Genomic DNA, 67,510 nt, shown 5'->3' on the forward strand with positions numbered 1-67,510 from the left:
GTTCCAAGCGACCGTGTGGCCCCTCAAAGCCCCCTTTTCAAGGAGCTTCAAGGTGGGCTGGAACAAGGCTTGGGCCAATGGGGTTACAGGCACTTGATGTTTTAGGGGAGGGACAGAGGTGTGGGGTGAACCATACATCTTTTGGGGGGTGAGTTGAAACAGTCCACTTGACCACAGGACCCATCCAAAGGCAGGGACATTGTCCAGTTAGCTGGGAGAACTGTTCTCATCCTGGCTGTGTTATTTATGGATAATCATATTTATCTATCTTCTGCAACAATTCACCCATTCTGTTAAAATATTTGAAAGCTAAACATTGACTTAACTAGTATTTTTTACACACTGAGGTATATAGGATATTGCTGCTGAAACTACACTTACTACTTTTAAAACAATCAAGCTTACTTTACAGAGTTCCTTCAGCCAAGGTGCAAAGCTCAAACCATCAGATAAACTGTTCAGTTAAATTCTTGATTATAGTAGAGGTGGCATTTATTTATTGAGCTAACATCTTGATTTGTTTAACTGTTTTAATGTAATGGAAGAATTTAACTGAGGTAGCATTATCAAAACCTTCTGGAGAAGGTTCTCTAATTGAACAGGTTGAAAAAGATCTGTGTCAGCTAGAGAGGTGGTACCAGAGCCTGCAAACTTGGCTAAAGCAACCCAGGCATTTGTCTTTGGTTAACTTGCAGGTAAAACTTCAATATAAAAACTAAAACAAAAGAACAAAAGCAACAACAGGGGAACAAAAGCAACATGCACGCGCAAACAATAAATCTCCATTCTTTTCTCGGGCTGTCTTTGGAAGGTCATTTCTTCTTGGCTCTGCACAGTTCAGGTCTGAGTACCCGCTTTTTGGCTTCTACTTGTAGAAGCACTGCCTGGTAATGGAGTGCTAGCGGATTTCGGTGCATGGTAGGACTGCACATTCTTCGCTGGGACCCACTTGAGTACCTCACCTGTAGAGACACAAGCAAACCCTCTACCCCATTGTCCTGGTTTGTAAGATAAGCTTGTATTCTATTTGCCATCTGTTGGAGGTTGGGCAGGTTTGTTATCTCTTCCAAGAACAATGGTTTGCTCCGAAGAGGTAATCGTTTGTTAATGGGCCATTGACTGACTCACTGCAGGCCTGGTAACGTAACACCATCCCATTGTGAGATTCTCCACCCAGAGGGGGAAGCCAAGCACTCTTTTATTGTATAAAGGGGTACCTTTTGGGTGACAGAGCAGCTCTCTCTCTTTGCGGGATTCCCAGAGAAGCAGCTCCTTCGATGGGATTCCCAGAGAAATGGCCGGAGCGCAGTGAGGCGACAGCGGCGGAGCTTGGAGGAGCCCCGGCGCAGAGGAAGACCGGCCCAACTGCCACCAGATCTTCAGAGAAAACTATACCCTTCTAAAGATCACCACTTCAGCTGCAATTCATCAGCCACTGCAAGAGAAGCAGCTGTCATTTCAACTGGACTGCTACCAACACCCCGACTCCTCAGGGTATCAGGTTGTGGACTTTATCACTAGTTTTTGTACCAATTGCATTTGCATTTTTAAATTGTTATCTAGTTTCTCCTAGTAAAGAATTGTTACTCCCATTCCCATATCTTTGCCTGAGAGCCTTTTAATTTAAAAATCCTGGTAATTCGGAGGGAGGGGGTTTACCTTCTCCATTGCACAAGAGGCTTTTGCCCTCCTTCACAGACTCCTGTCTTGTCAAACCAAGACTGATTTTGGCGCCCAACGTGGGGCTCGAGGGCATTGAGAGGTGTCCAAGATTTTTTAAAAAAAAACCCTTTTTCCAATTACCATCTGAGTAGGAGTTGCCTTAGGGCCGTTTTCCTTATCTGCTGTTAATAGCCCCATCAATGCCTGGCCACATAACTCAGAGATAACACTGTCCAGGATGAAAAAGTGATTAAGGACACACCTTGTGACTCATAATAACCCATTGTGAGATGCTCTGCCCAAGGGGAGGAGCTAGACATTCCCACCTGGATAAAAGTAGAGATTTCTAGACAGAGAGGAGCTTTTTCACAGGTTCTCCAAAAAAACACAGCAACTACATCTGCCATCCCAAGAGGACTGCAGCTACTCCAATTCAGACTGCTACCAGCACGCTGGCCAGGTTGTATTCTGACTTTGTCAGTAGCCTTTCCTTTTGTATTATTGCATGTATTTTTGTCCTTTTCCCCTTTTCCCAATAAATTGTATTTCTGACTTAGAGTCTCTCACTGGTTTTGCTTTCAAACCAGAACATATTTTTGGCGCCCAATGTAGGGCAAGAAAGTACTGAGAGAAGTCAGAATTACAATCTTGTATTGTAGAGGGTATCTATTCACTATGATGCTTAACATGCTTTTTTGGGTCTTATACCTAGCTCTATATTTTCCTGAATGTGGGGAATTATTTGGCAATTGTAATGCTCATGTGTAGACCAGGGTATGGTATGAGAATTGCTTTGTTGGTCTACTATGTCTATTGCATTATGACCTCTGAGGCAATGAACATGATTTGGAATATGTACTCAATTCTGTTTGCTTGTCCTAATCTAGGCTGCTACGTCTGGGGCCTCGGCAACCTCACCCAGCCCCTGGGGGGAGGGGTAAAGATTGATTCTTTCAAACCTTTCAGGCTTGACACAGCAGTTTTTGAAAATGTTAAGTTCCCTCTGGATGCCAAGGATAGCATAATGTTGTTGTTAGTTCTTCTTTGTCTTCTCTGCACAATCTGCAACATGCTTAGAAACAAAACACTACATAGTGTGATGCAGCGTCTTCTTGAGGAAGAGGAAACGAGAAGCAAAGCAGCAGTGTCCGTGCCTGTACAGAATACCACAACAGCATCCATGTCAATGCAGGCTGCCATAGAGAAAGAAGGAACCGAAAAGAAAACAACAGTGTCCGTGTCTACGCAGACTGTCATGGAGGAAAAAACAAAAAGCAAAGCAAAAGTGTCTATGTCTACACAAACCGGCACAGAGGAGGAAGGAACCGAAAGCGCCATCAGCATCTCCACACAAACCATCACCAAACCAGAGCAGCCTGAACCCATAGTAGTTGCCCCCGTTCAGAAGAAGAAATCGAGGAGCAAATCAGTCCGCATAGTGACTGATGAGGACACTGCAGGACCCTCGCACCCAGCGGAAGAGACAGAACCAGAGATCATCACTCGCTCTCTATCCCTGGCTGAACTACGTGACCTGCGGAGAGAATTCACCCGCCAGACAAATGAGTCCATCCTGACCTGGCTTCTCCGCATCTGGGATGCTGCAGCCAATGGCACCATTCTGGATGGAAGTGAGGCCAGGCAACTGGGATCACTATCCCAGGATGTGGTCATTGACCAGGGGATTGGAAGAACCCAAGAAACTCTCAGCCTCTGGTGGCGACTGCTCGCAAGTGTGAGGGACAGATACCTTTGTAAAGAAGACCTCCAGATGCTCCAAGGAAAATGGAATACCATGGAACAAGGTATCTGATGCCTGAGGGAATTGGCTGTGTTGGAGATAATTTTCACAGAAGATGAAAGATTTCCTAAGAGTCCAGACTGTGTCCAGTGCACATCACAAATGTGGTTGAGATTTGCACGGCTTGGACCAGAGATGTACTCTTGTTACCTGGCAACACTGCAGTGGAGAGAAGGCAAGGACAGGGTGGGCGTCTTAGCCAATAAATTAAGAATTTACGAGGATACGGTCACCGCCCCATTTCGTACCCATGTCTCGTCCGTAGAAACAAGGTTGGCTGAGCAAGTCCGGGACTTGATTGAAGAGAGTCATAAGAAACTAAAAAAGGAACTTAAAAAAGAAAGCTACCATATTTCACCAGAACCAAGAAGAATCTCTGCCATTAGGAGCCAGTGCTCCCAAGCCAAGGAGAGAGGATACACTCCACGAGGAAACCTCTGGTTTTTTCTTCAGGAGCATAGAGAAGACATGAGGAAGTGGGATGGAAAACCCACCTCTTCCTTAGCAGCCCGAGTACATGAACTAAAAAGAACATCTAACACAAAAAGAGTCAATGCTGCTCCAGTCTCTCAAACACAGAGTTCCAGACAATATAAGAATAATGATATAACTGATCCTCTTGAAGGAACCTCAAGAACCTATTTACCAGAAGAGAGCAACGTGTACCATGACCAGGAATAGAGGGGCCCTGCCTCTAGCCAGGTAGAGGACAGGGACAATCGGATCTATTGGACCGTGTGGATTCAATGGCCTGGCACATCTGAACCACAAAAATATACAGCTTTGGTTGACACCGGTGCCCAATGTACCCTGATGTCATCAAGATATATAGGAGAAGAATCCATTTCTATTTCTGGGGTAACAGGAGGGTCCCAGCAGCTTACTGTATTAGAGGCTGAAGTGAGTTTAACTGGGAACGGGTGGCAAAAATACCCCATCGTGACTGGCCCAGAGGCCCCATGCATCCTTGGCATAGGCTATCTCAGAAATAGATATTTCAAAGACCCAAAAGGACATTGCTGGGGTTTTAGGATGGCTGCTGTAGAGACAGAAAGCATCCGGAAACTGAATACCTTGCCTGGTCTCTCAGATGACCCTTCTGCTGTAGGACTGCTGAGAGTTGAAGAACAGCAGGTACCAATTGCCATAACAGTGCACCGTCAGCAATATCGTACCAGCAGAGATTCTGTGATCCCCATCCATGAGATGATTCGTAAATTGGAGAGCCAAAGGGTAGTCAGCAAGGCCCATTCACCTTTCAACAGCCCTATATGGCCAGTGCGCAAGTCCAGTGGGGAATGGAGACTGACGGTGGACTACCGCGGCCTGAATGAGGTTACACCACCACTGAGCGCTGCCGTGCCAGACATGTTAGAACTTCAGTACAAGCTGGAGTCCAAGGCAGCAAAGTGGTATGCAACCATTGATATTGCAAATGCCTTCTTCTCCATTCCTTTGGCAACGGAATGCAGACCTCAGTTTGCCTTCACCTGGAAGGGAGTGCAGTACACCTAGAACCGACTGCCCCAGGGGTGGAAACACAGTCCAACCATCTGCCATGGACTGATCCAGGCTGCACTAGAAAAGAACGAGGCTCCCGAACATCTACAGTATATCGATGACATCATTGTGTGGGGGAGCACAGCAGGGGAAGTCTTCAAAAAAGGAGAAAAAATTATCCAGATTTTACTGTAAGCTGGTTTTGCCAATAAACGATGCAATGGACTGCTTAAGACCACCCTAAAGGCACTCGGTGGGGGAACTTTCAGGAATTGGGAACTGAACTTAGCAAAAGCTACCTGGATAGTCAACACTCGAGGGTCCATCAATTGAGCTGGTCCTGCCCAGTCTGAAGCCTTGCAGACAGTAGATGAAGTCCCTGTGGTACATATGAAAGGTATTTTAGGAAAGACTGTTTAGATTAATCCCACCCCAGGCAAAAACAAACCCATCCGTGGGATTGGTTTTACTCAAGGACCCGGTTATACTTCGTGGGTAATGCAGAAGGATGGGAAAACCCGTTGTGTACCACAGGGAAACTTAGTCTTAAGTGAAAACTATGTGTAAGGTTTCGTCATGACGAAGATGGAAATAGGAAAAAGGGGTAGATAATGTCCAAGATTTAAAAAAAAAACAAACGTTTTCCAATTACCATCTGAGTAGGAGTTGCCTTAGGGCCGTTTTCCTTATCTGCTGTTAATAGCCCCATCAATGCCTGGCCACATAACTCAGAGATAACACTGTCCAGGAGGAAAAAGTGATTAAGGACACACCTTGTGACTCATAATAACCCATTGTGAGATGCTCTGCCCAAGGGGAGGAGCTAGACATTCCCACCTGGATAAAAGTAGAGATTTCTAGACAGAGGGGAGCCTTTTCACAGGTTCTCCAAAAAAACACAGCAACTACATCTGCTATCCCAAGAGGACTGCAGCTACTCCAATTCAGACTGCTACCAGCACGCTGGCCAGGTTGTATTCTGACTTTGTCAGTAGCCTTTCCTTTTGTATTATTGCATGTATTTTTGTCCTTTTCCCCTTTTCCCAATAAATTGTATTTCTGACTTAGAGTCTCTCACTGGTTTTGCTTTCAAACCAGAACAAGAGGGAAAAAGGATTAACAGTTCTTAAGTAATTTGGTTTTTTGTTGTGTGTAGAAACATCTTAAGCATCACCATGTGGTCTAGTTTACCTTGGTTTGGGTGGCATGTGATCGTAGCTATACTTTTCCCATTTGCAGACCCTTATCTAAAAATGGGTCCTATAACTAAGGCTACTGTGTCTGTTATCAAGTTTGGCTTCTGGGTTAATTGGGTGAGGAATTCATGGATCTTTAATTTCCTCTGGAAGGCAGGTACATGGATTCATAGCTATCACACACTAACTGTATGTTTTTGGGGTTACTTTAATAACAGTACCTACTGCGAGGAAATAGCACCTGGGGAAACTTTCTCCCAACCTTTTAGCCATCTTTTTGGGTCTGCTCACCCAGTTCTCAAAGGGTTAAGATCCTCTCTAAGTGCTAATGATATCATACAATGGGTGGTGTTGCTGATAGGCCTGTTGTATTTAGCACTCAGAGATAAGGGAAGATTAACCTGGATAACTACCCTCACACCTACACCAGAGGCTAGGTATGCTCCTGCAGAACCTGACACTGCCCCAGAGACTCGAGATGCTGCTGCTCCAGAGCCTGACCCTGCCCCACAGCCCACCTCAGAAATGAACCGCCCAGATTGGGTGAGGGTTCTGGTTAAGGAGATACGAGAGATGCTGAAGGAGTGCATTTCCCCAGCTGGTGAGAAACCGGCCCTTTGCCTTGAGGAGGGACAGTCTAATAGTACAGCTGTGGAAGCCACAAATGTTACAATTGTCCAGGTTCCAGCTGAACCACAAAGGCAGTCAGAGCCAGCAGCAGTTGCCCCGGTAGAAACAAGGAAGTCTAAGATGAAAGCAGAGCACCCTGCAGATAGGGACAGGAATGGAGGAACCTCACAACCCACAGGGGAGCCAGAGATTGCTATCATCACCGAGTCCCTGACGTACGAAAGTCTTCGTAATCTGCATAAAGACATTGTGCGACGAGGGCGTGAGGCTTATGCTACCTGGTTACTCCGGGTTTGGGATCTTATGGGTACAGGCGTGCAGCTGAATGGTGGTGAGGCAAGGAACTTGGGACCCTTGACCCAGGACTCGGGTATAAATCAGATTTTTGTAAGGGAACCAGGTCCCTTTCTCTCTGGGAGTGGCTCTTAATGAGTGTCAGGGAGAGGTTTGTCCACAGGGAGAGAATGCAAGAGCACCATCATAGAATGCGCTGGAAGACCCTCGAGGAAGGGATCCAACAGCTGAGGGAAGTGGCAGTATTGGAGGTACTCTTTGGGAGGGATGGACGACACAATAATGACCCCGACAAGGTCAGGTGTACAGGACAAATGCTGTGGAGTCTAGCAAATCTTGGGCCATCTCAATACACCACTTTCATTGCAACAATCAATGCTGACGCTCACCGGGAGACAGTGGGCTCTGTTGCCAACAAACTTAGGAATTATGAGAGTATGATTAATGGCCCAATGCAGGCTCATATCTCAGCTGTGATTAAGGAGTTTAAAGATGAGATAAGGAAGGTTAATGCAGCACCCGTGAGAGTCACAGGCCCCAGAATCAGCTCCCAGCAATCCCCAGCTAGAGAGAGAGGGTACACCCCAAGGGCTAATCTGTGGTTCTTCCTGCGTGACCATGGGGAAGATATGGGGAGGTGGGATGGGAAACCCACTTCTGTCCTGGCAGCACGGGTCCATCAACTCAAGGAGGGAAACTCTAACCGGGGGAGTTCCACCAAAGTGAAGGTAGCCTCAACCTCCCGTAACCAAACTTGTGGGTACGATCTGTCAGACCCCCTTGAAGGGACCTCTAGTATGTATGCCCAGGAAAGGAATAATAACCAGTGTTAGAGGGGCCCTGTCTCTAGCCAGGGAGAGGCACGGGAAAACCGGATCTTCTGGACAGTGTGGATCCGATGGCCTGGCACATCAGAGCCACAAAAATATGATGCTTTAGTCGATACTGGTGCACAGTGTACTCTGATACCATTGGGACATGTGGGGGTAGAGCCTGTTTCCATTGCTGGTGTGACAGGGGGATCACAACAATTGACTCTGGTGGAAGCCGAGGTGAGCCTGACTGGGAAGGAGTGGAAGAAACATCCTATAGTGACTGGCCCAGATGCTCCGTGTATCCTAGGCATAGACTTCCTCCGGAACGGCTATTACAAAGACCCAAAGGGACTCAGGTGGGCTTTTGGAATAGCCGCTGTAGAGGCAGAAGACATTAAGCAATTCAACACCTTGCCTGGACTGTCAGAAAACCCCTCTGCAGTAGGACTCCTAAGGGTGGAAGAGCAACGAGTGCCAATTGCGACCTCGACAATGCACCACTGGCAGTATCGGACGGATCGAGATGCCGTGATCCCCATCCACAAAATGATTCGGGGGCTGGAAAGCCAAGGGGTGGTCAGCAAAACCCACTCACACTTCAACAGCCCCATCTGGCCTGTGCGCAAATCTGACAAAGAATAGAGATTGACTGTGGACTATCGTGGCTTAAATGAAGTGACTCTACTGCTGAGCGCTGCTGTACCGGATATGCTGGAACTCCAGTACGAGCTGGAGTCCAAGGCAGCAAAGTGGTATGCCACCATTAATATTGCTAATGAGTTTTTCTCCATTCCTCTGGCAGCAGAATGCAGGCCTCAGTTTGCTTTCACCTGGAGGGGCGTGCAGTACACCTGGAACCAACTGCCCCAGGGGTGGAAACACAGCCCCACCATCTGCCATGGACTGATCCAGACTGCACGAGAAAAGGGCGAGGCTCCAGAACACCTGCAATACATTGATGACATCATTGTGTGGGGGAGCACAGCAGCAGAAGTGTTTGAGAAAGGTGAGAGGATCATCCAGATACTACTAGAAGCTGGCTTCGCCATCAAGAAGAGCAAAGTCAAGGGACCTGCCCGAGAAATCCAGTTCCTGGGAGTGAAATGGCAGGACGGACGGTGACAGATTCCCACTGAGGTCATCAACAAGATCACAGCTATGTCCCCACCAACCAGCAAAAAGGAAACACAAGCTTTCCTAGGTGCCATAGGTTTCTGGAGAATGCACATTCCCGAGTATAGCCAGATTGTGAGCCCTCTTTATCTGGTTACCCGAAAGAAGAATGATTTCCACTGGGGCCCTGAGCAGCAACAAGCCTTCACCCAGATCAAGCAGGAGATCGCTCATGCTGTAGCCCTTGGCCCGGTCAGGACGGAACCAGAAGTCAAAAATGTGCTCTACTCTGCAGCTGGGAACCATGGTTTGTCCTAGAGCCTTTGGCAGAAAGTGCCTGGGGAGACTCAAAGCCAACCACTGGGATTCTGGAGCCAAAGTTACAGAGGGTCTGAAGCCAACTACACTCCCACAGAGAAGGAAATCTTAGCTGCCTTTGAAAGAGTTCAAGCCGCCTCAGAGGTAATTGGCACAGAAACACAACTCCTTCTGGCACCCCGACTACTGGTGCTGGGGTGGATGTTTAAAGGAAAGGTTCCTACTACCCACCATGCCACTGACGCCACATGGAGCAAATGGATTGCCCTCATCACTCAGCGCGCCCGTATTAGAAACCTGAATCGCCCTGAGATTTTACAGATAATTACGAACTGGCCAGAAGGTGAAAATTTTGGTCTCACTGATGATGAGGAGCAGGTACAAGTGACAAAGGCTGAAGAAGCTCCACCATACAACCAACTACCAGCAGAGGAGACCTGCTACGCTCTTTTCACTGACGGCTCCTGTCTCATTGTAGGGATGAACCGGAAGTGGAAAGCAGCCGTATGGAGCCCCACACGCCAAGTTGCACAAACTACGGAAGGAGAAGGTGGATCAAGCCAACTCGCTGAGCTCAAGGCCGTTCAGCTGGCTCTGGACATTGCTGAAAGGGAGAAGTGGCCAAAGCTCTACCTTTATACTGATTCATGGATGGTAGCCAATGCTCTGTGGGGCTGGCTGGGAAGGTGGAGGAAGGCCAACTGGCAACATAGAGGAAAGCCAATCTGGGCTGCTGATATATGGAAAGACATTGACTCTCGGGTGGAAAACCTAACGGTGAAAGTCCGTCATGTAGATGCCCATGTCCCCAAAAGTCGGGCTAATGAGCAGCACCGAAACAACGAGCAGGTAAATCAGGCAGCAAAAATAGAGGTGTCAAAGATAGACTTAGATTGGCACCATAAGGGGGAGTTGTTTCTGGCTCGATGGGCTCATGATGCCTCAGGTCATCAGGGCAGAGATGCCACCTACAAGTGGGCACGAGACCGAGGGGTGGATCTAACCATGGACAGTGTTTCCCAGGTTATCCATGACTGTGAGACGTGTGCTGCCATCAAACAGGCCAAGCGGGTGAAGCCCCTCTGGTATAGTGGGCGGTGGTCCAAGTACAAGTATGGGGAGGCCTGTCAGATTGACTACATCACACTGCCCCAGACACGCCAAGGCAAGCGCTACGTGCTCACCATGGTAGAAGCCACCACTGGATGGCTGGAGACTTTCCCTGTATCTCATGCCACTGCCCGGAACACCATCTTAGGCTTGGAAAAGCAAGTCCTGTGGAGACACGGCACACCTGAGAGAATTGAGTCTGACAACGGCACCCATTTCAAGAACAGCCTTATCAGCACCTGGGCCAGAGAACATGGTATCGAATGGATATATCATATTCCCTATCATGCTCCAGCTGCCGGCAAAGCTGAACGGTGCAACGGACTCCTTAAGACTACCCTAAAGGCACTTGGTGGGGGAAAATTTCGAAACTGGGAAATTAACCTGGCAAAAGCAACCTAGATGGTCAACACCCGAGGGTCTGTCAATCGAACTGGCCCTGCCCAGTCAGAACACTTACACACAGTAGATGGAGATAAGGTCCCTGTAGTACATATGAAAGGTATCTTAGAGAAAACTGTTTAGATTAATCCCACCTCAGGCAAAGACCAACCCATTCGTGGGATTGTCTTTGCTCAAGGACCTGGTTACACTTACTGGGTAATGCAGAAAGATGGGGAGACCCACTGTGTACCACAGGGAAACTTGGTCTTAAGTGAGAACTGGGTGTAAGATTTCATTGTGTGCAGATGGAAATAGAATAAGGGGTGGATAATGTCCTGGTTTGTAAGATAAGCTTGTATTATATTTGCCATCTGTTGGAGGTTGGGAAGGTTTATTATCTCTTCCAAGAACAATGGTTTGCTCCGAAGAAGTAATCGTTTGTTAATGGGCCATTGACTGACTCATTGCAGGCCTGGTAACATAACACCATCCTATTGTGAGATTCTCCACCCAGAGGGGGAAGCCAAGCACTCTTTTATTGTATAAAGGGGTACCTTTTGGGAGACAGAGCAGCTCTCTCTCTTTGTGGGATTCCCAGAGAAGCAGCTCCTTCGATGGGATTCCCAGAGAAATGGCCGGAGCGCGGTGAGGCAGCGGCGGAAGCGGAGCTTGGAGGCGGCCCTGGCGCAGAGGAAGACCGGCCCAACTGCCACCAGATCTTCAGAGAAAACTATACCCTTCTAAAGATCACCACTTCAGCTGCAATTCATCAGCCACTGCATGAGGAGCAGCTGTCATTTCAACTGGACTGCTACCAACACCCCGACTCCTCAGGGTGTCAGGTTGTGGACTTTATCACTAGTTTTTCTTTGTACCAATTGCATTTGCATTTTTAAATTGTTATCTAGTTTCTCCTAGTAAAGAATTGTTACTCCCATTCCCATATCTTTGCCTGAGAGCCTTTTAATTTAAAAATCCTGGTAATTCGGAGGGAAGGGGTTTACCTTCTCCATTATTCAGGAGGCTTTTGCCCTCCTTCACAGACTCCTGTCTTTTCAAACCAAGACACCCATGTTACAAATTTGCATGCACCTTCTATTTGTCCTGTGTCTAAGGTTTTGATTAAGACTGAGGGGTGCCCTTCTATTTTTGCTTTTTTGTTGTTCAGAAAATATCTATAAATCAGGGGGTGAGGCTCTCCTTCAGAGCTATTTAGAAAATTGTGAGCATATAGAGCCTTACTCAACCTCTTTTGAGGTGCAGCCTGATAAATTCCCCTTTTATGTTTTAATAAGCTGCGTTTTAGGGTTTCATATGTTTTTTCTATGGTACTTTTCAACAGTTGTTGAAAAGTACCATAGGAAGGGGAGATACCACCATCATTTGGTCCTTTTAGGAATTTTCTCTCATCCTGAGATGGGACAGCTGTCCATTTTCTAGGACCACCCACTTTCTGGCTGAATGCCACAGGCATGGACTGCGGATTCAGACTGTCCTCTTTGTGAATATCATGTCTGAGTCCATGCCAGGCTATCAGTTGGCAATTGTCAACACCTTTTTGGGGATTCTGTGAAACTGAGGCAGTGGGGGTAGTAATAGCAGGGGTACCACAGATTTCTGTGTGTCCTGTATTTGTCAAAGCAGCTGCTAGGGTCCATTCTTCTCTTGCTGCATGCCAAGTTGTGATGAGGTGCTGCGTAGAGCAGGTGCAGGAGCAGCTGGTAGCTCAGTCAGAGGAGCAGGGGGAGTGGAGACTGTCAGCAAAGGCACATGGGAAAAACCTGGAGGTGCGGAGGGATCTCTCCAAACTGGGGCTGTGGAATCATGTTGTGATGCTGTAGGCATACTGGCTGGAGGGTTGGGGGGGTGGTTGTATGCTGTGGTTGCAGAGAAGCTGCTGGTGGCTGTAGGGCTGAGGTTCCAGAAGCTGCGAGGGTGGCGGTGTGGGAGGAACTACTTGTGATGCGGCTGTAAAAAGTTCTGGGCGTGTCTGCTGCGCCAAGGGACCTGGCAGCAAACCTGGAAGTGGTGCTGGCGGCTCTGGCAGCAGCATCGGGGCCCCCCTGGCCAGCTCCGGGGGCCTCAGCGCTGGTGTGGGAGGGCGTGGGAATGTCAGCTGGGCGTAGACCACGGCATGGGGCGCGTGGGAAGCGGGGGGCTGCATCAGAGGCGCCGTGGGGGCAGTGGGGGGCGGCCGGCCAGGGGGCATTGCGAACTGCTCATGCGCGGGGCGTGCCACGTGGTCTGCGCGGTGAGGCATTATGGCGGCCCTGTCTACCTCGCGGCTGGAGGGGTTGGGGGTCGGGGCCGCGGCACAGGTGCGGGAGGTGGCAGGGACGTGGTATGGGGCCCCAGAGCGTCCCCCTATGGTTGGGGGGGCTCTGGCTGGGGGAGCGGCGGCGTGGGGCTTCCCACCGATCACCGCTGTGGTGCCAGGATGGGGGGCGTGGTCACGTGTTTCTGTGGCACAGGTGGCATCTCTCCCCAGACCTCGGGGATTCCCGTGGGAGGTGGCGGCAAGCCGGCTGTGGCTAGCGCCGATTCAATTGTTTGTAAAACTGTGGCCACATTGTTTTGTAATAGGCCAGCAAAAAAAGCGACCGCTGCAGCCAGGGACGGGGTGGCCATGCTGGCTGAAACTGCAAGGGTCGGCGCTGATCGTCATGGGGCGGGGGATGGGGGCACGGCAGGGAAAGCGGCGGGGGTGCGACGCAGGGGCGGGGGGGCCATGGGGGCCGTGTCAAGAGCGGGGCCGGCAGGGCCAGGGGCAGCTGGGGCAAGGGTGGGGCCAGCAGGGGCGAGGGGGACCAAGTGGTGGGGGCGGGAAGGGCCGCAGCAGGGGCGGGGTCATCAGAAACCGCCCGGACGGGCAACGTGGTCAGGGCCAGTTTCTGCGAGGCAAACAAGTCGGCCACAGCTCTAAAAGCTGGGAGCAAATCACAACGTTAGGATCCCATCGTGAAATATCAATAAAAAGTCTATTTCCAACTGAGTCCCAAAATTCTCTGGTAAAGGCAGCTGACCTCTCAGCATTAGGGAAGTTAAGCAGGACCCACTCCAGGAGGTTTTTTAACTCTTTCCTAGACAAAGTACTCTTGTAGCTACGTAAGAGATGGTTAAGTTGCTAATAGAGATCTCTATCAAGGGCAGAGTGGGATTGTCCCATTTTTTAGACCTGTGTAGCTCACCTCGATGTCGCGAAAGCAGTGTCCTCTGTCGAGTTCCGACGTACCTCCTGTCGGTGCTCAGGACACTGTGGGGGTCTCCTGAGAGCTCCGGATTCAGACGTCTCTCCGGGACGGCTTTTCCATGCTCGGGACCTCCAGACTTCCCCCTCGGGGCTTCCAGCGCGAGCAGTGCTAGGCAGTGCTCTCTGCGCTCTCTGCATGTGGTGGTGCGCCACAAGGCTCCTCACAGAGCTCAGGGTTGCTGCAGCTCCACAGTGTTTCCTGTGCTCGAGGCAGAAATCTTCCAAGAGCTCTGAAAGCTCACTACTTAGTAACGAGCTGCGGTGCTCAAGGATAGATTGCCTCTGCAATTCTTTAAAGAGTTCCAGCCTCTACATTGCCTAGCAATGAAATGCCGTGCTCACGACAATGATGAGGAGGCTACCACAGCTAGTTTAGTTACCGTGCATGGAGAAATGTCCCACAGGTAGAAAGGCTGGAGACATGTTTTCACAGATGTGTGGATTCCTCTTCCTTGTTGGGTGCCAGTCTGGACAGTTTGGGTGAATGTAGACAGAGATCTCTCAAGGCTGCTCTTGGAGAATGAGGTTTATTGGGGATGCAGAAAGGTCCTGCCTCATGCTCCCAGGTGCAGCTTCAGAGGGTGGAGGAGGGGAGAGACAAAAGGATGCTCAAGGAGAGGGGAAGTTCTAAGAGAAGGGAGGGAGTTCCAAGAGAGGGGAGGAAGTTCCAAGAGAGGGGAGGAAGTTCCAAGCGACCGTGTGACCCCTTGAAGCCCCCTTTTCAAGGAGCTTCAAGGTAGGCTGGAACAAGGCTTGGGCCAATGGGGTTACAGGCACTTGATGTTTTAGGGGAGGGACAGAGGTGTGGGGTGAACCATACATCTTTTGGGGGGTGAGTGGGAACAGTCCACTTGACCCCAGGACGCATCCGTAGGCAAGGGCATTGTCCAGCTAGCTAGGAGAACTGTTCTCATCCTGGCTGTGTTATTTATGGATAATCATATTTATATATCTTCTACAACAATTAGATACTGACTTACTCATTATTTTCTGCACACACTGAAGTATGCAGGGTACTGTTACTAAAACTACAATTATCAGTATTAAAATAATCAAACCTACTTTACAGAGTTCCTTTAACCAAGGTGTAATGCTCCAACCATCAAATGAACTGTCCAGGTGAGATGGATCATCTGTTGTAATTTGGTTAGCTAAGTCTCTTAGATTTTGTAGTTGTTTATGAATGGAAACAGATTAATCAGATAGATTCATATAACATAATCCTTCAAAATCTTTACAACTATGTCCATGTGCTAGAAAGTCAATGGCAGCCTTATTTTGTAAAGTGGCATGTCTTACTGCTTCTTCATCTGTTAGTAAATTACTGATTATGGTAGAGGTGGTATTTACTTCTTTACTGAGCTAACATCCTAACTTGTTTAACTGCTTTAGTGCAATGGAAGAACTTAACTGAGGTAACATTTAAATGAGGGCCGTTTTCTCCTAGGAAATGAAAGAAGTAGCATGTGTCTAGTTAATGATCCTAGGATTTCTAGTTCTTGAAGGTCAGATTTATCAACTTTTGAATTGTCAATATATGTTTGGTGTTTCTGGCTGGGAGTTTGAGATATGTGATGGTCGTCATATGGCCAATATTTGTTAAGTGTAACATTATCAAAACCTTCTAGAAAAGGTACTCTAACTAAACAGGTTGAAAAAGGTTTGTCAGGGCTTGTGTCGGATAGATAGATGGTATCAGAGCCTGCAGACTTGGCTAAAGCAACCCAGACATTTGTCTTTGGTTGATTTACAGATAAAGCTTCACTACAAAGACTAAAACAAAAGCAACATGCACATGTGCAAACAATAAAACTCCATTCTTTTCTCGAGCTGTTCGTGGCAGATCACTTTCTCCTAATGATTCTGCGCAGTTCAGGTCTGGGTGCTTGCTTCTTGGCTTGTACTTGCAGAAGCACTGCCTGACGCGGGGGTGCCAGCGGGCTTCGGTGCATGGTAGGGCTTCACATTCTTCGCCGGGACCCATTTGAGTCCTCCACCTGTGGAAATACATGCAAACCCTTTCCCACATGTTATAAGATTGTATGGTCCTTCTATTTGTCCTGAATCAAAACTGGGGGATGTTCTTTTAGTTTTGCTTTTTTGTTGTTCAGAAAATGTTTGTAAATGGGGCGTCAGGCTCTTCTGCAGAGCTATTTAGAAAATTGTAAACATACAGAGCCTTACTCAACCTCCTTTGAGGTGCAGCCTGATCTCTCACTTTCTGTTGATTTAAAATGCATTTTAGAATTTGATATGTTATCTTTAGGGTCGTTTTCAGCAGTTGTTTAAAATATGGAGAGGAGATACCACTGTCCTTGATAGCTGTTAGGAATTCTTTCACACCCTGAGATGGGATAGTTGTCCATGTTCTAGGACCACCGGCTTGCTGGCTGAATATCACAGGCATGAGTTGAGGATTTAGACTTTCCTGTTTGTGAATATCACATCTGATTCCATGCCAGTCTGTCAGTTGGAGATTATCAACACCTTTCTGTGAATTTTCTAAATTTGGGATTGATGGCAATAGGTTTTCAGGATTAAGAGGGCTGGCATTTGCAAGGGCAAAACAGTTCTCTGTCTGTCCTCTATTTGTCAAAGTGGCTGCCACATTCCATCCTTCTACCTCTCGCTGCAGGGTTTGTGTGCCAAGCTGTGGGGCCATACTGCTTGGACTGGGTGCAGGATGCGGTGGCAGAGACAGGGACACAGGGGGAGGAGGAACGGAACCTGGCAGCGGAGGCACATGGGAAGGACCTGGAGGTGCAGAAGGATATCTCAGTCATGGAGCTCTGGCTGTAGCTGTGGTATGTAGGTCTGGGGGAGGAAGAGGCGTGGAAGGATACACATAGGGTGCCGTAGAATCATGTTGTAGTGCTGCGTGCAGACTCAGTGGTGGCTGGAGGGTGGCTGGAGGCTGCAGTGGCGCAGGAACTGCTGGTGGCTGTAGTGTTGGGGGTTCCAGAGGCTGTGGAGGAGGCGGTGTAGGGAGGGCTATTTGTGATGAAGCTGTAACAGAATATCCAGCTGGGCTGGCAGCGCCGATGGATACTCTTGTAGATTCAGCAAACCCAGAAGTGCTGGCAGCTCCGGCTGGGGTCCTGTGGCTGGAATTGTGGGCTGTGGTGCTGGTGCAGGAGGGCACAGGGATGTTGGCTGGGCAAAGACTGTGGCATGGAGCGTGTGGGAAGTGGGAGGCTGCATTAAAGGCGTGGCGGAGGCAGTGCAGGGTGGCAGCGGTGTCATGGTGTGAGATGGCTGTTCCGGGGGTAGCACCAACTGCGCGTGGGGGGTGTGTCACGAGGTTCACGTGGCAAGGCATCATGACGGCTGCCTCCATGGCGCGGGTGGGAGGCAGCAGAGGCACAGGGACTGCAGCAGGAACCACAGCTGTGGCCATGGGAGGAAACGCCAGGACATCCGTGGGTGCAGAAGACACCAGGGGCATGGCATGGAGCCCCAGAGCATCACTGTGGCAGGGAAGGGTCAGGCTGGGGCAGCGCCGCAGTGCTCCATGGTGGCAGTGGTGCCGCAAGCAGGGGTGCTCCGGGGGGTCCAGGAGCGGTGGGCTGGGTTGCTGGCGCAAGCCCAGTGGTGGCCATGGCCCCGGGCGCAGCTGCAGCGGCGGCAGGAGGCTTGGCTGGGGCTCGCTGCAGGGCAGGGATGGGGGGTATTTGGCCAGCTGGCATCTGTGCCACGGTGCGGAATACATGGGGTGGTTTGGTGGGCTGGATTGCAGCGCAAGCGATGCTGTGCCAGGAGTGTGGCATTCTGCCAGTGTGTTGGCAGGGACGAGACTGGGCACGGGCATCCGCCGTGCTGCAGGGTCGGGGCACGCCGCACATGGTTGAACACCAGGGCAAATGGGCAGCATCCCCATGGCAGCATGTACAGGGGGAGCCGGTGACGCCAGTGCGGGTACTGCTGTCATTGTTAGTGAAGATCTGGAGTCGGCGAAAGGCAGCGGTGGCAAGGCGGTGGTGAAGTGAGACAAGACCTCAGGCACCAGCAGTGCCATGCCGGTGGCAATGAGGGGGACCTGTGCTGTCTGCAAAAGTGTGGCCGCCTGGCTCTGCAGATGGTGGTGGCCACAGCCGTGAAAGACGTGGCTGGAGGAGTGGCGGTACCCATGGGTGGGAGGACGGATGCGGCCACAGTCGTGGGAGGGGTGGGTGTGGGGGCCACGGGAGTGGATGCTGCAGATGCCAATACTGAACAGAGGGGGTGGGGGGAGGGGGGCAAGCCCCGTTCCACAGTTTGAGCAGCGTGGAGAGGATTTTCAGGAACCGTGTGGCCCGGCGGTGTGGGACTCATATTCAGTCAAAGAAAGAAACTGAGAGTTTCTAGCCAGGCAAAAAGCCTGGAAAAGAGCTGTAGAAGAATGTAAATAATTATTTATCTCTCTTTTTCACATTGTTTATAGTTAAGTTCTATCACTGTGCGTCAAGCACTTTGCACCAATGCTTTGGGTTGTTTTCACTTCAGAACCAATGGAGTTGGTCCTCACGAAGCTCTGTATAAAAGAGCAGTGTATTTTGAATAAATCAGAGTTTCATTTTCATGCAGCCTTCTGGTCAGAGTCTTCTCATTCCCGTCCTGCCTCGACAGCGACATGGCGGAGCGGCCGCCATGGACTTCTGTGCAGCAAACAAATCAACCAAGGTTCTGTACGCCGGGACAAGCTCACAGGCAGTGAAATCCTGGCGTGGAATATTATTAAAGAGTCTGTCTCCAACTGAGTCCCAAAAGTCTCTGATAAAGATGTCTGAACAGTCAGTATTTGGGAAATTAACTAGTGTGGAGAGTTTTGTGGATGAATGGCTTCGGGAGAGAGGCCATGACTACGTGCAGTTAGTGAAGCAGTAGCTGAAAATTGCATAGTGTAGCAATAGCAGATGTAGCAACAATATCATACGTCCTTGAGTAAGCTGGTTCCCAACAGTAGAACCGTCAGCAAAAAGGTAAGTGTAAGGGAAAACAAAGCAAGCTTCGAAAGCCCCAGAGGCAGGGTTGACCTGTTCTAGAGACACCAATGAGGAGCCTAAGTTTTGCAATATGCATGAGCTTCATTATAACGGGTATAACTGTACATGCGTGCTTGGAATAAACTGAGACTTGTTGACATTATAGAATGGACTTGTCTCCCGTCATTTTTCCACAAAAATGGTGACCCAATCGACGTGATAGGCACCACGGTGGAGTGATGAAAAAAGGTTCGGGTCCTTATGCAGCCAGGACGGCAAAAGTGCTGAATTGAAATAGAGTGCACCGTGCCCCAGGTGACTGCAGAGGCAAGCCTGGCCGATACGTGCTGCCGACGACCTCGGAGGGCTGCAACAGCGCTGACAATATAGGTATGGAGAGGCAAGCAACAAATTATTTATTTACTGCATTCTTGCAGAGAAGGCAGATTAAAGGCATTGATTTGAAAAAAGATCTGCCAGGGTTATTAACATACAGATATGCTAAGGAGTTCTTTATAAATCCTCATACAGTACATGAGTTGTCTGAGTGGCGTAAGTTTAGAAATAAACTGTAAGAAGACATTTTAGATGATGATAAGACAGCCAAAAAGCTGAGAAACTTGTGAAAAGTAGTTCAAATTGAGTTATTACAACATCAGGTAGAAAAGAAATCTGCTGCACAAGCAACTTCTGCACTAGGGAAAAATAGAGGTTATAGTGGGGAGGATTGGTTACCTGGTGTTTCCATGCCACCTGCTGTATCTACAGTGGAATTACCTCCATTGCAACCCTTGCCTGAGAACACAGAAGTCGCGTTGTGAGCCCACAGCTCCTCCAGACCCCCAAAACAGAGATCGCCGGTTTGTCAGAGTTTGTCTGTCAGTAAGCTGATCCCTAAGGCAAAGTCTAACCTAACGGAAGCCCTAGCCAAGGAGCAGAAAGAAGTTTGAGTGACTCTAGCAAGAGAAGAGCTAGACAAAGAAAATAGGCAAGCTTTAGAGCTAACAGCGAAACTAACTTATCCTGTAATTTTTTAGCAGCAAGCAGGCAGAGAGCTAACAGCTCAGATTACACCGTTAGATTAAAAGTTTCTGTTACAGCTGCGAACTACAGTAAGTCAATTTAGAGTAACTAGTAAACCAACTAAGCAAATATTAGATTATGTTTAGAGTACTAATATATTACTACCAAGAGATTATAAAAGTCTTGCTAAGCTTATTTTCTCACCGCATCAGAGGCTTTTAGTTAGTGCACACTAACAAGCAGAAGTTAATAAAGCTGTAGCTATGCAAAGGCAGCCTAGAGATCCTCTTCATGGGGTAACTATAGATGAATTGATGGGCTTAAGATCATATTTCCACACTAAAGCACAAGCTATGCTAAGACCTAAGAAGTATCGAGAGGCAATGCAACTAACTCGATGAGCTATAAAAAAAGTGAATAACCCAAGAGGTTTGCCAGCGTATATGGGAATTAAACAAAGAAGGGATGAGACTTTTGGAGCATTTATTGATAAAGCAGCAGCAGCAATAGAAAGAACTAGAGTACCTGAGTTTATGCGTAAATCATTGTTAAAACAGTGTGCTTGGCAAAATTATAATGCTTCTACGAGAAGTGTGCTAAATACATTAAGAACTAATTAGACTATGGAAAATGCACTAAAGAAAATGACTACTTGTCCTGGGTTGTAAGATAAGCTTGTATTCCATTTGCCATCTGTTGAAGGAAAAACCGGTTGGACAGGTTTTTGTTATCTCTCTCAGAGACAATGGTTTTGCCCTGTAGAGGCAATGGTTTGTTTATACACCATTGACTGATTCAATGAAGGGCTGGTAAATGTAACACCGTGAGGGGTCCCACCCAGAGGGGGGAAGCCAAGCACTCTATTGTTGTTTAAAGGGGTAGCTTTTTGGGGAGAGGAGGCAGCTCTCTGGGCGGGACTCCGAGAGAAGCAGCTCTCTCTCTCTCTCTTCGCGGGATTCCGGGAGAAGCAGCTCTCTCTCTCTTCGCGGGATTCCGAGAGAAGCAGCTCTCTCTCGCTCTCTCTTCGGCGGCACTCGCAGCAAAGCAGCCGGCGCGCGCTGAGCCGACGGCGGCGGAGCTCAGAGGCAACCCCGGCACAGAGGAAGACCGGCCCCACTGCCACCAGATCTTCAGAGGAAAACTATACCCTTCTAAAGATCACCACTGCAGCTGCAACTCATCAACTATTGCAAGGGAAGCAATTGTCCCAGCAGAACTGATACTGGCATCCCTCAGGTTCTGGACTTTTTCTTTCACTGGTTTTGTTTGTACCGATTGCATTTGCCTTTTTTTTAAATTGTTGTCTAGTTTTCTCCTAGTAAAGAATTGTTACTCCCACTCCCATATCTTTGCCTGAGAGCCTTTTAATTTAAAGATCCTGGTAATTCAGAGGGAGGGGGGTTTGCCGTTCTCCATTGCACAGGAGGCTTTGCCCTCTTTTACAGACTCCTGTCTTGTCGAACCAAGACACTACTATACCAACAGAGGAACAAGCATTTTTAATTAAAGCTATTAAAGAGCTGGGGGAGGGGTTACGAGAGCAGGCAAAGGCGTCACAGACACAGATATTAGCTGCTCTTGCACCCCTCCAAGCGTCAGTAGCAACCCAGGGAGGTCCTCATGGTGGCCGCATGAGATATTTCCGATGTGGAGGGACAGGACACATTCAGCGAGAATGCTCTGCTGCTGGAGTATGGTGTCCTAAGTGCAAACTGGATACTCATAACATTGCTGCCTGTAAGAGGAGACCGGCGAACAAGAGCAGCCGTGCTCCGACACAAATAGCTGCTCCAGCTTGTCCAACAGGACACCTTGCGTCCAGCTACAAGAGAGAGCCTCGGGATGGACTTGGCAGCCGCAGTAGAAGTGACTTTAATGATGCCACAGCCACAGAAGATCCCCATTGGAGTTAATGGACCTATTATAATCGAGGGCAGGACAATGGGAGCTTTGTTATTGGGAAGATTGTCGGCCTCTATGCTTGGATTATTTGTGCTGCCTGGTGTCATTGATGCAGACTATACTGGTGAAATCATGATTATAGTTCATACTCCATTTCCTCCTATTAAGATTAATAAAGGACAAAAATTACTCATTTGGTTCCTCTGGAGCAAATTACTAAAGGTGTATCCTCACAGAAAGCTGTAAGCTGTGGGAGAGATTTAAACCTACAGGAAGCCTAACTCTATTAACTTTAGATCTAAATTACAAGCCAAGTAAGGAAGTTTCGTTAGCATATAAGAGACAAAAATACATGCTTCCAAGTCTGTTAGATACAGGGGCAATTCAAGTACTATTTCACCACAGTGTTGGCCTTCACATTGGCCCTTACAGCCAGCTGCTACGGCAGTAACAGGGGTTGGAGGCTTAACTCTTGCAAGTCACTCACCACCTCTTATTGCCTCAATAGATCATAAGGCAATCATAAAGGCAATATTTTCTATTGTTCAATTACCACCCACAGTGCAATGCCTAATTAGGTGAGACATTTTAGCACAGCTAAGGGTTGTCCTAACAAATGAGCACCCTTTAGGATAATAGCCATTGCTTAGACTTTCCCGATTCCCATAATTTAAAAAAGTAATGAGCCTATATAGATAAAGCAATAACCTTTGAAAAGGGAAAGTCTGCAACATGCTCATGCCCTGGTCACTAAACAATATCAACAAGAGCATCTAAAATTGTCTACAAGTCCTTAGAATACCCCTATCTTTGTGATAAGGAAAAAGTCAGGGAAATATCATTTGCTACATGACGTATGAAAGGTTAATAAACAAATAGAGCCAATAAGTGCATTACAACCAAAACTGCCTAACCCAGCAATGTTACCTGAAATATAGCCTCTGTTGATAATAGATCTCAAAAATTGCTTTTTTACAATAGCTTTGCATAAAAGAGATACAAAGCGCTTTGCATTTACCTTGCCAGCTTTGAACAGAAAAAGTCCAAATCAGCAAACTAGAGTCCATTCTAAAAGGTTTTTTAACTCTTTCTTAGATGAAGTACTGTTATTGCTACGTAAAAGACGGTTAAGTTGCTTATAGAGATCCCGATCAGGGGCAGAGTGGGATTGTCCCATTTTTACACATGTATAGCTCACCTTGATGTTGCAGAAGTGGGATCCTCAGTCGAATTCTGACGTGGGGGTTGGCCAGACACTGCAGTTGGCGCTCAGGACTCTGCGTGAGATCCCCCTCAGAGCTCCGGTTTCAGGCGTACACTCAGGAATGGCTTTCCATGCTTGGGGCCTCCAGACGCCACTCAGAGCTCCAGCGCAGGCAGTGCAAACCTGTGCTCGCTGCACGTGGCAGGATGCCACGGCAAGGTTCCTCACAGAGCTCCAGAATGCCGTTGCACAGCAGCGGCCACCTGTGCTCGAGGATTGACAGGCAAAAAATCCTCCAAGAGCTCCAAAAACTCACTACTTGGTAACGAGTGGTGGTGCTCGAGGATTGCCTTGCCAATTTTTAAAGAGCTCCAGCTTCGACACTGGCTAGCAACAAAATGCTGTGCTCACGACACTGATGAGGGAGTACAACAGGTTATTCTGTTACCATCCGTGGAGAAGTCTCCCACAGGTAGAAAAGCTGGAGATGCATCCAGACACGTGTGGGTGCAGGTCTGCAGGGATTCATCATCCTAGTTGGGCGCCAATCTGCAGGGAAGCTGGACTCAAGGACGGTTTGGATGGATGGAGACGAGAAATCTCTGAAGGCTGGTCTTAGAATATATGGTTTATTACAGAGGGTGAAAGGCCTTGCTTGGGGTTGCCAGACGCGACATGTGGCAGGCCCTAGGGCATGGGGGAAGGGAGAGGCAAGGGGTAGAGGGAGATAAGAGAGGATCCCAAGAGGATGTTCCAGGAGAGGTTGGAAGTTCCAAGAGAGTGGAAGTTCCAAGAAAGCATCTGGCTCCTCGGGGACCCCTTATCAGGGGGCTTCAAGGTGGGCTGGAACAAGACTTAGGCCAATGGGGTCACAGACACCTGATGTTTCAGGGGAGGGTTACAGGTGTGGGATGACCCATACATTTTGGGGGGTAAGATAGAACAGTCCATTTGACCTTTGGACCTATCTGTAGGTAAGGGCATTGTTCAACCAGAAGGGGGGATTGTCTTCATCCTGGCTGTACTATTGTCTTCTACTTGTTCAGTAACTAAGGTTTGGTACCTCAAAACTTGTTACCATCTCAATCTCTGTATTTTATAAATCTTTTGCCAGGCAGTCATATTTCTAAGGCTTTGTTTCATCTTCCCCAACATGGGACAAACTGGGCAAGAAAATAAATCCCTGTTCTACAGTCAGACAGAGCAGAGATTTGTTTATTCAGCACTGGGGAGTTGGGGAATCTTTCTGGCAAAAACTCACTTGATCTATACTAACTCTACAAACACATACATAATACATACATATATATATACAGTATACAGCTATATATAGACAATGGCAGTAACATTTAGTGATATTTACACTAACAATAACAGTGATATTTACAAATAGTTCTCAAGAATCAGATCTCCTTGAGGTACACGCTGTGTTGTTTTATATTTTTCTATTATCTACTATATGTAACTTGGTCTCTGAGCAAAGACAACCCCACAAATGGATTTGTCTGTACTCAAGGCAGAATTGATCTAAATTGTCTTCCCTAACAAACTTTTGACATGTACTACTGGGACTAGGTGGCCTTTGCTAGATGCTGCTCTCAATTTTTGAAAGATTACTCTACCCAGTCTTTTTAAGGTGGTTTTTAACTGTCTATTGTACTTCTCTACTTTGCTTGCAGTTAGTGCATGGTAGGGGATAGGCTACATCTATACAATGCTATGGTCCCTAGACTAGGCGTTGATAAAGCTGTTCTTGAAATTAGTCTCATTGTCTCAATCTTCTTAGGGGTACTATGCTTCTAAAGGACCTGCTTTTCAAGGCTTAGGATGGTGTTATGGGCCATAGTGTGAAGCATAGGGTGGGTCTCTAGCGATCTCATAGTGTCTTCTACTACTGTGAGCACATAGTGCTTACTTTGGCATGTTTAGGGCAGTGTGGTGTAGTCAATCTGCTAGGCCTCTCTATACTTATATTTGCACCACCACCCCCTATACTACAGGGGCTTCACCTGCTTGGCCTGCTTGATGGAAGCACATGTCTCACAGTCATGCCAGCACAGTCTCACCTGAGAAATACTGCCTATGGTTAGGTTTACTCTTCGGTCTTGTGCCCGCTTATAGGTGGCATCTCTGCCTTGATGACTTGAGGCATCATGAGCCCATCTTGATAGGAACAACTCTTTCTTATGTTGCTAATTTAAGTCTGTCTTTGACACTTCTATCTTTGCAGCTTGATCTACCTGCTGATTGTTTTGGTGCTCTTTATTGGCTCTAGTCTTGGGGACATGGGCATCTACATGGTGGACTTCCACAGGTAGTTTCTCTACTTTGGTAGTAATATCTTTCTACTCATCAGCAGCTTAAATTGGTTTTCCTCTATGTTGCCAATTAACCTTTTTTTTATTTTTCTAGCCAAACCCACAGGGCACTGGCTACTATCTATGAATTAGTGTAAAGGTAGAGCTTTGGGTTTCTCTTTCAGTAATGTCTAGGGACAGTTGAACAATTTTGAGTTCATCAAGTTGGCTTGATCTACCTTTTCCTTCAGTAGCCTCTGCAACTTGTTGTGTGGGGCTCCATATGACTCCTTTCTACTTTTGTTTCATCCCGACAATGCAACAAGAACTATCAGTAAAAAAAGAATAAAGTGTTTCTTTTGTTGGCAGTTGCTTGTACAGTGGAACTTCTTCAGCCTGTGTCACTTGCTCTTGTTCTTCTTCATCTACAAGACCAAAATTTTCACTTTTTGGCCAATTTGTAATTGTCTCTAAAATCTCAGGGCAGTTTAGGTTTCTAATATAGGCGTGCTGTATGATGAGGACAATCTACTTGCTCAGTGTGGCATTGGTGGCATGGTGGGTAGAGGGAACCTTTGCTTTGAACATCCACCACAGCACTGGTATTTGTGGTGCCAGGAGGAGTTATGCTTCAGTGCTTATTACCTCTGAGGCGGCTTGAACTCTTTCATAGGCTGCTAAGATTTCCTTCTCTGTTGGAGTGTAGTTGGCCTCAGACTCCCTATAGCTTTGACTCTAAAATCTCAGTGGCTGACCTTGAGTCTCATCAGACACCTTCTGCCAAATGCTCCTGGACAGACCATGGCTCCTGGCTTCAGAGCATAGCATGGTCTTCACATCTGGTCTTGTCTTGATTGGACTATAATAGTGAGATATTAGGAAGTTTTAAGCTTAATAATGGAGCTTTGTACATTGTATCTTAAGGCTTACAAGCAGGTATTGTATTCAAAACAAGCAAGCATTGTTTTAACCAAAGGTACATGTGCTTATAGTGGTTGGATAAAACTACTGTCATTATGCTTTTGCTTTGTGTGATTGGTCATAAACCTTTTAAAGTAAATTGTAACATTAAGTTCTTGGTCTGCTGCCTGGGATGTGAGCTGCTGGCATCTTCCCATTGTCATAACTATGTAATGAGATTGAAGCTAAAAAATAAACAGCTCGAGATGCGTTCCTCAGCAGTCCCGTCCCATTTGTGATTTGTACATAGCCCCTGGCCGGCAATAAATGGTGCTCCTCTGCGAGGACAATGGTTAGACTAGAGGAATAAAAAACAAGATTGTGGACAGCGCGATTGCCAGAGGCCCAGGTTGTTAACGGGGTTGGACAACACTGCTGGATTGAGGGATGCCCAAGAAAATCTGGGGCTGGCCAATAACATTTTGAGACTTTACAATACCCGTGGATGGATATTAACAAGTGACTTGAAAGTAAAAGGTAACTTCTTGTTGTCTTGTTGTGAGTGAGAATGAGTGAGATATTAAAGAAATAAAAGTGAGTGAGTGTGAATGAATGAAAGTATACGTGATACAGATTGTTGATTTAAAGTTTAACTTTATTTTCTGGAGGAAGGTGGATTATATTATACTAATGAAGATAAAGGATTTTCTATGCTGTGAAGAGTGGGAGGTGTTTAAGCTGTCAGGGGAATGGTTTGGAGCAGGGACGTGTGGGTGGGGCCCTGGGGAAATGAGACAGAAAACCAAAGAAAGGGCCTGGGACTCCTGGAAATGTTGCCTCTCTCTGTCTCCAGTTTCTCTATTCATGTCAGGAGCTCCCTACCTGCATCAGCTCCCTACCTGTACCTCAGTCTCCCTACCTGTATCAGCTTCTCTGCCTGTGTCAGGAACTCCAGCCCTCCCCATCCATTCCTGTCCCAACCATGATTCTAGAGCTGCCTGCTCCTGCTCCTACCTCTGCTTCTTTGTTGATTCTGGCTTTCCTGCTGACTTCCGCTCCTAACTTTGTCCTTTTATTGGTTCCAGCCTCAGTGCCATCCCCTGCTCTTGTCTCTGCTCTCTCAGTGATTTCAGCTCCCGCTGTATCTATGGGAGAGGTTCAGGAGGGGAGCAGAGCCCCACGGTGGTCAGGGTCTCAGGAAGGGACTAGGAATGCCTGTTGCTGCTACAGCAGGGGAGAACACCCTCACTTAGAGGGAGACTTGGAGGTGCTTCAGGGGGAGTGCCCTGTGAAGGAGCGGAAAGGTCATAGGCTCTGTTTACTGGGGGAAGAATGCCATCTGGAGCCTTTGGTAACTTGGGAAGCAGGCCCCCAAAAGGAAGTATTGGAATTTGTAGTTGATTCTGGGGCAGAGAGAACTTGTGTGGTGAAGATTTCAGGGAGATATGATATAGATAGTGACACAGTGGAAGAGGAAGAATGCAGAGAGAGAAAAGTTTAAAATCCCTGCCATTGAAGATGGAGTAATTAAGGAGGAGACTGGAATAGGAATAGATGTCTTGCTGGTTCCTGGAGCAGGCATCAGCTTGTTGGGGAGAAACTTGCAGATGCAACTGGAAATGGGGGTTGTACCATAAGAAGAGAGAGCTGTGCACTTACTTTTAAACTAGTTGTGTGTACACCTCATGCAGTCCAAAGTGTGTTAATTCAGAGGAAAAATAGAGTGGAGAAAAAAAAAACAAAGAGAAAAAAATGAAAAAAGAAAAAGAGAGGTTGAAAAAGAAAAAAAAAGTGGTTAATAGACTATAATGTTGGAATGTGGAATAATGATAACTTGGTACTGGAGGAGGACAGGAGTTTGAATACAATTTCTGTATGAAGAGCAGGGAGGTGTCTTAACACATGGTTGTTTGGAGGTTGTTCAGTGCTGAACTGGGATTCAGGAAGATCTAGCAGAAAAGCCCTCCTTGAAGGGAAGATAAAATATGCTGATAGTTTGCCCAGATGCTTACAAAAGGAAAAGAATATCAGGGACACCTGGGGATGCCAGGCTGGGGCTTATCAAGTTTAGGAGGTGTTTGGCCGCTCTTGAGCGAGCGACAAGGTCTCAGGGGGCTGTGGCAGGGGCTGTTTAATGTGGGTGACCTGGCGCAGCAACTTCCAGCGTTTGCCCACGCGGTGGAGGTGGCACAGGGCGCGGTTTGCGTGAGACGCTGCTGGGGGCTGGGGGCTGGCTCAGTTGTGCCAGGGTCCCGGAGGATGCGGGGTTGCCGGATGTGCTCGCCGGCCCGGCAGTGGTGCTGGGCGTGGATTGTGCGGGTTTGCCGCTGAGGAGAAGGCTGGCTCAGCGGCGGAGCTGCCGGGGGTGCCTCCCAGACTGCCGAGGTCCCTGTTATGAACAAAACAGCCTGGTTGGGACACTTTAGCTCAAGCTAAGTACTGACATTGAAATGTTAATTACCTAATTGCTCCTGGGAATCACCTACACTCCCACCCAAACTAGGACTGGGATGCAAAATAAGCCAGTGGAATCATGGAGGGGGTTTTGGGGATGAAAAACACGCCAAAATGAAAAAGAGGGGCACAGTGGAGGGGGCTGGATGGGTGTGCTGGTTGGGGAAAAGGGAACTCCATCCCTAGTCTGTGTTTGACCTGTCACCATAACCTGCAGAGGACCAGATTGGACTGGGCTGTGGGAAGCAGGCACAAGGAAATCAGACACTCTTCTTGGTGTTACCAAGAGGACAGGAGAGGGATAGCTGCGACTGGATCTCGGTAGCAGGCTCTGCACTTCCCTCCTCCCTTTGGCTACCAGTGTGCCAGGAGGAAGGGACAGAGGATGGTCTGCTGATGGGGACTTCAGATACAGACTGGACACCTCTTCACCTCCAGCTACCAGTGTGCCACGGAGACTCCAGGGACAGACTCTGCAGCCTTCTCACCCTTCGGCTATTGGAAAAAGCTACAACACCCCCCTGCCGAGCTGACTTTTTAATACAGAGCTGAACACTAATAAAGGCATAGACCCTGTTCATTTCAGTCCCGATGGCAGCGTCAGCCCCAGTAGGTGGGTCGAGGGGGAGAGAGAGAAGGCAAGAGGAAGGCGAGGCACACCCCCAGGGTCCCCGCGCAGGTGGCTGTCTGCGAATCCCGCCCGCTCCCGCTAGGGCCAGGTCCGTCCTTGCCGGGGCTGCTTGAAGAGATGCTGAGAAGAGGGGGAGAGGGACCAGCGCAAGAAAGCAATAGATGTGATTCACCTTGTGTCAAAATCGGCCTGGCCTTTCTTGTTTAACTAACTGTAGCTCACAGAAAGAAGAATTTGCCTCTGAAGCTGTTAGCACCGCTGGATACAAGAAGAAGAGGCAGCTGTGGAAAAAAGCTTCTTTCTAAACACAAAATATTTTGGGGAATGCTGGCACAGTATTGTATTCCTTTTGTCACTGTCCCTGTACTATTGAGAAGTCCTTTTCAGGTACTACTGAAGCAGCAATCTGAGGGAAAGAGGGTGGATTCATGCCAGCAGAATCAAAGGACCTGCAAAGAAACCTGAGAAAATGACTATTGAATCGTTAAAACTGAAAATCATGGACAAAGACCCTCTAACTAGTTAAAGTTAGAAAGTGGTGTGTTTATTACACTGGCAGACAGCACGGGGTGAATGTTCATTCCCAAAATGCATGACTGAACCGTACAAGGATTTTTGCCTTCTACTTATTTTCCAAAATAATATATATGCATAACTCTAGAACCTCCCATCCCCACTTTGTATTAAAATGAGGTTATTAGTCTTTCATGTGTGTGCAGTTCTCTTGAATTGGTTCAGTGGTCTCAAACTGGGTCAGTGGTCCCAGGGATGAATTCAGGAAGGTCTTCATCAGGTCTCTGTGACCCTCTGGCATGATCCAAGGCCCTCTGCTTCGTGATGGATTGACATAGAGTCCAGGTGGTTGGCATCATTCTACTGGTTTCAATATGTTCCTATAATGGTTCACTTGCTCCACTTCCTTCTATAAGTGAGCTCAGAATATAACAATTAGCTTTAGCTTAAACATCTAATAATCATTAACTTATCATTGGTGTATTTAACTTCAATATAAATTGGTTCTAACCCTCAGCTAAAATCTTAATTTTTTAAAATCATGTTTCACTATCACATCTAAACCATGTGATACCAAACTGACTTTCAAACAAGGACTGGGTGGTAATGGTCTAGGAAGAGCCAAATGATCCAAGACACGTACAAAGAATCACAGCTAATTGGGAAATAAGGCCAAGCTTACATCAGTGGTTTCAAGTGCTGCCTGGACAAGTCCCGAGATGCCTCTGACACCCTCCTTGGGGAGGAATACTTCCACTTCAAACAGGAGGATCAGGACCGTTTTGGTTCTCATATTCTGTGACATATAAAGAAGAGGAGAAATTACAATTTCCATCAGTGCCATACCATATACCCTGTCTGATTCATCCTAATACTGGACACACTAGCTGGGTTGTATGTAAATGTTTAAATTGTGGAAAAAATTGGTATTGTAGTTCACAAATTTGACCCTCTTATTGCAGGAAGTGTCAAGTACCAAATCTATCCTCCATCCAGACAGAACTCAAAGCAACTGAAGTAATAACTTTGCTTTGTAGGTGGGAATTACTAGTGCCTGTTGAATGGGAGATACCTGAGGTACGGTGGGAAACCACAGTTAAGGAGTGTCAAAAACTATTTGCCTGGAAATCAGCAAAAAAGGACATGACAAGGATATAGAGGGCAAGCCTAGGTTGTCCGCTGTACTTGCCATTGAGAAGATCATATACACCTGCTGTGGGTACCAACCCCATAGGCAGGGAAGGTGGGGGTATAAGCCATACCAGACCTCTGTTATTCCTTTTTCTATCACTCATTCATTGTCTTTTCATTTCTGGGATACAGGCAAGCTCGTGTCACAAATGCTACTGAAAGCATTACATGGAAAGAAACTAAAGTTCCTTTTTTATTACACACACCCATGTCAACAGCCACTGTTATAACCCATCCAAATTAAGTACCTGTAGGCAAAATGGGGAAAAATACTGAATTGTAAGAAACTTAGGAAAAAGTAGTAATAGACCGGGAACTGAATGTCTGAAAGGAGAGAGATGGATTTGTTTCACATTTGACCTTAAGGATACAGTCCAAGATCTGGTAAAAGAACAATTAATAAACAAAAAGGTAAAACCAGCACAGCAATCTAACTCTGTATTGGCCCTAAATTATATGTTGAATTGTATTATAAGTCTCAAAGCAGTTACAGAGATGCTAACAAACAAAGCTGCTTGGCATTGGAATTAATATCAAGTCACCAAAGCCAAACAAAAACTGTGGTGTATCAGAAAAGTTTGGCTTTAGATTATTTATTGGCTAAAGAAGGGGGTGTTTGTGGAAAGTTTATAATACATCAGATTGTTGAAAATATAAGACAATAGGGATGTCATCCTGAAAAAAGCAAAATATATCAGAAAAATAACCCAGGTACTGGTCCAAAATTGGGAAACAGTGTTAAAAACTAGCTGGTGGGGTAAAGTATTGAGGAATAGATTGGTGAAAGAAATTAGGCTTCTTCCTTTTATGTGTTACAACAACTTCCTTGTTTAATCCCCTGTTTTTGAGTAATTAGAATAATTACCAGCATAGTCCAAAGAATGGAAGTGGACAAGAAATATTGCTCAAGCCAAATTATTTATAAAGAATAAAAGGAGGGATTGTTATAGATACATATTATAATATTGGCTTTTTGCAAATATTAAAGTGGATTTTATAAGTGTAGTGTTAAAGTAAATTTGTTATAAATGTATAATTTTTATTTCTGTTGTTAATTAAGCTTAGATATAGTAGTGAAATAGCTAATATAAGTATGCTTGTGTTAAAATGCCTACTTGGATGGGATAACATCCAATGAACTTGATGATGAAGACACTTGCTACAGATCTGCCAACTACCAACACTCACTGTCTGAAGATAATGTGGGCTGGGGCCAAAACTGAATATGATAAAAAAGGACAAAGACCACAACCAAGGAATATGCATACTCTAAAAAGGTGGAACCAAGGAGGAGCCACAGTAACAGTTCTTGGGACATGTAAACTAGTTTGGGGAAAAGTTTACTATGCATGAGTCTATGAATATGCAACAGGCTGATGTAAGTGTTGCTATAGGACACAAGAAAGCACAACACGAGCCACTGCGATGATTCTGACTCCAACCTTTATACTTTTCCAAAGGTGACAGTGGATTGGAGAGTGAATGGGCCACCTCTCCAAAGACATTGGACAAACCACCAGTACATCAACTTCCTCCACCCCCACGAAGGAATGCAAAACAATATGTTGTTTATAGAAAATGTGTGGGAAAGTTTTCTAACAGAATGTAAACTCAGAAGGCTTTAGAAAATCTTAAGAATCAGGGCGACAATAAAGGAGAAGGTATGTAAAGGGGCTCCCCGAAGGTAGCAGGGTGGTCTTGGCTGAGTGCCAAGATGCACCCATCCATAATAACCTTTGCTCTATGGTCCTTGTCTCCTATTGTCCTTTATTAAACTTTTTAAATTTTCACAGGAGAGTGAATGTGTTTTTCACACACATGCGCAGTTGGATCCAAGGGCCTGGCAGGTAACAGCTCCATGCATCTCTTAGCAGCCAGTGGCAAAGCAAACCAGATTGTTTTTCTCCTGCCTGTAGCTCTGATCAGGGACCATTAGAAGGGAAAACACAGCCCTTGTGCTGGAGCTGAGTTGGAGACCTGGTCTGCCAAGCACTATTGGGCTCCATCCAACTCATTTTCTGCTTGTCCGATTGACATCTAGGACCCTGTGCAGAACAGTGAAAGGTTGGTTTGGCCCCCAGGGAAGGAAAAGGAGCCCCTGGAGAAGCTGTACCAGGTGATGCTGCTACTGGAAACACCAAGGATGACCTCAAGGATGACAATCGCTTCCTTGACCTGACTGCTGGCAAGCTGAAGACTGACTTCAGTTCCAGCACCTTCTTCAAAGACATATCTACACCCAATTTGCAGGTGAGTCCACAGCCAGGGGGATGCTCCCAGATCTGGGCATGGCACGGCCTGGCTGAGCACCAGAAGTTCCCCCTTTTGCTGGGGCAGATGCAACAAATTCTTCAGTTGGCTGCCAAGCTGCTTTTTGGCAGGGCTCAGTAGGATGTAATGAAATGGGAGTCAGCTCATGGTCCTGCCAACAGCACCTGCTGTGCTTGGGGCTGGGGGCAGACAGCCCGACCAAAGCAAAACCCCATGGGGGAGCAGAAGTGGGACTCCAAAAGCCATACACTGGCTCCTTCGGTTTGTAGGTGAGGAAGGGCTTGGACTATTCCACTCTACTTGTCCCAAGCTGCGCAACAGCAATGTCACAGGGGTGCTGTGAGAGGTTACGGTGTCTTTCAGAGATGCTCTGCAGCCTTTGGCTGTCCTCACTGTTGTGCTGGACTCTTTCCCTTGTCCCTCCAGCAGGATGAGCTCTGTGACTGCTCTTTACCTTCCCGACTCTTCCCAGCCCATCCCCCTACCTCAGTGAGATTTAGGCTGAAGCTGGTTTGTCTCCTGTGGCCCAGCAGTAACATCCCTTCTGTGGGGAGCTCCAGCACCAGAGCCCAGTACAGAGCAGTGTGAGCTGGTCTGAAGCAGCTGTGCTGCACCCCTGGCTTGGCTGTTTGTGGGAACTAAATCCTGCCTGTGTGCAGTTCTCCCTGCCAGACTCCTGCTGCATCCCCTGCAGCCTGGGGCAGAGGATGGTCCCAGAGCAACTGCCAGAGCTGAGGTTCCTGTGCTGTGGCTCCAGGCAGCATTTGGAATTGTGTTCTTGTCTCCTAAACCTTGTGGGGAGAACAACCTGTTCTGCTAGGCCAGCATTGCCCCTCTATGCAGGAACAAGGATGAAGGGCTTTCCCATTCCAGAGGAGCTGGTGTTGAGCCTTGACAGGGCCTGGCAGGGCTGGAGCTGGATCTCACCCCTTTCTGGGACTCGCTGCCCACCCATCCCCACTGCACTTCTTTATCCAGGGCCAGATGGGTCTGTCTGTGCAAATGGCTCTTAGATGTTTCTGTGTCCATGGATAGGGAACAAACATGGAGACGGAAAGTGTCACACAAAGTGCTTGCACTCTCCATCCTTTCTATACAAAAACCATTTCTGCACACCCCATGTAGAGATCTAAGAAGAATCTATGGAGGGACAGAGATTTCCCACTCACCTCTAACTCTGGCAGCACTTCCCTGATGAGAGGTGACCAGTGGATTTTTTTTCCCAGCTCTGTGTACAGAGTAGCTGTCCAAGAGCTGAAGGGAGCAGCATTTAGAAACAGTTTCAAGAATTCTAGGCAGGAAAGGGAGCTGATGGCCATTCCTGGAACTTGCAGTGTTCATCAGGAGGGAGTACTGGTTCTTTAGGAATAAGGAACAATGGAGACAGAAGAGTTTGGAAAAAATCCCAGCTCTGAGTGGATTTGTGCAAAGAAGGGAGCAGCAGAAATTCTTTGTGTCTGGTTTTGTGGAGACAAGGTCCAAGGAGCTGTGGTGGCAAAGGGTGACAGGGCTGGTGACAAGTGAAGTACTGTTTTGTGACATCCCAGAGTGGCACAGAACAAAGCTCTAAGCACCCACAGTCAAACTGATGAAGTCTCTGTGATGCTGCACATCCTTTAGGAAAAGCTACTGTTCCACAGATTGTTGGAAATACTTCAGGTCTAAGTTTCAAACTGCAATATTTTTACACTCGACACAGTCATGCTCGAGGTGACTGGGAGTGGCTAAGAGCAACTAGAATCATGCTGCAATCTGCTGAGACCAACTGGAAGTGAGTGGAAACACTGGGGGTAAGTGGGATGTACTGGGAGAAACTGGGAATAACTGAGGTTATAAAGCAACCTTAAAGGGAGTTACTGGAATAATGCTGGGAGTATCTGGGAGTGACTGGAAGCATACTGGGTTATTGGGAGCTGGGAAAAAATGGCATCATACTGAGAGTGACCGTGTTCATACTGGAATTATACTGGGAGAGACTGGAGTCATAGTGGGAATAATCATACTGGAGGTGACCGGAACCATATTAGGGGTGAATGAGAACCTGGAACCATGCTGGGATCACAGTGGTATGATACTGGGAGTGACTGGGATCGTAGTGGGAATTACTAGGACCATAACAGGGGTGACTGGGAACTATAAGGCCCATTCTGAGAGTTACCTGAACCCTCTCTGGGTAGAATTAGGTGAACTGGCTCAGCTGGGCTCAGGGTTGCTCCACCCCAGGGCTGCCCTGGATTTCGTTGCTGCCTCAGCCCCACAGAGCCTTAGGGACACTGGAGAGGCAGGGAACATGGAACAGACAGAGACCATGGCATGGCCAAGGGCCACTATTCTCCAGCAGTTTGGGCTGTTGAGTACAGGCTGTTGCCCTTGTGGTCCCAGAAAATGATAAGCAAAAATAATCCTAAAAAACCTCCTTTCCTCCACCCCTCCCTCTTTCCCAGGCTTTACTTTATCCCCAACTCCCGCCCTCCTCCTCACCACCGGTGCAGGGAGAATGGGAGGGGGGGGTTATGGTCACTTCATACTGCTGTTTACCCAGCAGAGAGAGGAGTCCTTGTCCTGCTCCAGGGTGGGGTCCCTTCCATGGGGTCAGTCCTCCACAGAATTCTCCTGTACAACTCCTCCCAGTTTGCCTCTTTATGACCTGCTCCAGAGTGCAGGTTTTGATTGATTTTTTTTTTTTTTTTTGCACAATCATTGGTTTTCACTTTAGCAAATGGACTTATCTCAACTGACAGAGTTTCAGCAAACAGACTCATGCCGACCTGCAAGTTGTTTGCTAGCTAAAATTTAAACAAATAAAAACAACAGAGACTCAGTACCACATTGTGTGGGGTTAACACCAGCTGGTGGTGGATCTCTGTTAAGAGGGAGGTTTCAGGTGGAATTCAGGATTTCTGTATCCTTCTGGACTTCACTGGGGTGTCTCTGCAGGTGGCTGCAGATGGAAAATTTCATCTCAGAGCACCTGTCACTGCTGATCCTGTGGGAGTTCGTGTAGGCGCAGTGGCCATTGCCCTGGATGTCAAACCTGTATCAACAACAAAGTTAGAGCTTATGGGACACAGCTGGGATGGGAGGGATTCCCATTTCCAGAGAGATTAGGAGTGCTGCAGGAGCAGGGACCAACCTTTCCAGCAAAGTCCCCATGAAGAACCCAAACTACCTTCCACTCCTCCCTCAATGGTTTTCATGTTCTTGTTCCCAGGGGATTCATCCAGGGATGTCCCCAGGTCCTCATCAGCATCTGCATCCCACAGATCCTTGGGTTGTGTCTGAATGCTTTGGCACAACTAGGGAAAGTAGTGTTTGATTGCTCCCACCTCAACAGATCTGTATGTACTTCTGCTTCCAGCATCCAGTACCCTGCCCCATCTCAGCCCAGGTCATAGTTTTGTTCTCCAGAAGATGGGACGTACAGGGCATTGAAGAGGGAACCATTGAGCCATTTCCAAGGTCCAGAACCTTCCCTCCAGAGACCAACCCAGAACTCCATGAAGTTCCCATAGCGCAGGAGGAAATGCTGGAAATGGAGAAAGCAAGGATCACAGGTACCTCCATGCTATTCTCTTCAAGCAATTTCCTGCAATTTCCAAATCTGCTCTTCAAAGGCTGTTCCACACCACCTCCTCAGGGGTTTGTTTCTCTTACCAGCTCCTCCCTGGTGTCGATGGTGGCCAGGTGGGCTTGGCGGGAGAGGCAGGAGTGCTGACTCCCTTCCCAGTCCACTTCCTCCTCCAGAAAGTAAAAGCACTTGTTCCCGAAGCCAATCCCACTCTCCAGGCAGCTGGGCAGGGTGGGAGCTGAGCAGGGTGGGTGTTTCCTAGCTGAAAACAAGCAAACATGCCCAAATAACTTATGCTGGGGAGGATTCTCCAGGAAGGAGACTTTTGGGTGGTTCCTGCACCCTCAGCCACTCACCTGCCAGTGTGATGATGGCAACAGTAAGAAGCAGCACCACGGCGAGCACAGTGACCGCAATGGTCACCTTTCTGTCATTGGTGCATCTGAGGCTGAAATCTTGGGACAAACCACGTGGGAAGGGCATGAAGAGCACCCTCTGTTCTCCCAGCTCTCACATTTCCCTTATGGGTAACTTCAACACCTTCCAACACAGCCCCAAAAAACGTTGGAGGCTCCCAGTTGGGCACAAGCTCAGTCTAGGGGGCATCCCAGTGCTGTCATTGGCTTCCAAGGACTTTTGAGTTTGCCCAACCTCCCTGCATCACCTCTATGCCCCCTTCCACCATGAAATGGGCACCATACCCCAGACCTTCAGCTTGCAAACACTGACATTTCTTTCTCCCCCTCCCACAACACCCTTGGACCATTTTAGCTTCCCCCAACACACTGAGCCATATCTTTAAACAACATCCCCATAACCAAACTGGGGCTTACTGGTCCTTCCCTCTGCTCTCTGCTGCAGCAGCTCCATCACAGCAGCTGAGTCTCCACCTGTGCAAACAAAGTGAATTCCAACTCACACTTGGAACTGGGGAGTGGTAAAGTCCTGATTTGAGATATTTTCCTCCTAGGACAGTCAGGCACTGTTGTTCCATTGCCAGGTTTATGTTTGCAGCAGGAAGGAAAACATAATTTCAGCTTCCAAAAACAGGACTTGCTTGTTTTTTTCAACTCTGCTTCAACCTCAGCTAACTCCTGCTGGCTGTACGTGTCCTGAAAAGGTGTTGTCTCGAGGACCTACACAAGTCCAGAAGGGTTTTCAGCCCCAGCCTCCACTCCAGGTCACCCAGGGCACACCAGAAGGTGCTGGGTGACCCCACTTGAGCCAACCTTGATTCCCCACCCTACGCAGGGCAGCTTGTGAAGCTCCTGGAGCAGGGGATGGTGCTTCTGTACCTTCTTCACAAGGGACTTCTGCCATTCCTGGGGCCACAGAGGGGACAGGGACACGCTCCAGGGACAAGAGTGTTCCTCAGCTCCTCCTGCCACGAAGTAATCTTGGTCAACACTCCAAGCTCACAGGGCCCAACCAGGTCCTGCTCCCTCCTAGGGCTTTACTAGGATGCTCCTGTGATCCTAAAACAAAAACAAAAAAAGCTGATAATCCTCCCATCCTCCTGGGTAGTCACAGCTCTCCTCAGCAAAGCAAAGGTTTTCCCACAGGAACAATCTGCTGAATATTTATAAGGAAAAAAATCAGGGAAACAGAGCAAGGGTTGACTGACACAGACTGGAAATACCTGTGGATGCTGCTGTCAAGTGACTGGCAACTGAAAAGAGTTTCTATAGTTATTACAACTATATAAATCACGCACATCAATGCCCAGCAGATGTTTTTGTCATCACTGTAAATTACATTATTACCAGTCCCTGCACCTGGTACTTCTCCCAGGTAAATATATTCCATGTGAGAACCACCTGCCTGTGTCTACAAAGGTAAGACATCCAAAAGGATGTTTTTTCCCCTCCAAATGTTTGAATTTTGGTTTAATTGATGTGTTGTTTTGTTACTGTCTCAAACCCCCCAATTCCTCCTGCTCCAGGCTGCAGCTTGGGGCATTTTGGGGTGAAAAACTGGTGGGGGAGGAAGAGGTGGGAAAAGGAGATGGAGGCACAGAAATTTCTCTCCCTCCAATCTTTTCCTCTCATTTCTTCTCTCCCAGATTTCTTGAGTCCCACCCACTCACACACCTGTTTTGGATCAAAGTAGCTGCTTCAGGAAATTCTGCAGAGTGGGGAGGCATCAGCTCACAAACCCTCTCCCGGGGGCACCTCTGGCCCCTTCACCCACAGGCCACAAGTGCCATGGATGATCTAGGGGTAATGGAACCTAGCAGCCTTCCTATACAGACACATTTCCCACTCCTGGGCACAGCCTCTGCCCCACAGAAAGGCTCCAACTCCCTTCCAGAACAAGAGTTAAAATAAACTCTCTCTGGGCTTGGAAGCAGAAGAATGATGCAGGTTTTTCCTCTCATCCCTCATACCTGCAAAGGGGCAAGTGGGAGGAGAGCTGGGGAGGGCAGAAGTGGAGCTGGGGCCAGTCTCTCCCCTGCAGCAGTGCAGGGACACAACTGTGTCTTCTCAGGGTGGCTTTGCTCATGTGAAGTTGCATCAAGGGGTGTGAGGGCCCCCAAATACTAACACATCACAATGGCACTGCTGCAAGAGCTAGAAGGGGCTAGAAGAAAAAACCCAATAAAATCACTGAAAACCACTTACAAGGCAGCAAAAACTAGAACTCACCTTAAAAACACATCCAGACACTCAAACCAACCCCATGGTGGCAAAAGCTTCAATAAAACCAGCTGTAATGAGTTCGGGGTTTTATTCCCCTCTCTTTAATTTGCTACATTTATTTAATCAGTTGGTTATTTCAATCCCCTCAAAGATGAGGGTATGATCTGGGTGTTCAGCTCTATCCCATCCGTGGCATCTTTCCAGCCAGTGCCAACTCAATCAGCCCTGAGTTTTACATAAATAAGCTGCTTTTCCAGAACTCACCCTCACAGCCAAGCTCATGGAGACTGAACCAAATCCCTGGGGCTGTGTAAGTATGAGCTCATAGAGAGTGGAAACAGATTCCTAAGGCTGCTTAAGTATTATCACACACTGGGAATGAGGGCAAAGCATTCACAGTCACAGTCTGAGCACTTGGCTGTGCTCCAGCAGTTTGGGCTGTTGTGCCCAGCATGTTGCCCTATGGCTCCCAGGAAAGGCAAAGGGGTGGAGAATACCCTCCAGAAACTCTTGTTTGCTTTAAGCTTTATGTTTAACATTCCCATGTAATGGTTTGAGTCTGGCTGAGTGCCTGATGCAACCAAGGCTGCTCTGGACAGTGCCTTTCTGCCCCAGACAGGGCAGAGAACACCCAAAGAAAGGTTCTTGCTTGGACCAGGGCATAGAGAGGGCTCTCCCCTTGCACTGCCATGGGCATAACAGAGCTGGCGTGGGGGGAAATTATTTGAATTTATATCCAGTCAAACCGCAACAAAAGAATAAGAATTCAACCACATCCTAGTAAAACTCATTTCCCTCACCCCTCTCTCCTTCCCAGGCTTCATTTTATACCCAGTTCACTCCCAGTGGTGCAAGGGAACTGAATGGGGATAACGGTCACTTCATGCTGCCCCACATCCCCCTGGATCAATCCAAAAAACCCTTCCCAGGAGTTCCCCCTATCTGGTCTCTCTCCATTGGAATTCTGGGGTCCCCACAAACCCTGATGATCTCCCCTCTTTCGAGTCCAGCTTAGGGATCCTGGGGGGTTCCGGGCTTCCTTTTCCCTTGATTCTGCTTCAGCTCCCAGGTCGTCCCAGGGTCGCCCTCTTGAGGGTCCCCTCCCTCCAGGCACTTGGGGCTCCTCCTTCTCCCTGCTACCCCTTTCAGGGTCGGGCATCCTGACCTTCCCTCATCTCTGTTTTCCCCTACCCCTCCAGGCTCCCGGGGGTCCTCCAACTCTGCTATCACCCTATCTACCTTCCCCACTCCAGGGGCCCCATGTTACACTCCCCTGGTTCTCCCGGAGATTCCCAGAACTGATGTCCTGCCCCGCCAGTACTGGGCTATTGCAACATGGACACCCCCCCCACACACACAAAATGTCCCCCCACAAAGGGGCATTCGAGGCTCATGTCTGGAGTTCTGCAAGTTTCAAACACACCCCCATCCCCCAAGAAAAACTGCCAGGGAAATGCAAAGATACTTTGCATTTCCAGAATCTGCAAACTCCAAACACCCCTCAAAAAAAATCCCTGCCAGATACCCCCTAATATATTTGGGTCAAACTCCCCCCTCCACAGTCACCTGAGGGATGTAAGGGGTGTGATGCTCTTGGGGCTACAGGGACGGTGTACAGAGCGAGCAGTATCCCTCCCTGCTTCTCCTTCTGCTTCTTTTCATGCTCCTCCTCTTCCTGCTCCTCCTCCTTATCTTCTTCGTCTCTTCCTCCCAATTTTTTTCCCATCCCTTCTGCCCCACATCGCCATAGCACTGGCTGGTGGGTTGGGGGGAACTCCACCAGGAATAAACACAGGGGGGAATCCCCTCAGTGTGCATCTGCACCCTCATCCCCCACCCTGAGCCCAGGGATTCATTCCAGGGCTTAAGTCCTGAGTGATAAGGGTGGACACCCATGGAACTGCCCTTCTTCCTTTCCAGCTTCATCTTTTCCCTCCCTCTTCACCTCCTTTTCCATCGTTCCCCCCAATCCACTGACCTCTCCAAACTCAATTTGTGTGTCCCATCCCCCTCCCTCTCTATTCAGGGATCCCAGCTTCTTCTTTTCTCCCTTTCCCATCGTCCCCCGAGTTCTCAACCCACCTCTTCTGTGCTTGGTTTTGGGAGACCCAGCCCCATCCTGTTCAGTTTGGGCATCTCACCTCCCCTTTTGCTCAGCTGGGAGTCTCAAGCTCTCTTCCCCCCTCTTTCCCCCTCCCATTCCCCTTGCTCACTCCATGGATGGGCAGGCTCCCAGCACCACCAGTGCCACCCATACAGCACCCAGCTCCCCTGACACACCCCATCCCCAAAGCCAACTAGGTGCTGACACCCCAAAGCAACAGGGCTGTGCTGTGGGGTGGTACTGATAAATAACACAGAGAATAGAAATTCTCAGTTGCCCTAAAGTTGCGGAATACAGCTTAAAGACTAACTAGCAAATAAGATAAAAGAACATTAGAGTATTTACACAGGATGATAAACATAAGTGGAACCAGTGGAACAAACAGATAGAAAGGACTACAGGGCGTTTTTTTTTTTTTTTTTTTTTTGCAAGTCAGTAACAAAGAAGCAACAGTGCATGCTCACAGAAAAAGTTCAAGGCAATGTCACCTTTTATATTGAAGCATGGAGTGAATACAACCACCAAAGACCCCTTTAGCTGACCCTTCAGGATCATACAAGGCCTTCTGGGAGGAGGATGCAAAATAGTTCTAGGAAAGTGATTTTTTTGTGTTAAGATAAGAAACTTGTTTTAATGCATATGTATAATTGTGATGTTATTGTTATAAATGAAAATTTATTCAGCCAAATTAAAAAATAAAAATAGTTTTATTTGTGGTCAAATTCTATCTAGCCAGCCATGAAAAAAACACAGCGCCAAGCCCGGGGATAGACCCTGGGTGTGCAACAAGGAGTCAGCCTCAGCAGAGGTTTTTCCCCTATGCCCACACACCTCCATCCTGGCACAAGCAGTTTTTATAGGGAAAATGCCACCTGAGGCCAAGATTTTCTGCAATCAGTCTTTTCTTCTATTTAGAATCCATATGTTAATAAGATTTTCTCTTTTGGAGATGAGGGAGAATAATTCAGTGTCTGGAGTTGTTGAATCCTGTGATGAAATTTACAGGAACGCTGCATTCACATGGATCTGTCCGAGGATTTCCATGATATCCATCTTGGGTTGTTCACGCGATGATCAGCACCTGGGGTCCCCCGCAGCTCTCTAGAGATGGCTCATCTCCTGGCGAGCCATACCTTCTTACTTGTAAATCAATTTGCAATATACACCTGGTCTCGGAGGGGAGAAGGGCAGGGGGGGGGAGAGACTAGTACAGATGAGTATAATCTAACAAGTATTTAACATTATATATTCCATACAAGGAATGGCGCGAATTATGTTTATTTCCCATAACATTATGAATGCCTTGTTGTTGTTCTGGGTTGTAAGATAAGCTTGTATTCTATTTGCCATCTGTTGGAGGTTGGGCAGGTTTGTTATCTTTTCCAAGAACAATGGTTTGCTCCGAAGAGGTAATGGTTTGTTAATGGGCCATTGACTGATTCAATGCAGGGCTGGTAACGTAACACCATCCCATTGTGAGATGCTCCACCCAGAGGGGGAAGCCAAGCACTCTTTTATTGGATAAAAGGGGTACCTTTTGGGGGACAGAGCAGCTCTCTCTTTGTGGGATTTCCCAGAGAAACAGCTCCTTCGGCGGGATTCCCAGGGAAGCGGCTGGAGCGCGGTGAGGCGGCGGCGGCGGAGCTCAGAGGCAACCCCGGCACAGAGGAAGACCGGCCCCACTGCCACTAGATCTTCAGAGAAAACTATACCCTTCTAAAGATCACCACTTCAGCTGAAATTCATCAGCCACTGCAAGAGGAGCAGCTATCATTTCAACCAGACTGCTACAAACACCCCGAATCCTCAGGTTGTGGACTTTATCACTGGTTTTGTTTGTACTGATTGCATTTGCCTTTTTTTAAATTATTATCTAGTTTTCTCCTAGTAAAGAATTGTTACTCCCATTCCCATATCTTTGCCTGAGAGCCTTTTAATTTAAAAATCCTGGTAATTCGGAGGGAGGGGGTTTACCTTCTCCATTGCACAGGAGGCTTTTGCCCTCCTTCACAGACTCCTGTCTTGTCAAACCAAGACAGTTGTAAAGTCTCAAGACACGCAGTGAATAAATATCTTCCTCTGTGCCCTGCACAGATAAAGACCGCCTGCTTTCTGATGCTTCAAATTGTGTTAGAAAGTTTCTTCCGGCCAATTTCGGTATCAAGGGATCCCAGCCCTGTCTTTTGGCACCTCTTCTTCCCTTTCCTATCATCCCCTCAGTCCTCAATACCCCTTACCCGTGATTGTTTTTTCTGGGGGGTCCCAGTCCCCTCCTGTTCACTTTCTGTGTCCCATCCCCCTTTTCAATAAATTTGAGGTCCCAAATCCTGCCCTCCCCTCCTCTCCCAGTTCCCCCTCTCCTTCCCCCTCCATGGTGAAATGAATAGGGCTTATGCCTTTATTAATGTTCAACTCTTTATTAAAAAGATCAGCTGGGCATGGGGGCTTGATATGGATCTCACCCCCACTGTTGTAAATTTTTTCAGGTAGCCGAAGGCTGAAGAGGTGTGCAGAGTCTGTTGCTGAAGTCCAGCAGCAACTGTCCCCTCTCGTTCCCTTGTGGTAACACCAGGAAGACCTGGCCTCTTTTTTCCTGCTTCCTACAGCCTTCTCTAGTCTAGTCTTGATGGTGACAGGTCAAACATCGATCAGGGATGTGTTTCCCTTTTTCTCAGCCAGCACACTTGTCCAGCCCCCTCTACTGTGTTTAGTTTTCCATTTAGGGGTGTCTTTATCCCCAAAACCCACTCCCATGATTCCATAGGTTCCTCTATTTGCATCTTAATCCTAGAATGGTGGGGGGGGGGGGGAGAGGGAGGGGGAGGCAATCCCCAGGTGGTTTAGAGAAAACAAACAGAGCAATTAGCTAATTAACATTTCAATATCAGTACTTAACTAGAAGTAGCCACTGCCCCAGTGTTGCCATGGGAACAAGGAAGGCCCTGTCCACCCAGCAGCCTCGGGGGCATTGGGAATTTTGTTCATCACACGCGGGGCTCCCAGCACCACCAGTGCCACCAGTACAGCCGCAGCTGCCCCCACACGCCCCATCCCCAGCGCCGGGCGGTGCCGACAGTCCCAAAGCAGCTGCTCTGTGCCCAGGGTGGTCCCCACAGCGAGCCCGCCCCGTGCGACACCAGGAGCACCAGCCCGGCTTAGTGCGGACTGCAGGCGGGCGGCATCAGCTGTGCCCGGGCAGGGCTGGCCCCGTGGGGCTCCCACTCACACCTAGCTGTGCGGGGGGGCCCGGTATGGGCGCCCCCCCACCTCCCCCCTCCCCAAATTCCGCTCTCAGGGCACAGCAGGGGCGAAGTAGGGAAGCAGATGAAGTCTGGGTGGGGAGCGCTGGGTGCTGCAGGTCTGCCTGGCACCTGGGGAATCATCGGCGAGAAAAGTTATGATTGGCTGGAAATTTTGGGGTAGCTCTGGGCTTTGCGTCTCTCCTTGGCATCTGATGAGTCAGAATTATACTAAGTTCCGATTGGTTAAGTATCTTTGAAAGCTCTTTGTAGAGTGTGTCTGCCTGAACACTTGGAAGTTATCACCTCGGTGCTCTCTGATTGGCCAAGGGCTGTTTTGGAGAAAGGGGGCACTCCCCATCCACCAAACATGGGACCCCAACAAGTATTGCAGGAAATACAGAACCCCTGAACAATTGACCAATTTGATCAAGCAGAAGCCCTTTATTGTTTATAGTACATACATTTTTATAAATTCTACAAACTACTAAGTATACACTGCTTGATGGGTGCCTTTGTCTTGCTTACTCATTTTCTGCCTCCATTTCTCAGCATCTGTGATTGGTTACAGCCCTGGTGTTTCACAATCCTCTGTTATCTAGCTCTTGTGATCCTGGTGTTTGATTTCTCAGCTTCTTCATTCTTATTTTAGCACAGTTTATGTCATAGTAACCTTGATGAATTCCACAGTGCCCTGAGAAAATTCTGATAAGAACAGTTATAAGCGGTACAGCTGGTGCACACTGAGGCCTAAGTTGTTCAGATACATTGCTACAATTCCCCCTTCTTCTTCTTGCACCAGCCAGACCCTTTTACTGTATTGTCTACTAAGGGTCACTAACTTAATTATGCATGGAATAACACAAAACAATAAAATAATGACTACTAATGCTAACAAAGTTCCCTTTACAATATCTTTCAACCATCCAGTTATTGTCCATCCCTCAAATCATTCTTCCAACCCCCAGTCATTCAGTCAATTTCTTAATGTTATCTTATAGTTGTTTGAGTTTCCTGTGAATAGATGCAGAATGGTCATCAATGTTCATACAACATATTCCTTCAAACTCCTCATACGTGTGCCCATGTGCTAACAATAAAAAATCTATTGCAGCTCTATTTTGCAGTGTGCCATGACTAATACTATCTACATCAGTAAGCATTTGATTTAGAATAGGTGAAGTTTTGTTCAGTTGTTTAGCTGTCTAGCATCCCAGATTATTCAGTGTAGTCAAAGCTTGAGCAGCCACAACACTTGAGTAAGGAATGATGCCATGATTTGTGCTGGAGCACTCCAAAACTCTACACGATCATTACAATTAGATCCTAAGCTTGTTTTTGCTCTTTTAGTTCTTTTGCTATGTCCTGCTCTCCAAATAGTCTGATTCAGCATTTCTCACATGCTAGGACCAAACAAGGCTAATTTTCCTACGTAACAAGGTCCACCAAAGGAATTACTTGGAATTGCAGGCCCTGCCCTATCCCCAGAGATTAAAAAGACACATGGTGTCTTTCTTACAGTCACATTTACACCACCACTTCCAGGATAAGACCAATTGTGGCAATATTTGGTCATGTTCTGATACCATGGAGAATTGGGATTAAGGATGACTCTATTATTTTGGGACACGGGACTAGAACATTAGTTGGTTTTGGGTCTAGAAAGCAATTAAAAAACAAGCAATAATTCCCATAAACTGATCCTAACAGGTCTAGTTCTTGGGGTTCTAGTCCACTTTCAATTCAGTGATTTTATTATCATAGCTGCTTGGAAGACTTTACTGTTAGGCCTAATTCCTAACCTTTAGCATATGTCCAGTTTTGTAAGACCTCTGGTGATGTTACACCAACAATTCTCTGTGTTTGATCTATTTGCTTCCACATATGGCTTTCCTCTAGCTCCTACCCACTTTGCAAACCAGTAAAATGACTTACTGGGATAACAATTAGACATGTGCGGAAGGGATCTCACTAAGGATAAACAAAAGAAATCTACCCCAGTAGCATTGGCCCAAGTAAGCCACATATCCTGCTGATGCCATCTTGGCAGGCTAATTTATTCTGCACTACAGATGTTGCTACATATTACAGATAACAGAATAAGACTCCCAAAAATCTGCATTTCTAATTTAAGACTGTTCTTCATCTTGCCCATTGGTAAAAAACCCTTCCCCTGTAAGATCAGGGACAAAATCTGAACTAACTGTGCCTCTTGCTCTTTGAGCCCTTCTCCTATTCCTTCTTCTCTGGTTCCTTTCTTTCCCCCTTCTCTTTGTTTGTTCCCACTGATTAGTCTAACTCCCCAAGACCAGGGATAAATGTTTTCTTACCACACTCAATATCCTTGATCTTATTGCTCAAGCTTCCGGCATTTGCTATAATACCACTGAATAGCCTGCCCCAATTGCTCTTGATTTTCAAACAAGCTCAGTTCTTCTTGAGCAGTTTCAGGGGAATTAACTGTTCTTCCTGTCACTTGGGATAATACCACCCAGGCATTGAATTTTTGGTTGTGCTGATGTCTGCACACTTCCCACTTTGCAAAGCTTCCTCACCCAAGCTCACACCACCTGTCTGCTTCACACCCCACACCTTCTAATCTCACCCAAGGTTAGCAAAAGTATTTACGGTTCTGAGGGCAATGGATGTTTTCAGATGAAGCTGGTTGTAGGTTCATTAGTAGTATTAGGGATCAGAGTATCCTTTTCAAGGCAGGGATGAACCCACTTTGCTGTTGTCTATCGGGGTCCTTTGTCTGTAATGACACAAACATAACCCCTTCCCCACATGCGTAATTCTGCAGGTCCTTCCCATAACCCTGTCACAGGATTTTTAAAACAAACTTTTGGCCGATGCTGTACTAATTCTGAATCCTGCTGCAAACCCGAGTAATGTATTGATGCTGGTGGTTCATTGTGATTACCTATTAACCACAGAGGATTCATAAAATACCACTCTGTCCTGTGGGCTCATCCTATCCTCCCCCATTTTTTGTTTATCAAGCAGTCCTTTCAGGATCTGATGTGCCCTTTCGATGATTGCTTGACCAGTGGAGTTACCTGGAATATCTGTTCTATGCTTCACTCCCCAAGAAGCTAAGAAATTCTGGGCTCACCAGGCTATATATCCTGACCCGTTGTCTGTTTCGATTTCCTGAGGCAAGCCCATAACAGCAAAGCAGCCTCTCGAGTTTCAAATGACAAAGTGAGACCCTTCATTTGTCATAGGAGTGGCCCAAACCATGGCAGAAAAGGTGTTTATGGTCACATGAATGCATTTAAAGTGACCAAAAGATGGCTGCATCAGTTTGCCACAGCTAAGGGCCCTAAACCACAGGAGTTGACTCCAGGACCCAATCCACCAATCATACCCTGGCATTGTGAACAAGTTGTGTCAATTCCCTCAGCACCCTGCAGTGATATTCTGAATTGTTTGTTTAAAACTTTTGCACTTTAATGAAAAAACTCATGAGACCTTCTGGTTTGGCCAAATTTATCAATGTTGGGAGAAGCAGAGGCCCGAAGTTGTGCTACCAATTGGTCAGCCTTCTCATTACCTAAGGCCAGGCCTCTCTCCAATCCAGAGTGATTCCAAATATTGGTAATGAAATAATCCTGTTTGTGAGAATTAATTAACTGCCACAGTTGTAAAAAGAGTTGCCACAATCACCAGTTTTGGATTTCCTTCAGTAATGCTTGCTCCATGCACTTGACAACATCTAGTACATAAAGAAAATCAGAAACAATGTTAACAGGATCATTTGGCACTTTTTCAAACACTCTGATGATACCATGTAGCTCAAGAACCTGTAAAGAATCTCCTGGTCCCTCAAGGATTTCACTGAGCCATTTGCCTCTGTCCTGCCAAGTAAGACCTGCTTTAGAAGTTTTTCAACTGGCATCAGTATGAGGCCTTCCACAGGTTGTTTTGATAACCAAGGTAGTTTATCCACCTGTTGGTGCAAAGAAAGAAGCTTATGAGGGGCAAAAATGAGTGCTAATAATACCTGGAAAGTTTAACAATGCCCATTGGAAGGTGTCTGAATTCTGCAATATCCATTGTAAATAGTCTTTTGTTAATGGGAGAAGAATATTTTGCGGTTCCATTCCTGCAATTTCCAGTGTCCTCTTCTGTGCCTTGATTACAACTTTTGCTATAGCCTCCATTCTTGAGGTTAAGGATTTGTTCAGATTAAATGGTAAAAACACCCATTCCAAAATTTTCAGTGGCTGTTTAGCCTGACTATCCCACTGCATTAGGATAGCCATCATGTGTTTTTCTCTATTCAGCACAGCTATGGACAATGGCAATGTTCGATGGTTAGGAGACCAATGTTCTGCAAAAGAATTACCCAGTTTAGTAGCAATTTGAGTCAGAGCTTTCTGTTATTTTTCATTCAATTAATATGGCAAATTAGCCTGATGTCCCCCTTTTAGTAATGGCCTTAGAGGTTCAAGGTCTTCATTAGTAATACTACAGATATTACAAATCCACTGTACGTCCCCAATTAACTTTTGAACATCTGCCAAGGTCCAAATCTCTGTACAAATAGTTAATTTCTGGGGCTGAATGTGGGCCCCACAATGATAAGCATACCCAAAAATTTCCATGGGACCTGTTGTTGAATTTTTTCAGGGGCAATTTGAAGGCCTGTCTCCTGCAGTTGCTGCTGTAAGACAGGTAACAAAGTTGCTGTATCCAGGTGTTCTCCTGCAACAAGAATATCATCCATGTAATAATAGGTAAGATATTGTCAGTATTGTTTTCTTAGTGAGGCTAACACCCAGGCAACAAACATACAGTTGGCATATCGTGATAGAATTTCACATCCCTTGTAGCAATGCAATCCATTGATACCTTTTTGCTGCCTCTGCTTTGTTACTGGACGTCACTGAGAAGGCAAACTTCTCACTGTCATCCTCGTTGTCCTAGGCTGACTGTATGATGCCTTTATCCCCAATCGTCTGCCCTGTTCATGTTGAATAATAAGTTCTACACCTTTAAGACTTGTTCCAGGAGGGAAGGAGTGGGGGGAAGAAGCGCGGAGTTTGTTTTCAAGAACTGCACTCCCTCCTCCACATTCCTGCTCCTGGACTGAGTTGTCCGCGTACAGATGGACAATGAGACAGAGCTCTCCTTTGGTTTTTTTTCCTAGTCTAGTTAGTTTTAGCTAGCTGAGGCAAAGAAGTTCCCTGGACTGTGTTTTTTTCCCTTTCTCTGGACCTGCCCTGGACTGCACACCAGGAGAGCAGCAGCAGCAGCACCAGTGGCCCAGCGGGCCGGGCCTGGGCCGTGGCATTTCCAGCGCCGGAGGAACTGAGCAGAGACTGAGTGAGCCCAGCTGCGACCTGAGGGATTTTTTTCTGAGTTTGTCTCTCTCTTGGAGTGGCAAGAAGTGTTGTTGTTTAATATTGTCTAAGTTTGCTAGTTTAATAAACAGTTTTTTTTCACTTTTTTCCAAAGAGGTATCTTTCCCAAACTGGTTGGGGGAGGGGCCAATTGAATCTGCTTTCCTGAAAAGAACCCTTTTGGGGGTTTTCCCCAGATTTGCCCTGAACCAGGACAAATACATTAATTGGCGCCCAACTACCGGGGCTCAAAAAAAAGAAAACAGTGGAAAAAACCTTTTTTATTCCCTTGATTGATTGGATGTTGGTTGTGCTTATTTTGTAGTGGGTTAAAGCAGTCAGTAGCCATGTTGCTTAAATTCATAATGTCTCTTGGGGTGGAGGCCTTCATGTGGTTCTGGTCTCTAGGCTTTTTTGGGGTTTTAGTACTTTTCTGGTCACTAGGATTCTTGTCCCTTACATGTAGTTTTTGCAGTAGAAGAGCCCAGATTAAAATAGCTATTGGGCTGGGCTTGGTGATAGTGATTTATAAGGCGCTTGTAAAGATACAGGAGTCTGTTCAAGATATGTATAGTTTATGGTTTTTTCATCCTACCCTGCATCCTAGTTCCAGTAGTATGTTCTGGGGGTTTATTAGTAATTGCACCCGGTTTGTTAGAGGAGGAGCAGGGCATGAGGTTTTCCAGCCACTCCTTTCCTTCTTCTTTTTTGAATCTGTTATGTCACTTTTTGAGGATGTTCAGTTCCCCCTGAATGTTAAAGAGACCATCTTTCTAGTATTTATTCTGGTAAACTTCCTTTATACAGCCTGCAGTTTTTCTAGAGTGAAGGCTGAGATGTCCAGAGGAGCTGATGAAACCCTTCACCCAGGTGTGGAAAATTCTGAGTGGTGTGGGGAATGGGAAAATATGGGCCAGACCCTGAAGGAATTTTCTGACCCTGTAGAGTGGGATTTTCCACGTGAACAAATTCAGAACCCAGCTGAGATGGGGAAATACCTGAAAGAGAAGTGCCACAATGACTCTAAGGAGGAAAAGCTAATTGCAATAAGCTGGGCCCTGGCCTATGCTTATCGCACACTGCTAGATACTGTAGGCCAGCAGACAGAGGCAAGGGGGCAGGGACATAAACCAGCAGCTATCCCAGTCACTCAGGCTGCAGACAACACCCCAGTTACTCAGGCTGTAGCTAAAACAGACAGTGAACCTAAACCACTGGCAGTCGCTGCAGGAAAGAAGAAAAGCAAAACTGACCGGCCAGGGACTGATGATGATGATCCAGGAGAAGGACCCTCAAAGCTAATTACTGACACAAAAGCCGGAGTTAGGGCAACTGAGGCAGGATCAGAAGCCACTACTGAGTCCTATTCCTTGAAGGACCTTCGTGGCCTAAGAAAGGATTACACTCGACGACCTGATGAGTCTATAATTAGTTGGTTGGTTGCCGTGCTCCCGCCCCGGTTCCCTTTTCCTCCGCCCCGGCTAGCTCTCCGTCCTGGGGCGAGGGCGGGCGATTGAGGCACCCTCCGCCGCTCCCAGCTGGGGTTTGGAGAGTGCCTTTGTGGGTTCCGGGCAGCGCTAGCAAGCCTCACGGTGGTAAATGAAGAGCGGATCCTGCTGGGGGCTAAGTCCAAGTTTATTGTAGCCCAACGGGGCCAAATATCCTAGAACGGTGCCAGCCAACAGGAACAAGCACAAGGTGCTTGCACTGGCTTATAAACTGTAAGGGAGGGGTAACCGACGACTGATGGGGATAGGGATAGGGAGTGGCTCCGGGATGGGGTGATACAACGTGGTCCAATGGGGGAAGGATATGGGGGGAGCCCCAGGTCCTCGCCCAATCACCCGGTGCCCAAGGTGGAAGCTTCTGGATGGATGGGAAGGGGCACCGAGTGATAGACAAGGCACCAGGGAGGGGTAAAATGCCTCTTTCAGGGTGATGGATAGATACTGGAAAGGCGGGAAGGGAGGACAAGGCGGGAAAACTGGGGATAAACCAAGTTGCACACGGGGGTACAAAGGAATAAACCAATACATAATACAGGGATAATAAAACATACAAATAACGCAACTCCACAGTTGGTCCATCTTTGGGATGCTGCAGGGGAGGCTACAATTCTGGATGGTAGTGAAGCGAGACATTTGGGATCCCTGTCACATGATCCTGTCATTGATCAAGGAATGATGAGGGGGGCTAACCCTCGCAGCCTCTGGGCACGGGTTTTGGAAAGTGTAGCACAAAGATATCTGTGTGCAGATGATCTTTATATGCAGCAAACCCAGTGGAAGACTATAGAACAAGGAATTCAACGCTTGAGGGAAATGGCAGTGGCAGAGATTGTCTTCTCGGATGATGTAGATACTGTGAATTCAGATTTGGTACCATGTACATCTGTGATGTGGTGAAAACTTGTAAGACTTGGGCCACATGAATACGCTTCTGCTGTAGCAATAATGAAGTGAGATGATGGTGAGGAGACTGTGCTCGATATGGCAAAGAAGTTCTGAGCATATGCAGATGCTGTACATGGCCCAACCCATGCCAGAATTGCAGCAGTGGAAACACATCTGCAGAAACTAGAAAACAAGATAGAGGAGAATCATAAGAAACTCAGGGAGGAGATGAAAGAGGGTTTTCTCCAAGTCTCAGCAATACAGATCAGAGGTCCTGGTACCCAACACAGATGTTCCCCAGATGGGGAAAAAAGATACATCTCACGAGCTGAGCTGTGGTTCTTCCTGCGCGATTGTGGAGAAAATATGAGGAAATGGGATGGAAAACCTACTGGTGTTCTGGCACAATGGGTGCGTGAATTGAAGGGAGGCAAGACTCCAAAAGAAAGTTTCACCAAAAGGGAAGCAGCTCCAGTAGCCCATAATCAAACTGCCGTATATGATGATGATGACGATATTTTCGATCCCCTTGAAGGAACCTCCAAGACATATGCCCCAGGAAAGAAGGATAACCAGGCTTAGAGGGGCCCTGCCTCTAGCCAGGTAGAGGCAAGGGAAAACTGTATTTTTTGGACTGTGTGGATTCGTTGGCCTGGCACATCAGAACCACAAGTATATAAAGCTTTGGTCGACACTGGTGCACAGTGCACATTAATCCCATCAAAATATGTGGGGGCAGAACATGTTTCTATTGCTGGTGTGACAGGGGGATCACAGGACTTTACTTCAGTGGAAGCTGAGATCAGCCTGACTGGAAATGAGTGGAAGAAACAGTCCATTGTGACTGGACCAGACGCCCCATGTATTTTAGGCATAGACTTCCTCCGAAGTGGGTATTTCAAAGACCCAAAGGGACTCAGGTGGGCATTTGGGTAGCAGCTGTAGAGACAGAGGGCATCAAGCAATTGAACAGCTTACCTGGACTATCAGAAAACCCATCTGCAGTAGGACTCTTGAAGGTAGAAGAGCAACGAGTACCAATTGCCACCTCAACAGTGCACCGCCGGCAGTACCGAACGAATCGAGATGCCGTGATCCCCATCCACAAAATGATTTGGGAGCTGGAGAGCCAAGGTGTGGTCAGCAAAACCCACTCACCTTTCAACAGCCCCATCTGGCCTGTGCGTAAATCTGAAGGAGAATGGAGATTGACAGTGGACTACTGTGCATTGAATGAAGTGACTCCACCGCTGAGTGCTGCTGTGCCGGACATGCTGGAACTCCAGTACGAGCTGGAGTCCAAGGCAGCAAAGTGGTATGCCACCACTGATATTGCTAATGCGTTTTTCTCCATTCCTCTGGCAGCAGAATGCAGGCCTCAGTTTGCTTTCACCTGGAGGGGTGTGCAGTATACCTGGAACCGACTGTCCCAGGGGTGGAAACACAGCCCCACCATCTGCCATGGACTGATCCAGACTGCACTAGAAAAGGGTGAAGCTCCAGAACATCTACAGTATATCGATAATATCATTGTGTGGGGGAACACAGCAGCAGAAGTGTTTGAGAAAGGAGAGAAAATCATCCAGATTCTCCTGAAAGCTGGTTTTGCCATCAAGAAGACCAAAGTCAAGGGACCTGCTCGAGAGATCCAGTTCCTGGGAGTGAAGTGGCAAGATGGACGGCGTCAGATTCCTACAGATATCATCAACAAGATCACAGCGATGTCTCCACCAACCAACAAGAAGGAAACACAAGCTTTCCTAAGTGCCATAGGTTTTTGGAGACTGCACATTCCCGAGTATAGCCAGATAGTGAGCCCTCTCTACCTGGTCACCCGCAAGAAGAACACTTTCCACTGGGGCCCTGAACAGCAGCAAGCCTTCACCCAGATCAAGCAGGAGATCGCCCATGCGGTAGCCCTTGGCCCAGTCAGGACGGGACCAGATGTGAAGAATGTGCTCTACTCTGCAGCCGGGAACCATCATTTGTCCTGGAGCCTTTGGCAGAAGGTGCCTGATGAGACTCGAGGCCGACCACTGGGATTTTGGAGTCGGAGCTATAGAGGATCTGAAGCCAACTATACTCCAACAGAGAAGGAAATTTTAGCAGCCTATGAAGGAGTCCAAGCTGCCTCAGAGGTGATCAGTACAGAAGCACAACTCCTCCTAGCACCCCGACTGCCGGTGCTGGGGTGGATGGTCAAAACAAAGGTTCCCTCTACCCACCATGCCACCAATGCCACATGGAGCAAATGGATTGCCCTTATCACGCAGCGCGCCCGGATTGGAAAACTGAATCACCCTGGGATTTTGGAGATAATTACGAACTGGCCTGAAGGTGAAAACTTTGGTCTCACTGATGAAGAGGAAGAAGAAGTGACACATGCTGAAGAAGCGCCACCATATAACCAACTGCCAGCAGAAGAAACACATTACGCCCTTTTCACTGATGGATCTTGCCGCATTGTGGGAATGAAACGAAAATGGAAAGCAGCCGTATGGAGTCCCACACGACGGGTTGCAGAAGCTACTGAAGGGGAGGGTGGATCAAGTCAACTCGCTGAACTCAAAGCCATTCAACTGGCCCTGGACATTGCTGAAAGGGAGAAATGGCCGAAGCTCTACCTCTACACTGATTCATGGATGGTAGCCAGTGCTCTGTGGGGGTGGCTGGAGAGGTGGAAAAAAGCTAATTGGCAATGTAGAGGAAAACCAATTTGGGCTGCTGATGAGTGGAAAGACATTGCTACCAGGGTAGAGAAGCTACCTGTAAAAGTTCGCCATGTAGATGCCCATGTTCCCAAGAGCAGAGCCAATAAGGAGCACCAAAACAACTAGCAGGTAGATCAGGCTGCAAAGATAGGGGTGTCAAAGATAGACTTGGATTGGCAATACAAGGGGGAATTGTTCTTAGCACGATGGGCCCATGATGCCTCAGGCCATCAGGGTAGAGATGCCACTTTTAAGTGGGCACGAGACCGAGGGGTGGATTTAACCATGGACAGTATTTCTCAGGTTATCCATGACTGTGAGACGTGCGCTACCATAAAACAGGCCAAGAGAATGAAGCCCCTATGGTATGGTGGGCGGTGGTCCAAGTACAAGTATGGGGAGGCCTGTCAGATTGACTATATCACACTGCCCCAGACACGCCAAGGCAAGCGCTACGTGCTCACCATGGTAGAAGCCACCACTGGATGGTTGGAAACCTATCCCGTACCTCATGCTACGGCCCGCAACACCATTCTGGGCCTTGAGAAACAGGTCCTTTGGAGGCATGGTACCCCTGAGAGGATTGAGTCAGACAATGGGACTCATTTCAAGAACAGCCTTATCAACACTTGGGCTAGGGAACATGGTATTGAGTGGGTGTACCATATTCCCTACCATGCACCAGCTGCAGGAAAGGTGGAGACGTACAATGGACTGTTAAAAACCACCTTGAAAGCATTGGGTGGTGGCTCTTTCAAGAACTAGGAGCAGAATCTGGCAAAAGCCACCTGGTTATTTAACACCCGAGGCTCTACCAGTCGATTGAGCCCTGCCCAATCTCAGTTTTTGCATATAGTAGATGGAGACAAAGTCCCAGTAGTGCATGTCAGAGGTTTGTTAGGGAAGACAGTGTGGGTCAATTCTGCTTTAAGTACAGACAAACCCATTCGTGGGATTGTCTTTGCTCAGGGACCAGGTTGCACATGGTGGATAATGCAGAAAGATGGAAGAACACGATGTGTACCTCAGGGAGATCTGATTGTTGGGTGAGAACTATAGAAATATCACTGTTTGCTGAATATTACTACCATTGTCTGTGTATAGCTGTATATTGGATGTATAATGTATGTGTTTGTAAGGTTTGAATATATATATTAGTTTTAGTAGTAAGCTGACGATATGGGGATAAGGGGTGGAATGTCCTAGGTTGACTGTATGATGCCTTTATCCCCAATCATCTGCCCTGTTCATGTTGAATAATAAGTTCTACACCTTTAAGACTTGTTCCAGGAGGGAAGGAGTGGGGGGAAGAAGCGCGGAGTTTGTTTTCAAGAACTGCACTCCCTCCTCCACATTCCTGCTCCTGGACTGAGTTGTCCGCGTACAGATGGACAATGAGACAGAGCTCTCCTTTGGTTTTTTTTCCTAGTCTAGTTAGTTTTAGCTAGCTGAGGCAAAGAAGTTCCCTGGACTGTGTTTTTTTCCCTTTCTCTGGACCTGCTCTGGACTGCACACCAGGAGAGCAGCAGCAGCAGCACCAGTGGCCCAGCGGGCCGGGCCTGGGCCGTGGCATTTCCAGCGCCGGAGGAACTGAGCAGAGACTGAGTGAGCCCAGCTGCGACCTGAGGGATTTTTTTCTGAGTTTGTCTCTCTCTTGGAGTGGCAAGAAGTGTTGTTGTTTAATATTGTCTAAGTTTGCTAGTTTAATAAACAGTTTTTTCCACTTTTTTCCAAAGAGGTATCTTTCCCAAACTGGTTGGGGGAGGGGCCAATTGAATCTGCTTTTCCTGAAAGAACCCTTTTGGGGGTTTTCCCCAAATTTGCCCTGAACCAGGACACTCGTGCAGGGGGATTGTGAAAAAACAATCTTTTAGATCAATAATTAACAGCTGCCAATTGACAGGTAACATCGATGGTGAGTGTAGGCCAGGCTGCAGGAGTCCCATATCCTGCATCACAGAATTTATAGCTTGAAGGTCATGTAATAACCTAATTTTTCCTGATTTTTCAAAGATTTAAAAAATGGATGTGTTCCAGGGGCTTGTAGAATGTATGATATACTCCCAATTTCTCATCAATCAATTAATTAACATGTCCTTGACCATTTTAATTTTGTTTAGACAAAATGTTAATTTTGTTTAGACAATGGCCATTGATCAACCCAAACTGGCTTTTCTGTTAACCATTTTAATTTCAGGATTGGCTGCCCTAGAATGTCTGCTGCTAAAAACCTTCACTGGTGAGACAGAAACCCATCTGGCTCAGTGCATCTCATCCAAGCAGCCAGATTGTGGTATTCATCACATAAGGTCTCACCTGGGCATGTGCATCTTCATCAACCCACACTGTCAAGAGTGATTTACTGATTCGCATCATCTGAGCACCTCCCACCCCCAGAATGGGTGTACCTAGGGTACTCAAAGGCCATATTGCAGGCCATGCAAATGAGGGAATAATAGTGACATCTGCATCTGGGTCCAGCAACATAGCTTTTGTTGTCAGAAGATGCTTCAACAGGATGCTGAAAAGTAATGGGTTTAGTTGTTTTGTTACCCGCAATGGTAACATAAACATTACCTGAGGTTTACTTGTTGACCCAAAACCTCCATCCCTCCCTAGGCATGATCCTTTGTCTAGGAACCTTAGCCTCAAATGAAATTAATTGTGCCAGCCTAGTGCCTTTCAGTATGTGAACGGGTGGTCTCGATGTTTGCACTGTGATCCCAATATTACCTAAATAATTTGCATCAATCAGTCCAGGTAAACCAAAAATGCCTTGCTTTGATGTGGGTGATCTCCCTATTAATAGAGCAATAAGTCCATGTCCCAAAGGTCCATTTGCTGTAGGTGGGACTGTTGGGTTAACATCTCATTGGGTCTATTTGGCTAGCTCTGGACCCTGGCTTCACTGACAAGGACAAAAGTGAAAGACAGGAGGTGCTCTTCCTTCTCAGGACCAGCATCCCACAACTTTATTGTCCATAGGAAAAAGGAGGTGTCCAGGAGAAGAAAGAGGGAGTCTGCCTTGTGGCAAGAGATTTTAAACCCAGGGGGAGGGGGGCAGAGGAGAGGAGCTACAGCCAATGGGATACAACTGATGGGATGGGGCAAAGGGAGGAACTAAACTGGGGGAAGACCACCACCACAGGAATTTGGGTGGAAATGTGGAGCAAACCATGTGGTACAAAACAAACCATTCGGTGCAAAATAACAAATCACCCAGTGCAAAACAATAACTAAAGAAACTACTCAGTGCAATACAACATGGGATGTACTTCCACATCAGTATTTTCCAAGGTAGCTTCTACTGCTGTTGCCACATCAACTCCTGCACTCCCTGCTGTTGCTGATTGAGAAATGTCCAGGCAGCTGCCTGGTTGTAGGGGAGCATTTGTGTCCTGGCGTGTCCCCTCTTCACACTCTGCTTTGCATTTCCCAGCGTTGCTCTGTCTTGTGTGTTGATTTTCATTTGCTTTTTCGATGCTAGAACTTGTCACATCTGTTGCAATTTCCCTTAACACCAGATGTCACTTTTGTCTTACTTTTCCTTACAGCTCTAACTTTGCATTGTGCTTTAAAGTGCCCAAGTCCACCGCACCAAAGTCAAACTTGATCAGGGCTATTTTTCTGTGCTGCAGAAGAGGTTCAAGGGCAGTTGCCATCGCATTTGATATGTAGGTGGGTTTCTCCTCTGGAGCTCCTACTCTGGAACAATCTTCTATCACATCTACCAAATTAGCTGTTCTGGGCAAAGTTTGCATGATCCTTTTGCAGGTGGGATTTGCATTTTCCACTGCTAATTGCATTCCTAGTGCAGCTTTAACCTCTGGGGACATTCCCAGAGCCTGATCTATTGCATTTCTGAAGCGGTCTAGGAAATTCATAAAAGTCTCATTTGCCTTTTGTCTAATGGTGGTGTAAGGTGACAGCGGTAGTCCCATACCTGGAACTGCATGAAAAGCCTCTCATGCTAGTTTCTGAGTCTGTTGCAAAATTGTGGTATGCAAACATGCCTGAGCTCGCGGGTCAGAAAAAGGGCTTTTCTCCAGCATCATTTCTGGGGTGGCAAGTTCCCTAGTGTCTTCTGGAGGGAGCCTAGGATTTTCTGTTACGGCAGCTTCTAACTGCCTTTCCCAGTCACACTTGCCACAGTAATCGCTGTGTGGGTTTTAAAATGGTCTGGGCCAGCTTTCTGCAATCCAAAGGAGTCATCAATCCACTAGTAAAGATATGCTGTAATGAGATTTGCACGTAGGGATTAGACAGACCATACTAGATGACAGCTTTTTGCCCCTCACAGACAAGTTTCCAGTCCAGTCCTACCTACTGGTGTTGGTTTGGGTTATCAGTGATAGAGATCATTGGAAGAGCTCACAGGATAAATTTGTCTTCAATAAGTGCCTCTCTTACATTATTCCCTGCCAGTGCCTGGCTGGGTTGTTATCATCATTGGAGAGAGGGAGGCTAGTAAATCTCCGTTCAGGTCTCTCGTCCGCTCTGGACTTCCTCTCCACCTTTACCCATAGCTTATGCTCCTGACTATTGTATCGAGTCAGGGGATCAGACAGTCTACACATACCACAGCATCGATTGTAATCTGGTTTCTGCCATCCTGTCTCGTCCTGTCTCTCTTTCAGATTCCCAGTCCTGCTCTTTCCATCTCTCCTCCCCCCACCAAGCTGTCTCATGATCAGGGCTCAAAGAGAGTGCAGACCTCTTAATCAGGGCTACCCTCTCTCTCTCGATGACCTCTGCAGCTTTCATGATCCCTACAATTGGGGGAATCAGAACTGAGGTAAGCTGATCTCACAAACAATCTTTCCTTTCTGCCGCCTCCATCAGCAACGCCTTAATTTTTTCTCTTTCCCTTATCTGTCCATCGACCAAGGCTCTGAGCTCCACTAATTCTCTTTCCTCCCTCCTGCGCTCCTCCTCCTCAAAGCAGCACAATCTTTCTGTATTTGAATAGCCATTCTTTGCATTTGTATGCCCGCTTTGGTGTCAGGGCAGGGATTTGGGCAGCGAAAGGGAAAGAGGGGGATAGACGTGCCCCCCCTCTAGCTTTTGTTAACTCTTCAGGGGACACTGCTGGGCACCCTGTGGGTAATCCCAGTGCAGGAGGTGGTAATGGAACATCTGCCTCCATTTTCTCTGGTTCTGGGACAGACCCTGAAACGTATGGGGGCTGTATGTAGCATCACATTGTTCTCATCTGAAACTTCTTGTTGCTGCAGCTCTGGCTCCACAGGAGTAGAAGGTAGGGGTATGACTGGGTCCACCCCCCCCACCCCCCCCCTACCCCCCCCCAAAAAAAAAAACCTGTCCCTCGAATGCTGGAAAAGCCTCCATGGGGTCATCTGGTTCTAGGGCTGCTACTGCACCGGCCGCAACAGTCCTTTCTCTTTCTGCTTTTAACTGCTTCAGCATCTTTATCATGAGCTTCCAAGTGGTGCTAAGGCCCTTGGTTTCCTTTAACACATTGCTGACATCATCCCAGAGCACGATGCCAAGGCTTTCCCACTCAGAGGTATTAATTATGCTTTTAGGGTTGGTAAAAAACCCTTTCTCCTGACCCCACTTCAGCAATTTTTTCAAAACTGTCATATTTAATGTCTGTCCTAGACAAAAAATGCTGGAAGACTTTTAGAGAATTTTGCTCTTCCTCTGAAAGTGCCTTCCCCATCCTCCAGCCCCCAGTCGCTTACCTGTCCCAGTGTAACAGCTGCAGCTTAAACGAATTCGTTCCGTTTTCCTGGTGTGTTCTCCTTGCTCCATTGGAGTTGTCCTCCGACTCCCCCAGCACAGTCCAGCCGCAGTGGTCTCCAACCAGGGCTCCTGCCTTTTAACTCAGTAGGATCACCTTCAGAGTCCAAAGGGTCTAAGACCCTTTTAGAGTCTAAAAGTTTTGATCTACTTCATTAACACATTCGCTATCACATCATGCATCACCAATATATTGTGGCTAAACCAGGGCTCCTGAACAACTGACCAATGTGATCAAACATAAGCCCTTTATTGTTTAATTACACAAGCTTTTATAGATTCTAGAAACTACTAAGATCACACTTCTTGTTTGGTGCCTTTGTCTTGTTCCCTTGTTCTCTGCCTCCATTTCTCAGCGTCTGTGATTGGTTACCATGCATGTGTTCTACAGTGTTCTGTTATCTTGTTCTTGCGATCTTGGTATGTGGTTTCTCAGCTTCTTTGTTCTTATTTTACTACAGTTTATGTCTTAATAACCTTGATGAAGTGCCCTAAAAAATTTCTGATAAGAACAGTTACAAGCGGTATGGATGGTGCACACTGAGGCCTAAGTTGTTCAGATACATTGCTACAAAATTCATGGGGTCCCAGTCCATATTTGATCCCAGTACAGGTTATCCCAGTCTATATCCATAGGATCCCAGTCCATGTGATCCCAGTCTGTACAATCCTAGTCCATACGATCCCAGCCCATACAATCCTAGTCTACAAGGTCTCAGTTTGCATGATCTGTTTGTATGGTCCTGATCCTTATGGTCCTGGTCTATGCAGTCCCAGTCTGTAGGATCCTGCATGGCACACACTCCAAGGGTCAGAAATTCCAGTTCCCAGAAAGGAAACGATGTTCCTGCCCTGTGAGAAATGGAATTGTAGAAAATTCTATCATCCATCCATCCATCTATCTATCTATCTATCTATCTATCTATCTATCTATCTATCTATCTATCTCAATAAATTATAATAAAAAAGTAATCATTTAAACTCTTACTTACACTTCTCCAAAAATTCAACCAAAACAAAAAATAACTATTACTATTACATTACCAATAAATATAAATAAACAAAATATATAATAAGAAATAATTTTTTTAAGTTTTACCCAATACCTAATATCCCTTTAGACAAAAATTATCAACAATTGACCAAAATTAACATACCTTAGTAAAGACACCTTAGTAAAACAATTCATATTACAAACATACTAAACACAAAACCAAAGACCACTAAAATTTCTCATACATTTCAACCAAACAATTAACCTTTATTAACACCCTTAGGTACTCTCACAAAAATTAAAATTAATTTAAAAAAATAATTGTAGGTGGTGATTTTATTTGGATATTGTTTATGGATAGATTGGGTGAGATGATTTAAAAAGTGGGATTTCTATAAGAATTAAATCAGGGGAGGGTCTTTGGTGGCAGCTGCCCTGGCTCAAGGGAGACACTGAGAGAAAAACAAAGCAGGCAAAGAGAGGTGGGAGAGAAAGGAAGACAAAAACACAATCAGCTGAGAAGGTGGCACACTGAAAACAGAACTGCAACTGACTGAAAATAAATGGGACAGAAGTCAGGAACTCTGGAAGTTTCATTTACTATCAAATACATCCCACCCACCCAGCCCCACACAATCCCAATCTCAACACTCCAAATTTGGATCCCACTTCTCTCAATCTCTTTCCAACCCCACCTCACCCTAAGAATTGTGGAATCGAATGAGTTTGGCATGGGATTGAATTTTTTTTTGAGGTTGGAACACACAATTTTGAGGTGGGATTGAGCCCTTTTCAGGTAAGACTGAGCTGTTTTCAGTGGGATTTGAGTGGTTTTGAGGTGACAGATCAATCCCTCTTGGCTTTTGGAGTCTAAAGAGATGAAGAAAGAAAAAAATTAAGGCCAAAACGAAAGGATAACCAGCCAGGTGTCTTCCCAACGTGGATCACAGGGAATGTGGGTCACCAGGGCTCTGCCCAGCATGGGTCCTCTAGTGGGGGATGGAATTGGAACAGCGCACAAAGCTCTCCCTGCAACTGGGGCACTTGCAAGTCTTCTCTTACCAGTGGTTCTGTTGGTGTTGGGTCAAGGCTGAGCTCTGTGAGAAGCTCTTACCACACTCAGGACACTCACGGGGCATCTCTCCAGTGCATTTGTGCCAGTGGATGATGAGGGTGGAGTTCTGCATGAAGCCCTTCCCAGGCAGCAGAAGCCCTTCCCTTCTGCAGCCCTTCAGGGCAGCAGAAGGGCCTCTCCTCCCTGTGTGTCCGCTGATGTTCAAGGAGATGGGAGTGGACCCAAAACCCCTTCACACACTCAGAACACCTGTAGGGCCTCTCTCCAGTGTGAATCTTTTGGTGGACGATAAGGTTGGAATGCTGGCTGAAGCCCTTCTGACATTCTCCACACTTGTCTGGCCATTCTCCAGTGTGGATGTTCTGGTGGCAGATCAGGTTGTCACTATGACTAAAGCTCTTTCCACATTTCCCAAACTCTTAGGGCCGTTCCCCTGTGTGGATCATCTGGTGTTTGCTCAGGTTGGAGCTGTGTCTGAAGCTCTTCCTACATTCCCTTCAGTGGTAGTGCCTCTACTGGGTGTGGATGCACCAGTTGGTGATGAGGGTGGAGTTCTGCATGAAGCCCTTCCTGCAGCTGGGGCAGTGGAGGGGCCTCACCTCTGTGTGTGCCTGCTGATTGAAGAGAGCCTGACAGAGGAATGGTTGAACGACAAGGGACATGACACTGTAAAATTAATCCAAATAGGGAGGGCTACGTGACTGCTGCAAAGTTCGCATGGCCCTGAAGAGTAGATGGTGTGCAGAAAGCAGGATATTGAAACTGCTTGGTATGTAGAAGTAGATAGAGAAGAACAAAGGGGTACTAAGCTGTTCTAACTGCAAGGCCAGCTGGACAGGCATGTATCGATCATAAAGATACTTTTAAGATAATAGTACAAGTCACATAGCAACCAATCATGAGCTTAGCTTTTGCAATATGTATGAGCTAATTAACGAACATATATAAACTGTGTTATCTGTTACAATAAACTGAGACTTGATGATCATGATATCATGAGTCTTGTCTCCCGCGGCATTCCCTCTAACAACTGGCGCCCGAAAGCAGGGACCTGATCCGAGCCTAAGGCGAGAGAGGTGCTGTGTTGGGGTTCAGGTCCTGCAGCTGGAAGGACGGCGAAAGAGCCGAAACGCGTTGCTCCACGCCCTGAGTGACCGCAGCGGCGAGCTCAGCCGATACGTGCTGCCGAAGCCTGAAGGAGCCAGCAACGGTACCGACGTAATCATGGAAAGGCAAGCAGCATATGATTTATTTAGTGCTTCTCTTAGAAAAAGGCAGATTAAGGGGATTGACTTAGATAAGGATCTCCTTTCGCTATTGCATCATGCTGAGTCTTACGGCTTTTTCGTTAACCCCCATAGTGTTCATGAACTTTCCGAATGGAGGAAATATGGAGATAAGTTGGTGGAGTTAGTGTTAGATGAGGATAAAACGGGTAAGAAGATGGGTAAGCTTTGGCGGGTAGTTCATAGTGAATTGCTAATGTGTCAGGCAGAAAAGAAGGCAGTGGAAGGGATACGGACAGCTCGGGAGAAAAATAAGGAATATGAACCCTCGCTTCCCTCTAGTGAGCCTAACCCTCCGGTCCTTACAAATTTCCCCGTCCCCATCTCTGCTCCTGAAATGCCTGCACCGCCCACAGATACTAGTGGCTTTGAGGTGCTGCCATCAGCTCCCCCTCTACCCCTGCCATCGCGTCCCCCTCCGGCAATTCAAAATGTTACTGTAGCACCCTCCTCGTGACATCCGCCGTCTCCCGGCCAAGCGCCTGTCCCTAGGGCAGATTCTGACCTCGTGGAGGCCATGGCTAAGGGAAGACGTGAGCTATGGGCTGCTATTGCACAGGAGGGCATGCAGACGGGGGACGCTGAGCTCTTCACGGCAGCACAGGAAACCCTTGCGTTTCCGGTGATGTTTTCGCTGAATGGCGACGGGGGATACACTGCGCAGGTCCAGAGCATGGACTGGAAACTGTTGAGACAGCTGTGCGCCACTGTGGGGAGCTATGGTATCACCAGTGAGCCTGCCAGGCAAATGCTTGATTTTATCTTTAATGCTCATACTTTATTGCCCTCCGATGTCAGGGGAATGGCCAAATTGATTTTCACGCCGCATCAACGCTTACTCTTTGAGGCACGCTGGAGAGAGGAAGCGGAGAGAAGCGCCAATTTACCAAGGGCTCAGGGGGATCCTTTGGCAGGGCTTACTGTAGCCGAACTCATGGGACAGGGTAATCATGTACGCTTAGAACAACAGGCGGCACTAGGACCTGACAAATTAAGAGAAGCCACAGTGGTGGCAAGAAGAGCCATAGACAAAGTCAAGACCCCGGGTGGAATTCCAATGTATATGGGGATTAAACAAGGCAGGGAGGAGCCTCTTGGCACCTTCGTAGATAAAATAATGGAGGCGTTGTCCAAAGCAGGGGTGGCTGATCATATGCAGGATGCCCTACTTAAGCAGTGCATACTCCAGAATAGCAATCCCACAACTAGAAATTTGATTACTTCTATCCCAGGGGATTGGACTGTCCAAGCATTGCTAGAAAAGGCTGCTTCAGTACCAGTTGGAACTCAGGCACTATTGGTTAATGCTTTACAAGAGATAGGACAGGGATTACGAGAACAGGCAAGCTCTCAAAATCAGGTTTTAGCAGCCCTTGCTCCCCTTCAGGCTACGGCTGGGCGCCCCCATTCTAACACTACCATGGGGGCACGTGTAAAATGCTACCGCTGTGGAAGCTTAGGTCACACTCGAAGGGAATGCGGAGCAACAGGAGTCTGGTGTGGCAGATGCCAATCAAACACCCACAACTCTAACGCATGCAGAAGGAAGCCGGGAAACTCCAGGAGCAGCGCGATCAGCAGCCGCGCCGGGACAAAAATAGCAGCTGCAGAAATGAAGCCACTCAGCAATTCCAGCCTGCCACCTGCGGGAGCCTCGGCCTGGACTTGGCAGCCGCAGTAGACACTGATCTCCTAACTTCAAGACCACATAAAATTCAAACTGGAATCCATGGCCCCTTGCGAATACACGGACAAGCTATGGGAGGACTTATTATTGGCCGCTCTTCAGCCTCTATTTTAGGCCTCTTTGTGGAACCAGGGATCATCGATGCCGACTGCTGCGGCGAAATCATGATCATTGCTCATACGCCATATCCCCCCGTGACAGTACCAAAAGGTCAAAGGATTGCTCAGTTGATCCCACTGCCACAAATGACCAAAGGACTGGAACCTATATCCCGAGTCCCCAGGACTCCAGAAGGATTTGGCTCAACAGGAGGTCTCGCATTGCTTACTTTGGATCTCAACACCCGCCCCAAGAAATCCTGTCGCTTGATTCATCAGGGACACAGCATTGTGCTTAAAGGACTTCTGGATACGGGCGCAGATACCAGCATTATTGACCCAGGTCATTGGCCTGCGTCTTGGCCCACCCAGCCCACAGCAACCACGGTGAGCGGCATCGGCGGAATGACACTCGCAAGCCGCACCCCAGTACTGACTGTTGAAATTGAAGGGAGACAGGCGTCTGCAGCACTCTCTATAACAACCTTACCACCTGCTGTTCAATGCTTGATTGGCCGTGATGTTCTGGCCCAGCTGGGCCTCGTCCTTACCAACGATCATTCTTTTCAGTAACGGCCATTGCTTGGATCTTCCCGCTACCACTTACATGGACTACTAACGAGCCTGTGGTAGTTAAGCAGTGGCCTTTGAAACGGGAAAGTCTGGAGCAGGCACATCTGTTGGTTGATGAACAATACAAGCAAGGACATCTTAGGCCATCCACAAGCCCTTGGAACACTCCGATCTTTGTTATCAGGAAAAAGTCGGGCGATTATCGGCTCTTGCATGATCTCAGAGCAGTAAATGATCAGATGGAACCTATGGGAGCACTGCAACCTGGGATGCCGAATCCTGCTATGTTACCACAAGAATGGCCCATTTTAGTTATAGATTTGAAAGACTGCTTTTTTACTATTGCTCTGCACCCTGCAGATACTAAAAGGTTTGCCTTTACTCTCCCTACCCTCAATCATGGCGAGCCAGCCAGAAGATTTGAATGGACGGTTTTGCCACAAGGGATGCGTAATTCGCCTACAATTTGTCAGCTATATGTGGATGCAGCACTTCAGCCACTGCGACAACGCATGCCCGATACCATCATCTATCACTACATGGATGATATTCTGTTTGCACAAGCAACCCCCTTTTTAGACTCTCAAATCCATGATATCCTGTGTTCTTTAG

The 67,510-nt window shown here is 47.3% G+C and overlaps 2 protein-coding genes across 10 annotated transcripts; both read right to left on the reverse strand.

Moving 5' to 3' along the window:
* Positions 1-14,805: 14,805 nt before the first annotated feature.
* Positions 14,806-26,855, reverse strand: LOC146765902 (uncharacterized). Its single transcript, XM_085593518.1, has 2 exons — positions 19,770-26,855; positions 14,806-19,401 (listed from the first exon to the last, which is right to left on the reverse strand). The coding sequence occupies exon 2, from the start codon at positions 18,086-18,088 to the stop codon at positions 16,853-16,855; it is 1,236 nt and encodes a 411-aa protein (XP_085449644.1). The 5' UTR covers positions 18,089-19,401; positions 19,770-26,855; the 3' UTR covers positions 14,806-16,852.
* Positions 26,856-26,994: 139 nt separating this feature from the next.
* On the reverse strand, positions 26,995-41,833 carry LOC110481752 (C-type lectin domain family 2 member B). Of its 9 annotated transcripts, XM_085593525.1 has the most exons (8): positions 41,194-41,574; positions 38,284-38,463; positions 37,822-37,878; positions 37,345-37,443; positions 37,075-37,250; positions 36,843-36,946; positions 36,590-36,716; positions 36,250-36,454 (listed from the first exon to the last, which is right to left on the reverse strand). In XM_085593525.1, the coding sequence occupies exons 2-7, from the start codon at positions 38,306-38,308 to the stop codon at positions 36,614-36,616; spliced, it is 564 nt and encodes a 187-aa protein (XP_085449651.1). In that variant the 5' UTR covers positions 38,309-38,463; positions 41,194-41,574; the 3' UTR covers positions 36,250-36,454; positions 36,590-36,613. The 9 variants fall into 9 exon arrangements, 8 of the variants coding, with proteins under 8 accessions (XP_085449652.1, XP_085449651.1, XP_085449646.1 ...); XM_085593526.1 differs by lacking the exons at positions 36,250-36,454; positions 36,590-36,716; positions 36,843-36,946 and adding exons at positions 26,995-28,749; positions 30,641-30,754 and having other exon boundaries at positions 41,194-41,585; XR_014958713.1 differs by lacking the exon at positions 36,590-36,716 and having other exon boundaries at positions 36,747-36,946; positions 41,194-41,573.
* Between the last annotated feature and the right edge of the window lie 25,677 nt (positions 41,834-67,510).

This window comes from Lonchura striata, chromosome 16 (assembly GCF_050655825.1).
Source record: "Lonchura striata isolate lonStrDom1 chromosome 16, ASM5065582v1, whole genome shotgun sequence".
In the NCBI taxonomy this organism is placed as follows: Eukaryota; Metazoa; Chordata; class Aves; order Passeriformes; family Estrildidae; genus Lonchura; species Lonchura striata.

Excerpts from the sequence above, each read along its gene's own strand:
- LOC146765902 (XM_085593518.1), bottom strand. The coding sequence starts at position 18,088 with ATGGCACTGCTGGTGCCTGAGGTCTTGTCTCACTTCACCACCGCCTTG.
- LOC110481752 (XM_085593520.1), bottom strand. The coding sequence starts at position 38,308 with ATGGCAGAAGTCCCTTGTGAAGAAG. Across the intron at positions 37,444-37,821 it reads GAGAGCAGAGGGAAGGACCA|ATTTCAGCCTCAGATGCACC; the intron begins GTAAGCCCCAGT and ends GTTTGTCCCAAG. Across the intron at positions 36,455-36,842 it reads GGTTCCCTCTTCAATGCCCT|GTTTGACATCCAGGGCAATG; the intron begins GTACGTCCCATC and ends TTGTTGATACAG.